The sequence below is a fragment of the Nilaparvata lugens genome, chromosome 3 (genome assembly GCF_014356525.2).
Source record: "Nilaparvata lugens isolate BPH chromosome 3, ASM1435652v1, whole genome shotgun sequence".
Classification (NCBI taxonomy): Eukaryota; Metazoa; Arthropoda; class Insecta; order Hemiptera; family Delphacidae; genus Nilaparvata; species Nilaparvata lugens.
Window position 1 is genome coordinate 75,408,961 of NC_052506.1, and position 72,089 is coordinate 75,481,049.

The 72,089-nt window shown below is 33.7% G+C and overlaps 1 protein-coding gene across 1 annotated transcript; it reads right to left on the minus strand.

Moving 5' to 3' along the window:
• Positions 1–2,189: 2,189 nt before the first annotated feature.
• Positions 2,190–30,818, minus strand: LOC111060979 (protein FAM234B). Its single transcript, XM_039424593.1, has 7 exons — positions 30,523–30,818; positions 23,944–24,220; positions 19,534–19,821; positions 12,113–12,400; positions 10,894–11,234; positions 9,328–9,502; positions 2,190–6,106 (listed from the first exon to the last, which is right to left on the minus strand). The coding sequence occupies exons 2-7, from the start codon at positions 24,218–24,220 to the stop codon at positions 5,919–5,921; spliced, it is 1,557 nt and encodes a 518-aa protein (XP_039280527.1). The 5' UTR covers positions 30,523–30,818; the 3' UTR covers positions 2,190–5,918.
• Positions 30,819–72,089: the final 41,271 nt, after the last annotated feature.

A 72,089-nucleotide genomic window follows, 5' to 3' on the forward strand; every position in this document is an offset into this window, starting at 1 on the left:
CCCAAAAGTGATCATTGGGGACAATTTATCAAGTCATTTTTTTGCAGAAGTTATTGAACAATGTGATAGGAATAATATTAGGTTCATGATGCTTCCACCAAATTCGACACATTTGTGCCAGCCACTGGATTTGTGCTTTTTCAGACCATTGAAAAGTGCTTGGCGGAATATTCTTGAGCAGTGGAAGTTGAAGAATAGAGGAGTTCTGCCAAAAATGAATTTCAATATCTCCTCAAAGAAACATTGGAAAAAATAGGAGCAGTAAAGCAGTCTGCCAATGCAGTTTCAGGCTTTAAGACAGCAGGTATATCACCATTGAATCGTAATGGTGTTTTAAAAAAACTACCAAATGTCCCAGAAGCAGAAGACTCAACTGACATGGAGGATTCATGGACATCTTCCATTGTTGAACACCTCAACAAGCTGTGCGCCCATGAGAAGAAAGCAGTTGGGAGGAAGAAAAGAATCCCTGTTACACCTGGAAGGAGCAGCTGATGGGTGACTTTCTAGAAGAAGAGGAAGCAGACCTCAGTGCAGATGACCCAGACCCAGAAGGAATATCAGACACCAGCAATAATGCACCTTCAAGTCGCACAATCCCACCAGTTGGACAATCTCCTGCCAAAGGAGACTTTATCATGGTGCAGTTCACAACACATTGAGATGAAAAGGATCGTGTGTTCTTGGGGGAAGTCCTAGATATTTTGGACAGCAGTGATTTGGATAGACCAAAACTCTTTGTGAAATTCTTAAGAAAGAAGATTGGTAAGAAAGACACTTATTTTAATTCCCAAACATTGATGATCTAGAAGAAATTTCATTTCAACAAATCATCAAAACAGTGAGGCTATCTTCAAATTGAAGAAGAATGTATTTTTTTTCAAATATTGATTCAAGTAATATCTAGTAGGCTAGATGAAAATATAAATTTGAAGTTGCCATTTATAGAATAGAAATTGTTCATATTTTTTATTTGTTTTGACTTTAATATTGATGTGTTATAAAATATACTTTTAATAGCTCAGTACTCATTTATTTGATGATTTTATGCAAGTACTATGAATACTATGAAATTTTATGGTAATGGCTTCCACATTAGTCATGTTTGCAGCTGCAAGTGATGGCAAAATTCTTCCCCCACACGTCGTTTATAAAGCAATTAATATGTATGGAGGGTAGGTGGGCCAAGAAACTGTAGGTTTAACAGGACTGCATCTGGGTGGTTTGATGCATATTGTTTCACTGATTGGGTGCAGATCATTGCTATCCCATATCTGAAAGACCAGCAAGGTGTCAAGTAATTAATAGGAGACAATCTGTCTTCTCATTTGTCTATTGAAGCCATTAAAGCATGTGATGAGAACCAGATAAAGTTTATTTTTCTACCCAGCAACTCTACACATCTTACTCAACCCCTTGACGTGGTTTTTTTCCGTCCATTACAAAGGGCATGTCGATCAATTCTTGAGGAATGGAAGAAGGGAAATAGAAGAGGTGAGGCTTCTTTACCAAAGGACAAATTCCCTCATCTTTTGAAACAATTGTTTGAATCTCTTAAGGAAGACAATGTTATTGCTGGATTTAAGAGATGTGGAATAGTGCCCTTGAATCGTCAGAAAGTTCTTGAGATGTTTCCTTCTGCCAGTAACAAAAACAGTGCTGAAACCAGTGACCCCCAAGACGTTCAAACTGCAGCCCATGCTTTGGATTCCAGTCTACTTGAACTTTTAAAAACTTTTAGGCAGGGAGATGGTACAAAGGAAAGAAAGAAAAGAACAAAGATCTCAGTAATACCTGGAAAAAGTGTGGAGGAACATTATTTCACAGAAGCACAGTCTGAAATTCCAGCACCAGTGGCAGGTACATCTAATGTACCAAGTAGAAAAGTCAACCCTACAAAAAGAAGAAGGCAGCTGAACCAGATCCTGAAGACGAGTCTTCTCTTGATGAATCTGACTACTCAATCCAAGACAGCGAATTTCATTATTCAAATAGCTCTGAAGACGACCCACATGATGTAGACAAACCTTCACCCTCATCCCGCTTCCAAGTTGGAGACTAAGCAGTTGTAAGAGTGGAGAGAAAACAGAAGACATCATTCCGGCTATATGTAGGTATTGCTTTTGTAATTTCAATTTTAAAAGGGGAAGATGCTTTATGATATAGTTGGTAGTGACGCTGTTATGTAGGTATTGGTTTTGTAATTTCAATTTTAAAAGGGGAAGATGCTTTATGATATAGTTGGTAGTGACTCTGTTGTAGCCAGCCAGCCTCTTAGAATAATGGCGAACAAATAAACATCAGTTGTTAGCAAAACTAATATGCACCACCTATTATCATTATTATAATTTAGGGATGAAAGTTTACAGTGGTAAAGAAGCAGACAATCACGAAATTTGACCGAGGATATTGTTATGGAATTGGTTGTACCGTACCTCAATACTGGAAGGACTCTCTTTACAGACAATTTCTACACCAGTTTGGACTTGGCTAATGAGTTACAAGGTAAGGAGACACATCCTGTAGGGACACTCCGCTCTAATAGGAAACACAATCCAAAAGATTTAGCGAATAAGAAGCTGAAAAAAGGGAAATTTTATTTCATTGAGTAGTTCATCAACTATAATGATTTGTAAGTGGAAAGATAAACGAGACATTCTTATGCTGAGTACAATTAAGACGAGAATGTTTGAAGTTGAAACGAGGTAGGGTAGTTTCAAAACCAGAAGTAGTAATCAATTATAATACAAGTAAGGCTGCAATCGATCTTGCTGATCAACTGTCTTCTTGCAGCTCGCCTTCGCGAAAACCTCGCAAGTGGTACAGAAAAGTGGCTTTGGTCATGATTTACAACACAGCAGTGACTAACGCGCATTTTTTGTATTCTTCAGTAACACAAATAAAATCCATTACTGACTTTCGAGTGGGTCTTGTTCAGGATTTAGTAAGAATTGTTAGGCCGCCACAAAATGAAATAGTAGGCCAAGACTTTCATAAGGTTGTCAAAGCCACCAAAGGACGATGTGCCCCCTGCTACTCAAAATATGTAGAAACTTATGGCAGAAAACTTGCTCAATCAAGGTCGAAGAAGACACGGACAAAATTTTTTACTTGTAACTTTCTCGATTGTATAGACCGATTTCGTTAATGCACATGAAGTGCGCAAATGAGAATTGACTTCATTAATACATTTCAATTAACACATTTTTCTAATTTTTCATTCATACAAATAGTGGAAAATCCTATAATAATCGAACATTCGTCACAAATAATTGAGGCTTACTTGCCTATTCGTCAAAGAGGTGAGTTTTAAAGAGAGTGTCGGAATAAATAATAATAGGCTACCTCAAAATGCATTTCATGTTATTTTTGCAGGCATTAAGCCATCTTGACCTACAAACTTTCTTATTTTCATAGAAAGCTTCACAACATTAAAATATCCAATGCAAAAATTTATGTTAACTATAATTAGAAAAATAAACATTTACTTTATTGTGACAATTTTACTAAAAGTTGAGGATTTCAATGAAAACTAAAAGTTTTCAATGATTTCAATTTTCAGTTTCGGGTACTAAAATTAGTTATGTAAAGAAATATCCGACAGCTGATCATCAAGTAAATAAACTGAGAAAAACAATTTATCACAATAATCAAATTCTTACAAAAATTACAATAATCAATTAAAGTAATCAAACAATTCTTACAATCTTATCAGGTAATACGCAGTCTGTATCTCAGTAAAAATGAACAATTTTGTTGATTGGAAATTTGGATAAAGATTAAAAACTATTGTAAGTTGTATTACCACGTATTTATAAGGAGATTTTTCCACAATTAAGCATCCAAATTGTATAGTTGGTGTACTCATATGATAATACAGTATATAAATACGTTGATAATCATAATCCTTGAGAACAATATAGTTTCTCAGCGATATTATAAAATTACCTTCTAATTATTGAAATCAACTTTACATCTTTAAAGATTATTCAGTTGAAAGAATATCATGTACTAAGAATAAACAATATTCAATTGGTATTCTAAAAGGTTAGTCTCAAAGACAATAAATCTCGAGGTGCTTGCGAGGCAGCTAACCAAAATGATAATATACTTATAATTACTAAGAGAGAACATGCACTTTAATACTGGAGCACCGCCCATAAAAAAATTACCATGAATATTGTGATAGGTTTATTACTACTAGAGACTAGAGGACTAGACAAAAGGAACTTTAGATTCAACGTGGAAAAGTGATTACTTGATCAAGATTATTCAAGACTTTCTATCAATTGGGACTTTACATCAAGATTGTGCAGTTGAGTTCATAAGCACAAGTATGGAAAGCGTTTTCTACGCGATCAATGATCTGCTCAATTTTTATATGATAGAATAGAATTTAAAAATAATAAGTTCTGGGCGAGTGGGACGATAGCAAATGCCGCTGGAAAATAAAATGTTTAAGAAATAAATAAGGATGACATACACACTCTGGAAGCATAATGAATATGATTGAATATATGTAATGTAATGTATGTAATGTCTCTGAAATAATGTAATATAATAATTGATAGTTGTAAATTATAATAATAATATATTGTTGATTATTGTTATTGTGAATGAAAGTCAGCTGGGCAACGAGGTTGTTGTTCTCTTGCTATCCTAGAAAATGGATTATTCGATTCTTGTTTCCAATTTATCATTTCGTTAATAATAAAGATGCGTGCTTTTATTTCATACAAAAGAGATTAATATATTTATTTCACTTCATGTAAGCTATAACAAACTAAAGCTTCGTTATAGTGAGATTCATGTTATAAAGTCAGTATGTGATTAACATTGGCTTGCTGTTCTTGTCTGTCATTAAACAAAGCAGATAGCTCTATACTCTTCTAACACCGCACCGTTGTAAAATATTTTTAAGCTATGAAAAAAAATTAACTGACAAAATATTATTTAATGTCAATGATAAAAAATTATCATTAAATCATCAGAAGGTATATTTTCTTGGTAAATAGAATATTTTTGAGATCTAATTGATCATTATTGGCAAGAATCAACATGAATATCAGATCGGATATACAGAGATAAATAGAATCACAGCTACGTAATATAGAAGGCAAAAAGCTATGTATATGAAGACAGAAAATTGACAACAATGTATCCCTATCATTTCCACTGACTTTATAACGCAAATCTCACTAAAGTGTAATATAATATCAAGTTACATTAGAAATCAGTGACCTTTTAACAGGTTCGAGGAATTTCAACAAAAATACTATGAACCAGTGTTTATAATGGAATAGTGTATAATGGAAGAGACTGGAAAGATTATTCTAATTTCGAAATGAATTAATAATAATTGCAAACTCCCCTAAACTCCTCGAAATTAAAATAGTCATTATAAAAACAAATATTGATTTAATATGAGGTAAATGAGCCCAACAATATTCTATTATTTTTAATTGTTGGTCATGTTTTTAGTCGAATATATCAGTAGGCTATTCTAAACCCAGAAAATATTATATAAATAAATATAGAAGTTGACTTGGAAGTCAACATGACATAACAAAACTGCTGTCGAATATCAAGACTAATGAATATAAATATTGAATCTATCAGTGATAACTGATATTGAAAATGATAAAAAATTCAGCACAATTTTTGGTCTTCACAGCGTTAAAAGAAAGTTGAAAACTTGTTGAAAGAAAACGTCTAAGCAGCTACATACATCGAATATGGAAGAGGAACAATTTCACGTTTTCAAGATCAATTATGACCCAATTTCATGACTAGATCAATATTGTTTATCACAATATGACTCAAGATCAATCAGTCATTCATATGACTATATCAATATTGTTTATCACAAAACAATACTGGCTCTGATGAGAAGTAATTGGTTTGTTGGAAATACTTGATTACTGATGAGCGATCACCTGGTACAGTTTTGGAAGTTCGGCTTGCAGACGAATGACCTGCATTTTAGAATGCAGTTCGAAGTCGTTGGGAGAAGTGGGTTTGGCCTCCTGTGGTGACAGCTCGTGGAACGAAACTGAGGTGTACACCAGCTCCTGATAGCCGTCCCTATCCAAGTCATCGATTAGTACTGCAAACCAAATAGACAAATGTCAAAAAAACTTACAGAACTATCTGTTACAAAAGTTATGATATCACACAGATTATAAATATCGCAAATTACTTACATTTCAGTAAATATCCTAATAGTGAGTTGTTCCACTTCGTAATTGAATCTTAGTGTACATACAACTAGAGGTTTGTTGCTCCAACACTCCTTGTGAAACTCTCGTGCATAAAACTGGTGCATCACTCGAGCAACCTGTAGGCCTATTCTAATCTTCGATGATTTAGTTGAAGGTTTGGTCTGGACAGATTAAGGACTGAATGTTTGGTCAGGAATACTCTGGCTGGAAGCCACTAGGTGACAGAAACTTAATAAAGCAATCAGTTCTAGTGAGTAATTGTCGAGGTGTAGACAGCACAGAATTGTTTATACTGATTGAGTTAATTGTTTTATTAATTTTGATGATGTACTTATTGTATGAATCAATCAATAAAAGAGCCTTATCATTATGCTAAATCATTATATTACTGTAAAAATTTATTTGTTTCGATAAGATACTAATTTCTCTGTTATTGTACTATTCTTTGGAAATATAAAATCTTTTTCATTTAATTTCAAGTGATCAAATTCAAGTGTAGTATTCTGCGTGGATGGCTTTTTTATGCAGTCTTTGGACACCACCATGAGAAATATTGGATTTACATAAGAATTTATTACATAAGATAAATAAATAAACATAATTTATTACATAAGATTTACATACTTTCAGATTATTAGAAAATGTTGGAAAATACATCGACACAAATACAGTCTAATAACTTGATCCCTGGACCGATTTACCCCTTCCACATTATCAAGACCGTGCATAGCAAAAACATTTGATTAACCAGCTGAATTTGTGTTAGCTATTTGAGTCAAGGGCCTAGCACGCAATAACTTTATAAGGAATACAGCAATCAGACATGTGCATTTAGCTAATTTAAACTTCCTCCCGGCCCCGCACCGAACTACTAGGGATCTTCTCATTAGACAATATAATATATTATCTGTAATGCAGTTAAGGCTTTCAAATATATATAATATATATCAACAGTTAGTAGTGGAGAATATTGTTAGCCATATGGTTCAATCAAAATGAAATGGGATTCGACCTGTTCAACAAGCGTTCTATTTCAATCATTACATTTTTACACTTCTTGACCCAACCAAAAATAGTCTACATCGATGCAGCGATGTGTGTACCAACTCTGCGCCTGGTTGAATTCCGCCAAGGTGCTGGTAGCTGATTGGCAGCAGGAGCTGAATGGACGCTACTATGGTCTCCTCTACTCGGACCAAACAGATAAGGAGTTGTCAACCAGGTGGCTCACAGTTGGCAACTTGTTCCCAGAGACAGAAGTCTTTATGCTTGCCATACAGGACCAGGTGATAGCCACTAATGCCTATAGAAGACACTTCATGTGTGATCTGAGCATAAGTGACAGGTGCAGGTTGTGTGTCTGGCTGCTGTGTAAAGTATTCAGCATATCACCTCAGGCTGCTCAATATTGGCCCCCAGAGTGTACTCAAGGCGGCACAATAATGTTGCAAGAATAGTATATCTAGAATTGCAACTGAAGAATGGTATGATAAATGAAACTCCATACATACTATTCATATACACCACCTGCATTTGCTGAGAAAAACCATGTCAAGATCTATTGGGATGCTCAGGTGGTCACTGATAGGCAGGTCCTACATAACAAGCCTGATATCCTCTTGATGGACATGCTGAGAAAGGAGGCTATCATAATTGATATTGCGATGCCAGCTGGTGAGAATGATCAAAAAACCCGTGGATTGACGTTTCAGACAATCCAGTACAAAAAATGCAAAAATCTGGTATGGCGCACTCACACAACTTTCCTTGCCGTTATGAAAATTGATCAACTGAAGCTAGTGTTCACGCGCATCTCAATTTTTACAGATATGAGACTTGTGGCAGTTGATAGAGCTTATCAATGACTATTTTAGGTATACATTTGATCAAAATCGTTGGAGCCGTTTTCGAGAAAATCGCGAAAAACTCTGTTTTTGACAACATTTTCGCCATTATAGCCGCCATCTTGAATTGCATTTCATCGAAATTGTTCGTGTCGGATCCTTATAAGGAACTCCAAAGGTCCTTAAGTTCCAAATTTCAAGTCATTCCGTGAATTGGGATATGAGATATCGTGTAGGCTACACAGACGCACATAAACTCATACACACACACACACACACACACATGCAGACCAATACCCAAAAACCACTTTTTGGACTATGGGGACCTTGAAACGTATAGAAATTGGGGTATCTTAATTTTTTCGGAAAGCAATACTTTCCTTACCTATGGTAATAGGGCAAGGAAAGTAAAAATCTGTTCTACTAGATATGGCACGTATATTACGTCAAACACTGCAATGTACCTGGTAGTTGAAATGTAGGCTGATAAGAACAATAGTGAAGAATTGGAGGTTGCATGTAAATGCCCCCCTCTTATTTGTATAATCCGCAAAAGCGTGAATAATAATGATAATAATAATAAAAATATATAAATATTAATAATAATTATAAATAATCGAATTTTATTGGAATTACTCATTCTCCACCACCAGGCTTTTAAGAGTCACAAAGTCTGATGTTGACCTCTTTCACATTACTTCAAAGACAATGTATGTCATTGAGTTTTCAGCACCAGCTGAGGGAAACATTGTCACCAAAGAGGAGGAAAAACAGACAAAATATCATGACCTACTAATAGAGCTGCGCAGGCTTAACCCAGGTTACTCTGTAAGAATGGAGGTGTTGATTGTAGGTGAACTGGGGGGCATGAGACCCTCATTTTTGGCCAACCTTAGAACGATTCCAGCCTGTGAGACCTGCTACTACTGTGCTTGCAGGTCAGATGCAGAAGGCTGTCATTCTTGGTTCTTTACGTCTACTCAGAGCGTACGATTTAATGGTAACGGACCCAGTATGATTGTTCACCACATGGACATGTGGAGCAGTCACTCAGGTAAAATCACTTGTCACTCTTCCTTGGGGGTCTGAGCCCAGGGACAGGGTGGTTAAGCAAAACCTCAAACCGGAATAAAAATATTTATAATATCGAGTGACCTGGCTGGCTATGTAGATTGGGTAAAATAAGATTAATAGATTACGAACAAGGAAAATGTGAATAAAATGTGTGAATATTGTGGCAAATAGCACAAGACACTTCTTACAGGAATTAAGTTGATAGCGCAGATCCGGCTGACAGCCAAGAGAGCCGCAAATCCTGGTAACATCAGTCTGGCTGGCATTCACGATTCGCGTTTCTCCAGCGGCATTAAATGCAATTATAATAATGCATTCTCGAATTTTTTCCATCTTTGTATCCTTGCCAAGACTGTGAGATTCCTAAAAAATATATAAATGTTGTATCAGCTACTACTGAGAACATGAATTCCACAACGTATGTCAGCATTAACAAAAAAGTGAAAGTCTTATTTTTGTGGTTAAAAAGCCGCATAATATTTTTACTAGTAGCATAGTGGTTATCAGTAATCATCAATGGAAGCAATGTAAGTTCATCCATACAATATTATAATACATAAATCACAAGAATGAATGTTTGTGTAAGAAACAAGTTCAATTTACAATAAACAAGCCAATCGGGCTGTGAAATTTGAATAATCGACATTGACTATAATCTAGTTTAGTCATGATCACTACTATCGGTCGATAGAATATCTAACAAATGCAAGATAACTATCCAAATCAGTTTATCTGCTATCATTTATTTATCATGTGACAGATACACAACGCATATAAAACACAAAAGACTCAAATACCGACATACATCTAGTGTGCTGTTTGATCAGGAGAACATTAGTTGGTCTGAGCGCCATTATTTGCTAGTCCATTTAGTAGTATTGGCCAATGTGCACCATTTGGAGGTGAACTAGCGTTACACATAGCATAGTTTCTCTGCTCATCTATAGGTAAGCCACGAGATGACCCGTGGTTTTCATTGTTTCAAATGAGGCCAGCTCGTCGTTCTTACCCATACCCAGTACGAGAAAATGGGAATGAGAAATAATTACAATCATACAAGCCAAGTTGGTTGTTCGAACAATAATCCTAATAAATTCATCATTCCAACAGACCATGATCCTTTATCAAGAATATTAAGTGACATATGGCAGCTTCAGTGATAGTTGACCACTGAAGGTGTGTTGCAGTACACACCAAGGCATGCTGATGATTTCGCCTCAATAATGCATCACACTGTCATATCACACTTAATATTCTTTCAATCTTGATAAATACGGTGTCAATCGATTTGTAATAAATTTACTGAAAGAAAGTTATTCTTATATTTTCAAAGGTTTTTTTGGTTATTCAATAAATCAAATTTTAAACGGCCGCTATTTCGTTTTATGAAATAAAAAAAGTTGTCATAATTTTTTTGTAGCTCTGTCTTGTTGTCATGAATAATTGTGCAAAGTTTCATTCCCACATGTTCAGTCATAATTGAGAAAAAATTGTAAGTGAAAAAATACAAAATAGCGGCTGTGAGATGAACTAAGGACTTTCAGACAGTTTGGTAATGCTAGTTATTTTTTTTTAATCTTTTAAATAGTTCAATAGTTTTATTTTATAACCTGACGATGGTGTGATCACCGAAACTAGTTGTTGAACTATTTTAAAGTTTTTAAAAAAATAAAGGGTGCTTTAAGATTTTTATATTGTTTTATTAATTTACTGTATATAATTTATTTCAAGTGATTGAGATAAGATGAAATTACCTGATGAGGATAGAGCCAATACCAGAACTTGAGCACAAATCCGGTGATTGTATGATTGAAATGAATGAGAACCGGGTTCATGACGTAGGTGTAGTTGGCATGATAGGTCCACACGGTATGATTGAATCTGTCGGTGACGTTGACTGAGGCGGAGCATGAGGTCGGGCAGTGGCCAGAATTGAGTATATTCATCTTGTGATTTGCCACCCTGAAGTCCACCAGTCCCTCACTAACAAGCAGCTGTCTCAAGCGTGATCTGTGCGACCAATTTTCAGTCACACTTCTATTCAATGCTTTAGACAGGAGATCGCTCAGTTTTTGTGACACTTCATTTTCATAAGCTGCAAACAAACAATTATTCGCATCAGAATTGCAATTACAAGAGTATTTCAGTATAGTAAGTTAGACTCATTATAACTTTAACTGAATGGAAAATGATAAAAACTTATCTCACTGAATACATAATAGCATAGAAAAACAATAGCATATGCTATTGTTTCTCTATGATAATAGCCTATACAATATTTGGATAGCATTTAAATAAGAAACTTATTTGATAAATATTCTGATATTTTCACAAAACATTCTACTGAGATTTAATAAGTTAGCTTGTTGGTAATCAATGCTTACATGGTCGAATATTAATTAAATTAAATTTTTTTACTAGGTGATGAATAATTGTTTTTTTAACAAAGCTAAAAGAACTATGCTCGTTCAAATCACCTGTTTTCTCACTCACAAGTGCCTGCTCACAAATAAAATTGATTTTTGCTCAAATAAAATTATTATTATTTGTATTGTATTTCGTATTTGTATTTATTGAACTAAAAGATCACAATATTGAAACAGAAAACAGCCGCTAGCCTAGACCTTCTGTTCCTAAATTTAGTCCAATAAATTGTCCAAAATAAGGTTATTTTTACAATCACATAACATTTCTCACTTCAAGAACTGATTTGAGTTTATGATTAAAATGTTTAATTTCTCAAGATCAAAGATAAACTAATAAACATATTGAAAAATTGAAAATCTTGAAGCCTGAAATGACATGTCCCTGCAATTTCGCTAATGAATAATTTAATTTATTGAATATTTTGTTTTGGGGGAAGGATCAGTTGAAATAATCTTCAAATCGAATGCTCTGCGATAGATGCCGGGTAGACTTTGAAGCTTCAGTTTTCATAATAAATTGATACAATACACGTGTAGAGTTACTCACAGTCTTGTTTCTTGCAGGTGTAGTAGAGAGAAGACATATCGTCATCGAGAGCCAGTCCATAGATGTCAGAGCATGACGTGATCTTCAAAGGCTTGCCTATGAAGGTTCCATCTTTGCCAGATAACAGTACCAAGTAGTTGATATGTGTGTCGTCACTATGGCATTTGCATAAGGCAGCCAGATCGTTGACACCGTCTCCGGTCACGTCTGGGATTATAACAGGGAACGTGATTCGCTCTATTGTTTCTCCTTTATTTAGTTTCATGACAAATTTCCACACATTCATACCTGTAAGAAGCAAAAACAATTAATTAATGACATTATCCTATAATATTACGCGAGAAATTTCTGGAATTACTTTGGAACAACGTAGGTTTATGATATACAAATTCTATTGCACTTAGGTCTCAGGGATAACTCGCTGAAGGTCATTAAAAGAATAATATTCATCCTTGGAAAATAGCTGAAAAATTCGTCATTTTTCTATAATGGAAGTGAGTGAGAGAGTGCGCGTGTGGGAGTGAGACAAAATTATGCCTGAACACTGTTGAACTATTGCATTCAATCAGCTGATCTCACGAGAAATTTACCCGAAAAGAAATTAATCGACATGATTAAATATAGAAACAGAATTGAATCCTATACTACTAGTAATTCTGTGAACAGTAGACCTCGCGCTCAGTAAGTTACATTGACCTGTTGTTATGTTTTCTAAAAAAATATAAATAATTTTAAATGTCTAGAAAAAATCCTAAATAAACATAGAGCTTTCTGTCCTATCGCACCGTGACGTGTTGTCCCGGAATGTGAGTGTGAGTGCTGTTATCAGGTCTGGCTGCCGTCGATACGCCAATCCAATCAACCCATCAGAGAACATTCTGTGTTGTCGTGTTGGCGAAAAATCGGTGTGTTGAAACTAACAAAATAAACTACCATAGTCCTGATTTCCTATAAACTTCATTTCTCACTTTTCATGATTTTAGAAATCAATTTCTTTCCAAGAATATTTATTGCAATTTTAATCATCAAATTAAAGAAGAAAAATATCTTCTATCAATAACTCCAAACTAGAATCATGGCCTCAGCTTAAGGAAAGACAAAGTTAGTAGACAACTGTCTACTAACGATGATGGAAAGATACATTTTCAAGATGTTCAATGTTCAACGATGATGTTCAACGGTTAGTATCGTAGTCCACTAGACAGCTGATTTATGATGAATAATTGTATAGTCTGATTTTTACGGTAATATTGGTGTTCGAATAAAACTCCTTTTCCTTTTGTATTATCCTTAAAATGCAAAATTTTAAAAAAACCTTATGTAAACGTCGACGAGATATTCAAAAAGGAACATACCTGTCAAATTTCATGAAAATCTATTGCTGCGTTTCGCTGTACATGCGCAACATATAAACATTTAAACATAAAGATAAATGAAAAACCGTCGACTTGAATCTTAGACCTTACTTTGCTCGGTCAATTAAACAAGCAATTTCTGTTTATATGTTACATGTTTATATTTCTGTATGTGAGTGGATCTCGAAAACGGCTCTAACGATTCTCACGAAATTTGGAACAAAGTAGGTTTATGATATGAAAATTCGATTGCACTAAGTCTTAACCCCGGGATAACTCACTGAAGGTCATTAAAAGGATAAATACGTCCTTGGAAAAACAGCTGGAAATTTTGTCGTCTGTCGATACCGTAATGGAAGTGAGTGAGCGAGTGCATGTGTGGGTTATTCCTCAGCTGATCTCACGAGAAGAAAAATCCAGCAAGAAAAACTTATTTCTCTTTTTTTTAGAAAACATGTTTACTTCAGGAAGGCCAAAATAGTAACTAGATGCTGTTAGTGTAGAATAGTATATAGTATATTAACAAATATTGTAGCAAAAATAGTATAGGCCTATCAATCTAAATCGAATTCATAGTAATCTATTTAGACAAGTCAATGAAGGTCCAAAAAAGCAATTTCGATCCGAAAATTAAATAAAAGCTGAATTTCTCACCATCGATAGAACCCTCCCAGAGGGTCATTCTCCAAAAAGTCCCAAGAAATCCCCCTGGAGCTTTCCCCTCAAACCCCCTAAAAAATGAAAAATGCAGGTACTCACGGAAAATCAAATATCTCTGTAACCATTGATCGGAAAGAGTTCTATTATAGGTCATTCGATTCGTTATATGATGGACTAGAATATTAGTACTATTCATTTTTTCAATAAAGCGAACAGTTTTCTTGATAAAATAATATATATATATAGAAATTTAGGGGGGAGCGATTCAATTTTTTTGTTTTCTCCGATTAACTTCGAAGCAAGTGATTTAAAATAAAAATGAGGCTTATAAATTAATGTAGCCACTTCCATTGCGAATCTATTGATGTATATTGTTACGAATTTGCGATTTAATTTGACGCCTTGGAAGGGAAAACAGCCGACGCGGTACAGCGCGGCTGACTCTTTTCGCCATAGGAAAAAGTAAATTGAAATCAATTATCTCTGTAACCATTAATCGGAAAAAAAGTATAATATGTCATTCGATTCGTTACATTATTGACTATAATATTAGTCGTATTCATTATCTCAATAAAACAAACAGTTTCCTTGATAAAATAATATTTATAATAAAATTTATGGGTTTTTCGATTTGATTTTTTTGTTTTTCCAATTAACTTTGAAGCAGATGATTTAAAAGAAAAATGAGCCAAATAATTAATGTCGGCAATTTCATTGCAAATCCATTGATGTGTATTGTTATGTATTTGCGATTCGATTTGACGCTGTGGAAGGGGAAGCAGCCGACACGGCACGGCTACACCTAGTAGGCCTACTGCTTTCTAAGTTGCATCTTATCTAAGTTGCACTATGGCGCTCGAAACAGTCAATTTCGTCTATTGATTTGACATGCGCTGAAACTAAATTTTCACTTTTTAATTCTCTAAATTCTAAATATAATAATTTTCGAGATTCAACCAAGTTGATTACAGCAATTAAGCTGTCATTGCTGGTTCAGGAAATCAATATTTTCTACGTGAATGAATTATTATAATGCCACTATTACAATACAGTCTGCATTCTATGACAGACATAGATATTGTTTGCAACCGATAAGATATTCATACTATTACATAATATGATACATATTTATATATATGTATTTATGATCATAAATTTATGTTACAATTCATCATAAGTTATGAATGTCAAAAACAGAGATAAATTATAGATTACAATAGTGTTAACAGTGGCAATTTCCTGAAAAATCATAGCGTGCAGTGTTTGCTGTTTTCCACAGTTAATATTCTCCAAGCCAAGTTGATAATATACCAACAGTTAAGACAAAATATATATGACGGCTGAGGCATAAATCTTATATATTGGGCTTGTTGAGTTGAAACTTTCTATGATTATCTCTGTAAAAGTAGCTTTTCTTCCGTTCTTACTAGTTGAATCTACATATCAAAACAGTTCAATATGAAAATTCAGTATATTCTAAAGATAAAAGCATGCAAACATACAAATTAAGGAAGAGTAAGCATTTATAAAAAGTAGAGAAATCATGAAAGAGTTTTACATTCTACCCTCGTAATCACAAGTTGAACAAGTAGGATAAGAAATTGAAAATTTAATTTATTCAAAACTAAATGTACAGTCCATTGAAGATAGAAAATCCGTAAAGAATCAAGAACCAAGTACAAAGTAGCCTACCGTATTGGATGAATTGAAAGATGATTCATCATATTCTATTATTTGTTAACACATCAATGCCTCAACTCCACTCATCTTGCCATTCATTTTACAAGGGCTTCAATGAGAACTTTATAATAATGGAAGTAAAGCATGAGCAGAATCATACTGGTATTACAAGGTTGGCAGAAGCTATTCTTGATGTCGATTAATGTTGATTCATATTGGTTTTGCTTCGGGCACCAAAAGAATAGACCAATTTTTATTTATATTTATAATATTTATTTATTTAATACAGAAAAAAAATATGTTGAAGCATTCAAATTAAATCTATTGAACATGATTTCTTATGTCATGGCATTCACAGATTTAGTTGGTTAGGTGAAGATATTTAAAAAATGTACAGTATCTGATTAAATATTATAGTTTTCACAGCATGCTAGTTCATTGTGATCGTTGAAGGGTTGAAGTGAGTTAGTTCAAGTGAATTTTAGTACAAGTATTTTGTGGTTATGATGGGCTCTTCTTTATTTTCTATCGATGTTTTGCTCCAGTAGGGAAAATTGAAAATGTTAGTTTTACATTTTAAAAGCTTCAAAGGTAAATTTGATAAGTCCAGTATTAAATTAATCGATGTTGTTTTTCATTGTATCGCTTGTACCAATGTTACATACACTGTTTGCAATTCATCACTATTCTTTCAAGAGTTAGTTTGTTATGAATTTCATGATCTGAAAATTCAAATTTAAATGCTATTTGGTTGACGTTCACATTCCATTTGTTTTTTTTTACAATAATTGTTACATTGGAGAGTCAAGCAATTTAATCCATTTGGAAGTAAAAGGAAATCACAGTGCAAATTGAACAGTGGATAGTCACTTTGAAATTCAGTTGCTCAATTAATTTCGGCTTGATACTATCATTTTTAATTTGAGTTGATCAGAGATATGCATGTATATAATGTTTATATTTCAGTTTGACTGATCTCTTATCACAGTCTCGCTTTTATTCATGAACATAATAATCCTAAATAAGTTGATTACCTTGAGGATGTAGATTATCTTACGTCGAACAATGAACAATACGAACAATTGTCATTAAATTACTATTATGATGATCATTGGAATTTCTGTTTGTGATTGGGAAAAAGTCATTTTGAGAGCCTTGAAATTCGTAACTATTGGAAAAAGTTGCATTATTACTAGAAATTTTTTATTTGTTTCAAATACCTTTTACTTTTATTTTCTAAAATCTTTACTTTAATTTTATTTAATACCTACCCTTTTATTTTCTTTGTTCACCCGATCCGATGATATTCATTCCATTATCAAGTGTTTGAATTATAAAGAGTAATCAAACAAGAAGAAACACAAAAAAACTATGAAAAGAAATTTTGAATCTTCATTTTTCACAAAATAAGGATAAGATGAAGAGGTCGGACACGTCATAGTCTACAAACTTCATTGAAGAACATCAATATCTAAAACTAGAGTTATCAAATTGTGATGCGTCTGACTCGTATTGAGAAGGCATACTTCAAATTAATAAATTCTGTGAGCATACAACGAAAGCCTGATTTTTATCATCAGCGTAGTTAAATCAAGAAAATTATAATATTCCGTAGAGTATTGAGAAGTGAAAATCTAGATTCAGAACATGTCAAAACAATAGACAAAATTGATTGTTTCAAGCGCCAAAGTGTAAATACGATGCAATGTAGAAAGCAGTACTATTACTGTTTACTGCTATGGTGAAGGGAGTCAGCCGCGTCGGCTGCTTCCCCTTCCACAGCGTCAAATTGAATCACAAATACATAACAATACACATCAATGGATTTGCAATGAAAAATTAATAATTTGGCTCATTTTTCTTGAAAATCATTTGCTTCAAAGTTAATCGCAGAAAATAAATAATCAAATCGAAAAACCACTAAATTTTTTCATACATATTATTTTATCAAGGAAACTGTTTGTTTTATTGAGAAAATGAATAAGACTAATATTGTAGTCAACAATGTAACGAATCGAATGACATATGATAGATCTTTCCTCGATCAATGGTTACAGAGATAATTGAGTTCCTGTTTACTGTTTACTATGGAGAAAAGAGTCAGCCGCGCTGTACCGCGTCGGCTGTTTCCCCTTCCACGGCGTCGAATCAAATCGCACATACATCAATGGATTTGCAATGAAAGTGGCTACATTAATTAATTATGAGGCTCATTTTTCTTTCAAAACACTTGCTTCGAAGTTAATCGGAGAAAACAAAAAATAAAATCTCAACCCCCCTAAATTTTTACATTTATATTATTTTATCAAGAAAACTGTTCGTTTTATTGAAAAAATGAAGAGATCTGATATTGTAGTCCATTATGTAACGAATCGAATGACATATAATAAAACTCTTTCCGATCAATGGTCACAGAGATAATTGATTTTCCGTGATTACCTGCATTTTTCAACTTTGAGGGTTGCTGGGGGGGGAAAGCTCCAGGGGGATTTCTTGGGACTTTTGGGAGAATGACCCTTTGGGAGGGTTTATCGATGGTGAGATTCAGCTTTTATTTAATTTTCGGATCGAAAAAACCTTTATTGACTGGGATATTTGTAATTGATAATGTTTGTTTGTTTTTTGAAGTGTGAATAAATTGTCATTTTGATGAGTGATAGTAGCTTATAACCTAGATTTTGATTTAGAATTTAGTATACATTTGAAAAGGGACAGCTTTGAGCATAGGCCTGTTGTGCCTCCTCATATAACTGTAAAAATAATTGACGACTGAAAAAAAATATAAACTATAAATTCAATCTTTTGTTACAAATTTTCTACGCTTTTACAATCCAGAGCGAAGCTCGGTCCCCCGATAATATGAGTTGAAGAAACAAAACTCAATATCAATAATTATGATGCTATAATGTTGAATAGTACGTAGTATATTAACTAATGCTGTAGCAAACATAGTATATCATTCTAAATATAAACTAGAGACCCCATGAGTTGAAGAACTCAATCATGAACTATTGTATTGATTTCTGAGATCAGCAACTTGTAATTATACAGAGTTAGTGAGAATTATTATCGAAACAGCTTAATATATATTTTACAAGTATGATATTGTAGTAGTAGGTTCCATAGGAATCCTATTCTAATTGAAAAAAAAAAACAATCGTTAATTTATATTTTCCTCTTTCGTTATAAACTTACTATGCTTTTGTACTACAGATCGAAGCTCGGTCCCCTAATATTCAACATAAAATTAATGCAAATATGTCCAAAAATGTCAGTCAAAAATATTTATACATAAATAATAATACTGTATAGCTGTCACTTAATTAAAATTTTAGATCTCTACAATAAATATTATCATCAATATTGGTTGGATTGATGAAGAATTGAAGTGAATAGTTCCTTGATCTTCAGCAGTGATATTCTTGTTGAACAATAAACTATTTTAAATGGAATTTTGCGATACGTATGTAAATATGCATTCAACATACTCATAGATTTATTTATCTCATACAAACACTATGCTTATGCAACGTATGTGAATTTTATAAAAAAGTTATATTATTACGTAAAATGCATGACATTGATGGCTGAACAGATAGAATTAAATTCAATTACAATACAACTATTCAAGTATATTCCCCAAAAATATGTTATTCAACAGCATTGATGAGTGTAAAAAATTCAACTACACAAGTATATTGACAATAAATGTGATTCAACACTTACCAGACTGGGAATTGATAGCGACCAAGTAGCCGTGGTCCCCTTGGACGAGGCAGTCGAAGACACCGTTGCTGTCGAGGTCCAAGATGGAGCAGGAGAGTTGGTCGGGCGACACCGACAGGCGTGCCCACCAGGCGACGGCGCCCGTCAGTGACTGAAGGCAGACGAGGCCGCCGGTTTGCGCCGGGAACTGGTGCTGGCTGTTTGAGCTTGGCCACTCCGCACCCCGCACCATTGACACCAGGCTCAGGTCAGTCTTGCTGTGCACCGACTGCATTGGGCCTATCAGCTCTGCAAAACCCAACATCATGTTAAGGTGCGTACACACCGTACTTATGCGCCACGAACACGCGCATTTCGATTTTCATCAGCTGATGCTATGCTTTTTATATCTGTATCTTACTGTTTTAGTACAAAATATCGGGGCACCGAGCTTCGCTCGTTATTTTTATTTATTGATAAACAGAACACAATTATCTAAAATGATCGTGTTTATATTTTACAGCTGGCTATACGTCAGCTTATGAATTTCGGGGATGCGATACTTTGATTTTCCACAGAATTACTCGCTCACTTTTTACTATCCACAGACGACGAAAGTCTCAGCTGTTTCAGCCAAGGATGAATTATCCTTTCAATGTCGTTCAGCGAGTTTTCCCAAGGATGAGACCTAGTGCAATCGAATTTTTATATCATAAACCCACTATGTTCCAAATTTCGTGAAAATCGTTAGAGCCGTTTTCGAGATCCGTTGAACATAAATAACCAGATATAAAAATATAAACAGATATACAGAAATTGCTCGCTTAATACAGGACCCGGCATAAAAACCTGACGGTTTTTGAGGGATGATAACTTAAGTGTGTTTCGTACAATTAAATCATATAATATATCAAATTAAAGATCAAATTTTGCAATTTATAGCGAATTGCATAGATTACTCACAAAGTTTTTTATTTGTAGATTATGTCATCCAAATGATTTCCGTTATTTTTCATACACTCACTTAACCTAATTCTAAAATTTGCCATTGCTCGCTCAATTATCACTTGTGGAACTGCTTCAATTTCTCGTTGAATGCCTTCCTGAAGTTCTGTAGATTATTGGCTGCTCAATAACTGTAATTTTGTTTATTCACAAATCACGAAAAATGAAAATGTTCCTGGTCACTTGAAAGAATAACGAATCCTGGTGGACATTTTCGAGAATGAGCTCGCAAGCGGCTTTGCAATGTGACCAATCATTTGCATTAAGTTGTTGCACTAACATTATCTTATACGGATGGAATTTTAGGTCGGAATGAAGAATTCGTCGTACACTTCGATAAGAAATGGCTAGCGCAACAGCATGTTTCGCTGCTGAACGTCGTGTAGATCGTGTAACAGCTACTCAGGCGTTTTTCAGGTGTTCGTCCTGTTGGTTTCGTTTTAAAGCGGACAATGTGTTCCTGAAATTCTTTACCCACAACAAGATCGTATTCCTACTGGAAACAGGCGCGTATCGATTTAAATTATTGTAATGTCTGTGACATGAACGCTGTGTTAAAATAACTGAGTCATTATTTTTAAAATAAGCTTCAATCACAATCGCTTAATGTTCACTTGACCACGACATACTGGCTACTGAAATTGCAAAAATAGACCTGTCGATGTACAACATTCCCGCCTTTTCAATGACAGTGGTTCAAACATAACAATTACTACAAAATCGTCAGATTAATATGCCGGTCCCTGTATAATAGGATACAGAAATAATAAGCTGACAATCAGCTGAGGAAAAGAGAAATGCGCATGTTAGTAGCGCTCAATTCTGTGCATAGCTTTATCGTATCCTATATAACCTATACTATTAAACGAGCAATTTCTGTTTATATGTTTAAATGTGTATTTATTTATAATTATGTCTGTATGTGACCAGATGTCGAAAACGGCTCTAACGATTCTCACGAAATTTGGAACAAAGTAGGTTTATGATATGAAAATTAGATTGCACTAGGTCTCAACCCTGGAATAACTACCTGAAGGACATTAAAAGGATAAATACGTCCTTGGAAAAACATCTGAAAATTTTGTCGTCTGTCGATACTGTAATGGAAGTGAGTGAGCGAGTGCATGTGTGGGTAATTCCTCAGCTGATCTCACCAGAAGAATAATCCAACAAGAAAACATTATTTCTTTGAATTTCTCTTTTCTTTAGAAAACATGTTTACTTCAGAAAGTCCAAAATAGTAACTAGATGCTGTTAGTGTAGAATAATACATATTAACAAATATTGTAGCAAACATAGTATATCATTCTAGATCGAATTCATAGTATATCTATTTGTAATTGATGATGTGTTTGTTTTTTGAAGTGTGAATAAATTGTTATTTTGATGAGTGATAGTAGCTTAACCTAGATTTTTATTTCGACTGTAGTATACATTTTAAAAAGGACAGTTTTGGGCATAAGCCTGTTGTGCCTCCTCATATAACTGTAAAAATAATTGAATGACTGAGAAAATGAATAAATATAAACTATGAATTCAGTCTTTCGTTACAAATTGTCTATGCTTTCACACTCCAGAGCGAAGCTCGGTCCCGCGATATTGTTTATAATAATGTCTGTATGTGACCGGATCTCGAAAACGATTCTCACGAAATTTGGAACGTAGTAGGTTTATGATATAAAAATTCAATTGCACTAGGTCTCATCCCTAGGAAAACTCACTGAACGACATTAAAAGGATATTTCATCTTTGGAAAAACAGCTGAGACTTTCGTCGTCTGTGGATAATGGAAGTGAGTGGCGTGTGCGTCTGTGGAAAATCAAAATATCTTATCCCTGAAATTCATAATCTGACGTATAGCCAGCTGTAAAATATAAACATTGATGGTTTGAAAGGTGAAATTAATCAAAAATAATAATCATATTTAAAATAGAAACATATTTTCGTGATGTTTCCAAATTCATAAAAATGTTTGAATTTCCGTTCAATTCTTCAACCCTAAAAAATTTTTAGTTGATTCTGTTGGTTGGCTTTTGGATGTGTAGTATTCTGTTTATAAAGTGATGAGACACAGTATTAGCAATGACCATTATCGGTATTCATAGTGTATGAATAACAGTCCTTTTTTGGATAGTAGAATTAGAAGTAATTCTCAAGTGGAAACTTCATATTATATGGCTAAATTTTCACTCTAAAAGGTCCAAAACAGTAGGCCTAAGTATATATCATTCTATAAACTATAAGTATATTATATTTTTCTCTTTCTCAATCAATTCAATTCAACTAAGTTACAATCACAGATAAAGTCACTGAATCTGTAAAGTTCGTCACTTAATTAAAGCATCCCCACCTTGCCCAAACACTCTTCAACTTTTCACAGGCAAAATTGCTTGGATCTATTAAACATAACCTTCTCACTTGGAATTTACGTTTTATTTTAACACTTTTTGAATTTTCCTGTAGTTCACGTCACTATTTCTAACTTGGAAAAACAACACCATCACTAATTGCACACAGCAAGCAACTTCTGGAGTAGAATTTAAAACGAAATTGAAACATTATATAAACTTTTACGGAGCAGCCTAATACAATAACTATACCAGACAGCACCTGCCGTCTAATGTAATAGGTTAAACAAACGTACCAACTCAAATCTATAGATTTGTTCCTATTTCTTTTATATACAGAATGTCCCACGAGTAGTGTAACAGCCGGAGACCATACATTCTACAGGATATTTGCAACAAAAAATGTTCAGTATAATTTTCTCATAACGACCTCAGTTTTCGAGATTCATCAATTTTTCGATTTTTTTGTAAAACGTCAATAACTAGAAAACTATCGGTCATAAGGATGTGGTTGAAAAGAGGAGGAAATTTCCAATAAGAATCATATAATTTATAAGTCTCTTCGACGCTTTTAAACTTTTTATGAGCGTTCAAAGTTGAAAACTGTACATAAGTCCGAGTTCAGCGCCGAATTTCAAACAGTTTGAACGTTTAGGCCTATATAAAGTTCAAAAACGTCAAAGAACGAAGCAAATAATATAAACCTTATTGGAAATTTCTTCCTCTTCCCAACCATATCCTTGAAATTAGATTATAACTCAAAGTTTTCTAGTTATTGATGTTTTTCAATAATATAAAAAATCAACGCATCTCAAAAATAAGGTCGATATAAGAAAATTTTACAGGACATTTTTTGTTGAAAATTCAATGTAGAATCTATGGTCTTCATCTGTTACACCTTTCGTGGGAAACTGTGTATAAAAATGGCCTTTCTACTTATCTTAACCCTACACATAGTTTTAGGTATGCAGATGATGTTAGTGTTCTCTTGAAAAGCTATTCACAATCAATCAACTCTGATTAGAACTCTGATAGAACTGTTATCATTTAGTAATTTGACAAAGCGAAAACAGCTTACCTAAATGATACAAAGTCTCTTCCCATTGGACCTGCTGTATTTTGGATGGGCATTGGGACCATTCACATGGAATTTCCCATAAAAACACAGCAATCGTCAAAAAGCAAATAAGAACAGAGAAAACAAAAGCCAGTTTTCGAACTGGTGACATTGGCTTTTTGAAATATATATCATCCTTCGTCATTGCATCATTTCCAACCCGGTGTAAAATTTTCGCAGCTTGGACACAATCTTGATCAAATTCACCGTCACATTGCAAAGGCTGATAGTCTCCCATCTGTAACAAACGAACAATTAGTGAGTATAGCCTAAATTGAGATTACTTATTGCTCAACTTAAAACAAGGAAACTGTTTACTTTGGTTAAAAATGAAAAATATGCATTTTAAAGAAACAAACAGAAAGATAGAAGTAGAAGAGCTGAAAGAAATTGTTTGCGATATGAAGAAACTCTAACAGCATATTTGACAGAGTGGGCAACTCAAGAAGATATCCATCATCTGTCAATAGATGCCTCATAGATGCTAGGGACATTATCCTAAAAGCAGCAAAAGATGTGTGTGGTATGAAGACTATAAATATAAAGTTTAAAAGAACTAGATGGTGGACAGATGGGGTAAATGCAAAAATTGAAGAAATGCTTGGAGAAAATATCTTATAACTAAATGCCCTGAAGACTGGATAATATAATTATGTTGAGGGAAGGAGCATGGCCAAGAGAATGGTACTATAGTCTAAGCGAGAAGGCTGGGAAGAGGTTGGAAGAAATAGACTATTGAGCAGAATTTCAGAGAAAATAAGAAGCATTCTGGAATATCACCAAAAATCCACGTGGGAAATATGGGAGATGTAGTAACAAGTATAAGGGATCTGAAGGTAGAAAAGAGGAAATCCTGAAACAATGGAGAAGATTCTAAGAAGAAAAGTTCAGAAGTGATGCTGATCGTATGGAGATACCTCTTACACGTATACAGACTACAGAGGGCTCTTTAGAAGAGGGAATAAGTGGAATTGAAGTCAAAGAAGCCATAAAAAGAATAAGAAATGGGAAAGCCTGTGGAAATTATGACATATAACCAGAATAAATTACTGAGTCAATAAATAAATAAGATAAACTAGAGACCCCCTGGGTTGAAGAACTCGCTCATGAACTGTTGTATTGATCTCTGAGAACCACAACTTGTAATTATACAGAGTTGGAGAGAATTATTATGGAAACAGCTTAATATATATTTTACAAGTATGATATTGTAGTAGTAGGTAGGTTCCATGGGAATCCTATTCCAATTAAAATAAAAGCTATTTGTCGCTTCAAAACTTTTGTCCGACATCTTGGGTCCAACTTGATTTTAAATCCAATTACATTTTTTCAAAGGGGAAGGTGGTCATGTGATACATGATTTCGATACAGAATTTCAAAGGAAAATTAATGGCAAAACTCGCACATCGATATCTCAAACCTTTTCAATGATCTCAACATTTGAAGATAATAATAAATGATACAAAAATGGAATGAATGAGTACGGTACCTATAAATTGAATAATCAATTAGTGTTAGTGAAATAGTAGCTAATAGTAGCTTCTACTCACATTAAACACTTTAAACAAAACAAAATTGCCATAGCAACTGCTATCACAAGTAGTATTAATTACGTGTATGCTACAGACAGGCAGAAAGATAGATAGATAGATAGATAGATATTCAATCCATTCAACACAGTGTACTCATTATTACACAAGCAAACAGTTGAACGTCGTCAAATTATTACAAATATAAATATAGTCTACTAATTAAAATAGTAGCGATTCCTTCAATGATCCTCCAAATACTCCTGCACCGTGTAGTAGGCTTTGTCTATAAAATATTTTTGAAGGTCGGTTTTAAATCTATTAAGAGGAATGCTGGTGGATGCACGCTTTAAATGTATAGGAAGCTTATTATACAATTTGCAGCCTGAGTAACTAGGCTTACCCTCAAAAAGCTTCCTCCTATGCGGCTGAATCGCAAAGTTGTCTCTGCCTCTAGTGTTGTAGGAGTGCGTATCGGAGATAAGTGTCAGGTCCATTCTATTTTTTACAGTATGCATGATCATTCTAAACATGTAAATCGAAGGCACCGTCAGCAGCGACAATGATCTGAACGCATCTCTACAGGGGTGATTAAATCCAAGGCCCGCTATATACCGTATTGCCCTCTTTTGTAGTACAAAGACCCTCTGCATATTTTCCTTTGTGGTACAACCCCAAAGCTCTATACCATATGTGAGGTAACAGTAAAAAGTAGCGAAGTATGCAACTTTAACGGTGTTTTGTGGGACATACTTCGCAAGATTTCTTAAGAGGAAGAGACTTTTACTTATTTTCTTCACAATATTATCAACATGCATTGTCCATGTCAACCTGTCATCAAAGTACACCCCCAACATATTAACTGTATCCGTGCACTCAATTTCATCTTCTCCAATACACAATTGAGGAAGAGTAGCGGCAGATTTGAAGTGGATAGTTTGACTTTTTTTAGAATTAATTGATAAGCAGATTTCATTGAAATACTGAACAACAGAATTTGTGGAGATGTTCATGTCTATTTCAAAATTATTCACATCTTTATCTGAGAAAAAAAGAGTTGTGTCGTCAGCATATAGTGTCAAGTGAACTCTGTCAGATACCGCTGAATGAACATCAGAAATATACAGAAGGAAGAGTAGCGGGCCCAGGATTGAACCCTGAGGGACGCCAAATTTAAGTTTCATTTTGGAAGAGGAAACTTCTCCAGAGGTCGAAGATATGGTGACATACTGAATGCGTTCAGTTATGTATGATTCCAATAGTTGGTAGGGGATACCTCTCACTCCCAGGCCTCGCAATTTAATCAGCAGGACCTTGAAATCGACACAATCAAAGGCCTTCGAGAGGTCTAAGAGAACAGCCGAAGAGTAATTTCCTTTATCTAATTCATCTAATATTCTCTCATACAGATTTATTGCTGCACCAATAGTCGATCTCCCCTTGACGAAACCATATTGATAGGAAGGAATAAGCTTGAATTTGAACAAATAGCTAGTTAATCTTATATGGATTATTCTTTCGAAAATTTTTGAGAGGGCGGGCAGAATTGAGATGGGTCGATAATTAGCGATATTCGTTTTATCTCCTTTTTTATAGATAGGAGTGACTTTAGAGATTTTCAGGCGATCTGGGAAAACTCCCTGTTCAAGCATTGAGTTTATGATGTTGACGAGAGGGGAAATTAGCTCGCTAATACATTTTTCAATTACACTCATAGATACAGAACGTTAACGGAAGCAAGTTATAAAATTAATATTGGGCGATATGAATAAAACCAGAGCAAATGCTCATGAGCATGAGCATGGAGCATAAGGTAGAAGCATAAGCATTTGCTCATTTTTATATGAATAAGCTTTACCTTAAAAATAGACAGCATTGTGATTAAATAATTCAAAAAGGGTACTGAGATTTTTCTTTTTCTTTCTATTTTTATTAAAAGTAGCCCTATACAGAAAAGAGATAAGCTTTACCTTATACTCTTACCTTATGCTCCTGAACTCTGGAGCAAATTCTCTCATATTTATAAGATTTTTCTTCAGCTGATTCGCCTTTGTGACCTTACTTTGCTTTTATAGCTCACGTAAGCGCTAAATATGCAAGTATAGAGACTGCTTGTGTTTGGTCATCTGCTCTGTTCTCTATTCATGAATTGAGTTTTAGGTTAGTTGAGTTATGAATTTTGAAATAATTGCGTGAAAAAATGTCATCTCTATAATAATTTTCAGCATAATCTTATAATCTCAATAGCCTTCTTATAATAGTCTACACTCTCATCTTCATTAATGCCTATTTCATACTCTTTGATGGCTATCTTTATATCGGGTAGGTATCTTTTGTAGGAATAATGGTGATATATAATCATGGTTGAATCTAAAAAGAGTTTTCTAGTTCTCAACTATTGGTTGTGATCGTATCTGGTATAGTTTCCTCTTACTCACACGAAATAGTTGAACCATTTTACTATGAGCAAAAGGTAAAAAGCTGCTCCAGAGTAGACTCAACTTTTTTGAGGCATTTGCTTCAAAAGTTGAACAAATGCTCTAGTTCATACAATTTTGAGCAAAAGCTTTTACTTTTGAGCAAATGCTCAAACTTTTTTTGATGAGCAAAAAAAAAAAACGCGTTTATTCATAGAAAATGAAGCAAATGCTCCATATTTTAGAAGTATAAGCAAATGCTCAACTTTATTCGGCTACTTGACACCTGGTCATTTTGGCCATAGGCGACTAGTTGTTATCTCCTCAGAAAGGATACAACTAGACGGGTATGGCTCACGTCTACTTGTCCCCTAAAAACCGGGTTTAAAAGGGGACAAGTAGTCGGGGTTGCACCTAGTCGCGTGCCCCTTTATTCATATGGCCACAGCCTACTTATCTAAAGTAAGCCATGATGTGGCCCATCGGGCCATAATGTGTATTATTCAGCTGAAATCATGTGTCGGTGTATAAAGTCTGTTTGTCTGACAAACTGTGTGACAACTGACAAACAATAGCAGCTTATTCAAATGAATGGAAAAATTACAGAAATAGCATGCAAATAATTCCAGCTGACTGATAAATGATAAATCAAAACAATTTTTTTTCTTATGCACTTTCAATGTTATTTTTATATTCTGAAAAAGGACGAAGGAGTGAGTCAATTTTGTTGTTCAACGAACTTGACCTGTAAATAGGTTCGAAGAATTCGTGTTCAAAATTTGAAGCTGATCAATTCTCTATAAAGCTCTTGTCGAACATACAAACAAACAGAAAACGACTTTGGTCTCTAGTAAGTCAAAAGTGAGAATTTCGCTAATACTCGTTCAATAAATAAATAATTATGGAGGACCAAAGCTGTTGAAGATATTGAAGTACATTTTGCATTCATAGACATAAGTTCAGCTTTTGACACTGTGATTAGAAATGCGGTGTGGGAAATCTTCAGACAGGAAGGAGTAGAATCCAAAGTCATATATGCTATAAAAATTGTCTATGAAAATTCCAATGGCTTGATGAGAATTGGAGACAAGAAGTCAAACCCATTCAATATGAATGAAGGCATAAATCAAGGATATAGCCTAAGCCCTCTTATTTCTGTAGCGGTAATGGATGAGGTATTAAATATTTGTAAAAGGCGAACAAGGAAGGTTAAAAGAGGAAATTGGCGAATAAGATCAGTCTAGGCTATCTCTCAAACGTCTTCTCTATACAGATGATATTATAATCCTATTTGCTGATTCCGCCGAGAACCTGCGACAGAGTGTAGTTGAATAGTGGAAAGAGCTTAGGAGAAGAGGTAAGGAAGTTAATACAACTAATACAAGTTGTATTAACTAATACAAGGAAGTTAATACAGTATCATAAGCAAGGTTATGATAATAAGAATAAATTGTGATGAAGATGAAAATGTGTTAAATCAGGCGTGGCTTGAACACTCTGGAGCAGATAAAACAGAACGAATATTTAAGAACGCAAGTAACCGATAATACCAGAACATATTTAATAAAATAAAGCTACAAAAACAAATTTCCGAATAAATAGGAACATCTTGTGGGAAAATGAAGTGGGAGAGAAGACAGATTTATGAAGCTGTTTACAAGCTAACTCTCTTGTATGGTGCGGAGAGCTGGCCAATGATTGAAAAGCACACCTCAAAAATTACAGCTACAGCGATGAAATGTGAAAAAAACGAAGGGGCTAACGAGAAGAGACAGACGAGTGATAAGTGAACGAATTTAATAGAAAAAGCAATACAGGCTGTTATTGAAGAAATACAAATAAAATGGTTTAGACATTTGGTGAGGATGTATGAGAAACGAGGAGTTAAAAGATTGGAGACTGTGCCGGGTTGTACAAGAGGTGGAGGAAGACCGAGAAAGACATGGTCTGACAATGTAGAGAAGATTGGAGCTGGTAGAGGAAAGAGGAAAGACAGTTGATGAAATAAGGAGAATGGCTAGGCACCGGGATATCTAGTGAGGATGGACCGAGTAACACCCAACAGACAGGAATTGGTTGGATGAAGAAACACAAAAATTCTGCTACGTTTGAGCTTTTACTCAAATGACACCAAAAATTAAGTTTTTAATTACCGTACGGTATAAATTTTATTACTAATCTATCATTCTACTATCAATTATGAATGGTTGACGTCTATTTTTTGTGATTTTGTAAACAAAATACTACACTAAAACGATTGCAACCAAAAATTTGAAAAGTAGGTGGGCTCAAAGTCTTGACTTCTCAGTTAAGCTGACCATAGCGGCAAAATAATTCTCTAAAAGGATAATCATTGCCACAGTTAATCATGAGTAGATTTTAAATATGAATAGAGTTTAAACTATATTAATTCAGTCAGTAATTTTATAGGCTAAGTTACTATGAAAAATAGTTTTACGTTAAAGGTTAAACAATAATATTAGCACATGTCTGGCACCTCTCATTCGATCATCTTGAATCATAACATTAATACGGTATTGTTTTACGTATATTGTTCTAAACTAATAACTGTCCACAATAAATAATGTACTTACGTTTTATTTACCGGAATAACAGCTCTTCAAAAGAGTAATATAAAGTCAAAGCTTATTTACAAAGTACGAAATATGAACGATAGACTGTTGTAAATTCTCGGTTTTGGTAACATTATAAATTACTGAATTCAATTTTCTATAAAATTTAAACCAATAACGATTTTATTATTTTAGTAATCGACCCCAAAGAACAAAAATTACTATTTATAGTAGCTGTGATAATGGATAGTCACTTTTTCGGCAATTCGGCATCCATATGGAAATTCAGAAATTATAATTCTGGTGAATGATGACATGGCTATCCAATTCTAACACAGAACAGTAATGCGCATGTGTAGGTATCGTTCTCATTCAATCAGTTCTTTGAAGGTGATGTTATTTCTTTGGTAACAGCTACTGAGCCTCTGAACGTTTCTATAATTATAATAATGCCAACTATTGGGTTTTTTGACGAATGGGTCTAATGATGTGAGAGGATAAAGCTTTGATCTCTTACCCATATCAAATGGCAAAGACGATGTTTTCAAGTTTTCGAAAAAAATCAGTATTTACTCGTATCTCATCTAACAGGTTCCCCTCTATACACTAACAAATCAGAATAAAAATTAATGCCAATAAATAAAATTACCAACACTCCAGGTTTTGTAAATTACTAAATTCCTGATTGAATTTCTAAAATGATTGAATCGACCTATTCCAAACATACTAGGTCTATTCTAAAAACATACTACCAGTTTTTTCTTAAATTAATTTTGTTTTGTTTTTTGTCGTAGTTTATTTATTTGATTTCCAATTCGTATTTCAATGATAACGGTACAATTTTCAACTGAAGTAGGCTACAATAATGTGAGAGAATTCTAAATAACAAGACAATAATGAATATGAAATGAATATACCTGCAAAACAATTCAAAATCACAAATTTAATAAAGCAAACCAACAGCATAAAAAACGATTGTGAAATGAGATAACAAATTTAAAATTAATAAACATGCTATATAAAAAATCTATGAATAAATATAGAATTATAGCAGCACAAATGCAACAAAATAGTTGACAAATTACTCACCTAAAGCGCTAAAAGGTAATAAAATACCGCATGCGCATAATTATATGCAGTTTTCAGGTTGGAGAGTGTTATTTCGTTCAGAGCTTATCTGAAATGGATCAATATCCCAGCGGATGTAAGTGTGACGTCACCTGTCGTCAAGGAGATAGTTTTCAAACCGTTGCCATGGAGATGGAGAGATTCTGTGCTATTTTTAGCCTACCTGTAGAGAAAGTTGAAGTGCAATTTGAATTAATACCTAGAATTTCATTACATTGTTATTAAGTTGTAATTTGAAAATTCAAATATATTTTGTTTTTCTATTGTTTAATGACTGTTAAAGTAGATTACGTTATTTATAGTGCATATAACTTGGAAAGCTTATACGTTAGGTTTTTATAGGTTTAGTTACTTATAAATTTGGTTTTTAGATTTTCTGAAGTCTATAATTTATTGTTTTCAATTTACGTGAAATAGTAAGATATTGAATAAGCCTAACACAATAAAAAAGGTAAAGGTACTGTGACCACTAATCATGTTGTATACCTACTTCATTCCAACTAAACTGTGATATTGTTTACAAGAATTTAAAAGGGGTGAGAGCACATTTTAAGTAAGCCACATAGTTATGTATTCTATGAATGTGCTACATTAACTTTAAACATTAATGTATATAAATTATTATATTAATGATTTAAACAATGTAGTTATTCTAAATAAATTTAATTGGTTTTATTTTTATAAACAACCATTATTAGAACAAAAGGCAGGGTCTACAAAACATGCATACGACCGTTTCTACTTTATGGAGGCGAAACATAGGCTTCATTGAAAACACATGAGCAAAAGCTTCATACTACGGAAATGCGCATGCTGCGGTGGTCAGGAGGAGATAAAATCCGTAATGAACATGTACGTGGCAGTTTCAAGGTAGCGCCTATTGCTGAGAAACTTAAAGAGTCCAGGCTGAGGTGGTATGGTCATGTTATTTGAGGATCCGACGATCACGTGGTGAAAAAGTGCCTCTCCATGGCTACACAAACAAGAAAAAGAGGTAGGCCAAAAACTACCTGGATGACAAATGTCCAGAAGGACATGAAAAATTTGGATCTTTCTACAAACGATGCCTATAATCGGAAGGAATGGCGCCTCAGGATTGGTAAAGCCGACTCCGCATAACGGGAAGTTGCGAGGATGAAGAAGAAGAAGAAGAATAACGTAACCTAGAGATGTGTGGTTCAGAGGCCAACCAGCTAGACCTTGGGATTTTTAGGAAATCTAAAAAAATGGCTTACAGCCTATTCACTGTAAGGAACATGTTTACAGTAGGGAACAAAGCAAATTTTCGTTTGTTTTAACCATTTCCATTTGTGATTGAGATCAGACTGTATACATTTTCAAATACCGTAATCATTTTTCTATGTGAAATGGCAGACTGTAAAATTTCTAGCATATTCTGTGAAAGTAAACTTGTATTTAAAAAATAATAATTAAAAAAATTAGGTAAGAATTAATGTAGCACTTTAAATTTCTCTTCAACTAAGATCACCATAGCAGCCTACAGACATTATAGTGAGGCTCACGTTATGATGACAGTGTTTTATTAGCAACTTCTCTGTACATATATTTTGTGATCAACCTTTGTAGTGTATACAAGTACACTCTTTTTAAAAAGTAGTCTACACTTTTTCACAAAAATTTAAAAGAGGTAAGAGCACATCCTATTATATTATTTCAAACAAGCAATTTCCGTATAATATCTGTAAATATTTTTATTTTCATATCTGGTTATTTACGGTATGTACAAAGGATTTCGAAAACGGCTCTAACGATTTTCACAAAATCTGGAACATAGTAGGTTTATGATATTAAAATTTGATTGTCCTAGGTCTCATTCCTGGGAAAACTTGCTGAAGAACATGAAAAGGATAATAATAATTCATCATTGGAAAAACACATGATAATTTTGTCGTCTGTCTATAACAGAAGATGTATGTGCCTGTGTGGGAGGTTAACTGTTTAATCAATCAGCTTACCGTATCTCACGAGAAAAAATATCTAAAAATTTTAATCGTCTCGATCAAAATAATCTGATTTGTTGACATGACATGGTATAACATTCCAAATTAGAGTAGGTCTATATCATAATTTTCGAAGTTGATCATTATTTACAGTTTTAAGTGATTATTGAGTATTATTTTGTTATTCAATGTGGTTTGTGAACAATCTAATAGTTTAGAACTTCTCTGTTTTCAAATGTTTGGACTGAAAATTGAACCTGAATTCAATTTAATGGAACAAAACCTACTTTTTGAAATATTTATAGTATATAAATCAAAATTCGGGGAAGAAAGTGTTTTGGGCTGTGTCTGTTAGTCCTTTTCCAAACATTTTAAAGAATTGTGTTCTGTTCATCAATAAATAAATAAATAACGTGTGAAGCTCGGTGCCCCGATATTAAGTAAACCACATAATTTTGTATTCTATGTGCTACATTCACTGTAAACATTATTATATTCAAATAATTGTTTCAAATCTTTTTAAAAAGACTGTACTTTTTTAAGGTTCAATGATATTACTGACCAACTTATATATTAGTATAATAACTTATAAACTGGCAGGCCTACTATTCAAATATCAGCCTACATATAATAATTATATTATAATATCACTTTGAGATCCTTGAACGAACGTGCAAGTCATATAGTTGTACTTCCAATGCTCCCTGTTTTTGGTCGGGCAGAAAAATACTATAGTGAGATCATTGTTATAATTACAGAGGAAAAGATAGGAGAAAAGCGTTGCCAATTCTCTGCTTTGCCACTGCCTGCTATAGAGGATAGGTGATACCGATGTATCTGATGTAATGCTTTTTCTTGTAAAGAATAAACAATTATATTTTATTCTTGAAAAAAAATCAATCATTGAATAATAATTTTTTATAATTGAGATAAAAAATTTTTTTATCAATTATATCCCTACTTTTTTAAATAATGCCATGTTGAAAATATTGCCATCATAGTCCACTTTATAATGGCAATATTTTCAACCTTATTTATTTATTTATTAGGTTAACAAACAATACAATGAACAGAAGAGAAAAAAACAGGCTACATTACCATATATTCAATAGTATCCCCTCCCAAGCTCACCAACGCTTCCCCTGCTGAATTTAAAAAATCAACTCCCTAAATCACCCCAAAAAGTCTCAATTTTTTTAAAATTCAACTCCCTAAATCATTCAAAAAAGTTTTGTATTTTAAAAAAATAAATAACAACTAACAAATTATTGTAAAAGCAAAAAATTGAAAGATGATTACTAAAAAGTCTATTGTCTATAATGTGGGCTACTTTTTTCAGGACGAAATCCAAATTGTTTATCAGTAAAAATTCCTTTGCTATCAAAATATTCTGACATCAGGACCTCTTATGCTTTAGAAAAAATGGGAACAATAGAAATAGGTCGGAAATTGTTTATTTCAGTTTTTCAGCTTTTCTTGTGTAGTGAAAGCAGAGCTTTAAAATTTTTCAAATTTTCTGGAAAAGTACCGGTACTGTTTGCAATAAAACATTCAATATCGGGGCACCGAGCTTCTCTCCGGAGTACGAAAGCATGGAAGCATAAAAGCATAGTTAATATTTATTTATTGATAAACATAACACAATTCTTCAAAATTATTGGGCAAGGACTAACAGGCACAGCCCAAAACTGTTTCTTCCCCGAATTTTGATTCATTCACTATAAATAGTCCAAAAAGTAGGTTTTATTATATTCCATACACTTGAAATCAGGTCCAATTTTCAGTCCAAACATTTGAAAGCAGAAAAGTTCGAATCTAGATTGTTTACAAACCAAATTGAATAACAAAATAACACTCACTATTCACTTAAAACTGTAAAATAATGATTAACTTTGAAAGCTTTTATATTCTTCAATTTAGAATGATATAGGTACTACTACCGTATGTTTGCTACAATATTTGTTAATATAAATAAAAAAATAATGGATCTTGAATAGAATCATGTCGTTATGGTTGCATGTCTAAAATTCAAATATTTTGATCAAGTCGATTAAAATTTCTTGCCAGATAATATTATTCTCGTGAGATATTATGCTGATTGATTGCAATAGTTCAACAGCTGAACATAATTCTGTCTCACTAACACACACGAACTCGCATCTTCCATTACCGACAGATGACGAAGGTCTCAGTTGTTTTACCAAGGATGAATAATTATTATCCTTTCAATGTCCTTCTCAGCGAGTTTTCCCAGGAATGAGATTATATGCAATCAAATTTGTAAATCAAGAACCTCCTATATTGCAAATTTCATCAAAATCGTTAGAGCCGTTTTAGAGATCCGTTGGACATAATTAAATATCCAAATGCATAAATAAATATATTATACAGAATTTGCTCGCTTAAATAATCCTATACTATTAAACGTGCAATTTCTGTTTAGATGTTTATGTATCTGTATGTGACCGGATCACGAAAACGGCTCTAACGATTCTCACGAAATTTGGAGCAAAGTAGGTTTATGATATGAAAATTGGATTGCACTAGGTCTCAACCCTGGGATAACTCGCTGAAGGACATTGAAAGGATAAATACGCCCTTGGAAAAACAGCTGGAATTTTTGTATTCTGTTGATACCGTAATGGAAGTGAGTAAGCGAGTGCATGTGTGGGTTATTCCTAAGCTGATCTCACAAGAAAAATAATCCAGCAAGAAAAACTTATTTTTGTTCAATTCTCTTTTTTTAGAAAACATTTTACTTCAGAAAGTCTAAAATGGTAACCAGATGGTGTTAGTGTAGAATAGTGAATAGTATATTGACATAGCATATCATAGCAAACACAGTATATCATTCTAAAGGGAATTCATAGTAGGCTATACTATCTATAAATTGATGTTGTGTTTGTTTTTTGAAGTGTGAATAAATTGTTATTTTGATTAGTGATATAGTAGCTTAACCTAGATTTTTATTTGGACTGTGTAGTATAAATTTGAGAAGGGACAGTTTTGGGCATAAGCCTGTTGTGCCACTTCATATAGCTATAAAAATAAATGTACGACTGAGAAAATGAATATATGAATACTAGTAGTTCTGTGAACAGTAGACCTTATGCAGCATTCTCATCCACAAGTATCTGATGTCACGTGTTCTAGTTGATTCAGTTGAATGACAATTCACAGTTGAATCATAATTTACTCTTAAAAACTGTTATTTGTTTTCTCCAAGATCAAAAACTCACTTATGTTAATAAACTCAGTACATGTTTGAATTTGTATCCCATATGTTAATAATTATTCAGTTTCGTGATAATCTTTCCATCTGATAAAAATATTTCTCAACTAGCCTATATTAAAATTAATTTTTTCAATCAAGAATATTATAATTTCCTCAGCATTATTCTGCTCATTTAATCATTTTTTTTAAATTTTTAATCACCTATTAAATTTGTTTTACAAATGTGAGAATATTGATACTGATAGGCACCCATCACAAAAGATATTGAAACTCTTTCTTTCTTTCTTTATCCGGCGCTACAGCCCTAGGTGAGCTCTGGCCTCCTTCACAACACACCTCCATTCTTCCCTGTTCATGGCTCTTTCCTTCCATCCTCTTACCCCCATCTTTCTCAGGTCATCCATCACTTGGTCCACCCACCTGTTCCTTGGCCTACCTTTCTTTCTTCTGCTGTGCAACTTGCTATTAAAAACTATTTTCGGCATTCTAGCCTCACTCATCCTCATCACATGCCCCAACCACCTTATTCTTTGGGCTTTAATGAAGCGTACTATATTTTCTCCTTTTATTAATGCTTCGATTTCCTCATTTTTTCTTATTCGCCATTGCTGCTCATTAACCTGAACGGGACCGTAAATTCTTCTTAGTATGGATCTTTCAAAGATTTTTAACGCATTTTCGTCAGCCATATTCATCACCCAAGTTTCTGCCGCATAGTTGTTGCCACTGGACGCACCAATGATTTATATATTGTTATCTTGGTGCTCCTGCCGACCAACTTACTTTTAAATAATCTAACATTGGCATAGTAGGCCCTATTAGCTGCTTGAATCCATTCTTTTATATAAGCATTATTACCTGTGGCATTTATTGGGCATCCTAGATACTTGAAGTTCTCTACACCTGCAAACTTTTTGTACCGTATGTTATTCACGTAGATATTTATTGGTACTCTGGACTTGATTGCTGACACACACAGATATTTACTCTTGTTCTCATTTACAACCAGCCTGACTTTTTGTGCTTCAATTTCCAGGATTTTATAAACTTCTTTCAAGCATGCCACACTTCTAGCCATTATCAACACGTCATCCGCATATGCACATACTTGATGCATCTTGTTGAATATGGTACCTCTCTGATCCACCCTTTCAATAGCTTTCTGGAGAGCAATGTCGAACAGTACTGCTGAGAGCCCATCACCCTGCTTTACACCAGCATTAAAATGAAAGCTTCTGCTCAGACTATTTCCCATCTTCACTTTGGCTGTAGTAGCAGCCATTATCATTGTGATGAGGTTAACAAGCTTACTCGGAATACCAAAACTCTTGAGTATCTGACACAGCTTAGGCCTGATGAGACTATCAAAGGCTTGCTTAAAATCAATGAAAAGGCAGTGCACATCTATTCCGTGCTCAAAGAATTTTTCTATTATTTGTTTTATTAATATTGAAACTCTACCTTATAGAAATAGACACGGAAGACATCTGTATAATGCATGCAATGAATAATCCACTTGTCAGCTGATTGATTATGAATAATTCTATAGTCTGATTGATCCTATCTTTAAAGTTGATGATATATAGTGATATCAGTGTATGGAGGAATTCCTCTTCTTTTCATATTATCCTTAAAATGCAAAATTTCGAACTTGTCAGCTGATTGATTATGAATAATTCTATAGTCTAATTGATCCTATCTTCAAAGTTGATGATATGGTAGTGATATCAGTGTATGGAGGAATTCCTCTTCTTTTCATATTATCCTTAAAATGCAAAATTTCGAAAAAAAACTTGTGTACATACATTGGCGTGCTACCAATTTTATCCAAATAGGTTTGATAGCTTTCACCTATCACCCAAGGAAAGTCATTGGTTCCAGTTATACTAACATCTTGATAAATCATGAATGGATTTAATGCCTATGAATAAGAAGTCCAGTTCAGTGCAAATCAAATTATAATTTTGAAATGATTCGAAAAATTACAGTTCACACCAGAATAAATAATCATACATGGACTGAACATAGATGAACATGATTCAAGTTACAAATATGTTTGATACGTTCATCAAAAATAGATTCAAAATCTTTCTCAAAACTCAGAAATTATTGTTTCAAATCTAGATCAAAATATAGAACTTACAACTAAGAGTACTTATCTTATATTTACAGGTTTTAAGGCAGGCTTATGGCTTTCAAAATCAAACAGAATATTCAACACAAATTGAAAAGAAAAGTTGAAATCTACACTTCACATATGTTCAATAACATCAATAAATTTAATAAAAACATTTAGATCTCAAACAAAACATCTTAAATTTGAATTATTTAGAAAATTCTCAACAAGGCATAAACACCTCCACCATTAGCCAAGCCTTACAACAATTTTGAGAGAGACGCCTGAAAGAAACACCTAAAGCTCCAAAGCGATACATAGACACATCATCAATTGCCAACTAATAAAGAATACAAGTTTACAAATATTATATCTATTATTTTCAATAAAACTTTATTCTGGAACTGTTTTGAAAAAATTTTTAACCTTTATGTTGTTTAGTATTGTGTTTATTCAGAAAAAGAACTTTATCATTAATGTAGGTTATTCAACACTAGTGTATCTGATAAATTCCTGGTAAAATGTTAAGTCTGCATATCGATTACACCGATATTTGCTATCAAGTTTTATTGATATTTTGAATATTGAATTGAAGATTCGATTTTAATTGAGAAAAATTTAATATTACAACATCGACGAGCTGTTGAAAAAAGAATATTACTGTCAAATCTCATATAATTCTATCAACGCATTTGGTCGAAATCATGTTACATTACAGACAGACCAAAGCAAATCGAGTTGAAACATAGAACTCACTACGTTTGGTCAATTATTCAATTTTAATAAAACTTCAAACATTCTCTCAACTGACACTGGCTTGAATGAAAAACTGACACCAGGCTGTTCTAATTATTTAAAAAATAGAAAGATGCATCCTTGACACTTACAGGGATATTCTTGCTTATTTGAGAAATGTTATCCACATAGAAATTAATAAAATCTTTAGTATTTATCCTATTCTATTAAACGAGCAATTTCTGTTCAGATGTTTGTATTTTACGGGATCTCAAAAACGGCTCTAACGATTCTTCCAAAATTTGGAACATAGTAGGTTTATGATATAAAAATTCGATTGCACTATGTCTCATCACTAGGAAAACTTGCTGAACAATATTAAAAGGATAATTCATCCTTGGAAAAGCAGCTGAGACTTTCGTCGTCAGTACATAATGGAAGTGAGTGAGCGAGTGCGTCTGTGGATGTAAAATCAAAATATCTCATCACCGAAATTCGTAAGCTGAGAAATATAGCAGCTGTAAAATATAAACACGACCTAAAAGATGAAGAAACCTTAATAAGGGTTTGAAAGGTCAAATTATTCATAATTGATGAAATATAATTATCATATTATAGGTAGTTCGAGTTTAGTTAGAGTTTGATGGCTAGTTTTCTAAGGGAAATATCTGTGATGAATTTACGGAATCATTCAGGAGGAACGTGAACAATAATATAGTACATGAATGCCCGCATATACTAATGCAAAATATACATACACCTGCAAATCAAAGTCTTTATATTAGAAAAGCAAACTCAGATGATGTTTTGAAAATAATCAATAACTTGAATAAAAAAAATCTCCTGGGGCCTGTTTCGTAAAAGATACAAGAGAAGTTCCTGTATTACAGGTAAAATTTAGAAGTTTGTGTTTCATAAACAATTTTCCCTGTAAAACAATTTACAAGACATTTGCATGTATTACAAGTAAATAATACAGGACTTTATCATAGTTGTGTTTCATAAAAAGAAACTTCCTGTATTACTGGACCTGTAAGATGTTGAATATTTTATCAGTGTTTAGACCATCCTAAAACTTTTACAAGTGTAGGTAAAATCTTGAAAAATGACATTTTGTTGTAAAGGCAATGTGTTGAAATGGATGAAGGTAGTTCTAGCTCTGGTAAAGATGACTACCGTATGTTATTATTCGTAGGCCAAGAATTTTCAAGGACAGAATTTCTTACAATATGATGCAGAAAACTTATCAATATAATGAACAGTTTAGATTAAGCTTCCCTCAATAAAGCATTATTGGAAATATTCAGAAAATGTACTTCCATAATGTTTTATGTCTCTTACAAAACAAATTTAATTAATCACATTAATTTTATTATTAAAATTTGATAATTAAATTTTTTAAAATATTACTACTCACATAACTGTTATAATAACTTATGTATGAATACAATCTGTCCATTGTCAGAAATTTGATAATGTGAATTTTCCACCAAAACATCTTGGATGTTTGCATCAAAGTAGCACTTTGTTCAAATATTATATTAGGCTTGCTGGCCAATGAAAACATTAATCCAAAATAAAGTAACTGTAATACAGGCGAATATTACAGGTGATTTTACAAGTGTAGAATTATTTTTATGAAACATAATTTTACAGGATTGTAAATTTTAATTTATAAGTCCTGTAATACAGGCCCTGTATTACAAGGGTTTTATGGAACAGGCCCTGTTTCATAAAAGTTACAAGTCCTGTAACACAGGAAAAGTTCCTGTTTTACAGGTAAAATTTAGAAGTTTGTGTTTCATAAACAATTCAATTCAATTTTTTTTCAATTCAATTTTATCTTCATGTTATGCATCGTATATAATACAATATTAAGACAGGTCATAAACATTTCATCAAACAATACACATCATAAATACATTACAAATGTCACCTCAATATGCATGCAATATAGTCTATATAATTAAAAACTAAGTTTATAACAATTTTCCCTGTAAAACAATTTACAAGACATTTGCTTGTATTATAAGTAAATAATACAGGACTTTATTTTTGTTGTTGTAATATTACATTTCTTGATTAAAATCGAACCTTCAATTCGATATTTCAAAATATTAAAAACTTGATAGCAAATATCGGTGTAATCGATATGTGGACTAAACTTTCACCGGGAATTTATCAGATGCACTTGTGTTGAACATCCTACTGTAATAAAGTTATATCTCTGAATTCACAAATAATTCTAAACAACATAAAGGGTAAATAAATTTCAAATAACTTTAAAAATAAAGTTTTATTGAGTATAATAAATGAAGTTTCTAGAGTTGTATTCTTTATTAGTGAGGTTGGCATTAATGACATTTTCAAGGTGTGTCCTTTGAGAAAGCAAGCTAATTAGCTCCCTCAGAAAAAATGGCTGCTGGCTGAAATAGAATCGTTTTTGTCCTGTTGAAAATTTTCTGTTTAAGTGAAGTTTAAAATGTTTTATTTGAGATCTGAATAATCTTGTCATTTTCTAAATGTGTGTTGAATGTATCATATAATTTTGTAGTCTGTAGTCAAACAAATGAATTCAATATGAAGAGATAAGTATTTTTGGCTTGTAAGAATTTTCTGTTTAAGTATCAAATGGTTTTGTTCAGTAAATTTTTGTTGTAAATTGCCCAAGTATTATGAAAATTATAAGTTGATTTGCTCTAAACTGAATTTCTTATTCATAAGCATTAGATCCATTCATGATATATCAAGATATTAGCTTATTTGGAACCGATGACTTTCCTTAGATGATAGGTGAAAGCTATCCAACCTATTTGGATAAAATTTGGTAGCACGGCAAATGGTACACCATGGTGTGGGACTCAAACTACAAAATATATCCCTGGTTATAAAAAGTTATTAGTAGGATAGAATATCTTGATATATTGTGAATTGGAGATGCTGCTGAGTGGGGAATTGGTTTGAGAGAGTTCAGGTTTTAATGAGTAAATATTTTTCACACAGTAGCAAGATGGAGAACAATAAAAATAATAAAATTTTATCCAGTGAAAATATTCAAAACAAAGATGAAGAATCTCAAGATTTAGACCCAACCTTAAACAATGACTCAAACAATAGCCTATAGTGTAGCTGTAAGTGAAAAAGTTTCAAATGTAACAATTCAAGAGGAAGTAGTAGAAATATCAAATGAAACAAGTATGGTAGGAGCTAAGAATGATATAAATCTTATAGTGTTTTTAACACAAAAGTTTGATAATTTTAAACTAGATCAAGATGCTAGGTTTGATGAGCAAAATGCTAGGTTTGATGAGCAAAATGCTAAGATTGATAATTTGCAACAAGATCAAAATGTTAGGTTTGATGATATGAAGCAAGAATTTGCTAGAATAAGACTAGAGCAGGTCAGTATAAACCTTCCATTAAAAGATACACATGAAACATTGATTGATAATCATGAAGATGAAAGTAAATTGAAGCAGGATGATAGTAGTGTTGAGATACAAGATCAATTATTTCAAGTTTCAGATAATGTAGGCCTAGTTACTGTTATTGGAAAAGTAAATCCTAGTGTAATAGTAGAATTGAGTGAAGTAGAAGGTAGGGAGTTGTCTCTATTGAAAGTCAACAGTAAAGAGAGTTGTATCGTCAAATTGAAGGTTAGGAAAACAGTAAACAGAGTGAATGTTTACATGAGACAGGTTTCTGTGGAGGTTAGGAACAATGTAAACAAAATGAATCTTACTTTTAATCAAGTTGATGAATTTAACTTTCAACTGAAAATTGAAAAGGTGTAGGCTATGCAATGCATTATCTAGTGAACATGACACTTTTGTAAGCAAAATGGCATGGTTGAAACAAATGAACCCATGAATAAAGTCATGTTCTTGAAGAAAACAAAGCACAAAGTCACCATTGATGTGTTAGTATTCAAAGGTTGTTTCAAGTTGTTTACTGATATGATGAAAGTGAATCACATGATGAAAGGGTATTCCCCGGCACTATGTTATGATTAGGAATCCTGTGTCATGCCGGGATTCAGAATAGCAATGACCGTCAATACTACTTATGGTAGAAGTCCATAATTGTATCTTTTTTCTTTCCTACAGCCTATTTTCTTGGCCCTAAATCTTTTCAAATTTCGCTTTTTTCCTGTCTTTATGTAGTATTCAGTAAATTTCTTCTATGATGCATATCTTAACCAATCTTGTCCATAGTCATTTGAATTTGTAAATTTTAAGTATTCTTCTGAAATAGTGTTGAAAGTTGAAATAGTAGCTTATTTTCCCAATCTTTAAATTGTTGATAAAACTTAACTCCTCTAAAATCTATCTATTGTAGTGTAAATAATTGTGTGCTTGCAACATATTTTTTCATCATGTATCACTTATGTGGAGTGTATCAATTTTGTGTGTGTTGTTTCAGGGAACTTATTATTCATTATTATATCTTTCTCTTCCTTGTATTACTTAGGAAATGTATTTACCCATTTTTTCCTTTTCTCTTATTTGTATTTTTTTAGGGAACTTATTTACCCATTATCTATCTTGATTTTCTTTGTACCTATTGTTGAAATGGTTTGTAATTATTATACAGTCTTCAAATTCTTATTCAGAAATTATTTGAAAAATAAATGGTTCAATTTAGAAAATGTTGAAATTTAATCTGATGTATAAATTCTTTTGTTATAATAACAAAACTTCAAATTTTGAAAGTTTTAATGAATTGTGTTGTGACAAATAAGAAATGTTCAAGATAAATAAAAGTTAATTTGAATAATGATTATTTCATTGAATGTAAAAGTTTTGTCATATTATTATTTGAAATGAATTGAAGTTTGAATTTCTGCTGAATTTAAATATTAAATTGATGACTCTTTTCTAAATTTTAAAACTGTTTTTTCTTTATAAACTTTGATATGATTAATTATTGTTTGAAATGGATGCAGGATTGTATGTAGAATTTTTAGTGGGGTTTGATGATTAGAATTTTTCTGGTATATGATTGTTTTTTGAGATGGAAAACCATTATTGTCTAAAGAAGAAATAACAAAAGGTTATGACTTAGAGAGGCAGTAATGAGATAATATTCTTTGTGTTGATTACTTATGTTGATTGCCATAGATGCAGATGATTACTTATGAAATTTGATTGCCATTGAAGAAAAATATTATTGATGTTTTGGATGATTTCTTGTTTAATGATTAGTAGTAAAGTTTTGTCGTGAAATGTAGTTTGTTGTTAGAACATTGAAAAGTCGAAATAAACTTTAGTATCCAACAAACGATGGCTAATAATAATAATTAATCTGTTTCTATTGAGATTTTATAAATTTGTCTACATAAATAACTTTGAAACCTTCAATGATAAATCATAAATGTGAAATACTGTATTTGAAATGTTATAATGAAATGCAGATAAATATTGTATTATGAAATGATTTCTAGTGGAAGACCAATTGTCTGAATATGAAGTATGTATTGAATTTATTTTGTTGTGATGATCTTCTGTTTTTTGCTATTTTGATAATGATACAGAGTGTTATAACATTTATGTAACATGTATTTGGTTATGTTCTAAATTTTTAAGAATGGATTGAATTTTGTTATTTGAACAGTGAATAAATAAAAATGGAATTATTACTTTATTAAAATTTATGTAATTGATGTCTCTATTGAGTTTGAGGAAACTTCAAAATTTATAAGTTGCTGACTGTATAATAAGATGTTAACAATAAATTTCATTTTTATACTGATTACATACTTGTAAATAACGTTTATGTGCATTAGATTGTATTGGTAGCCTAATCAAATTTTTCTTTTTATTTTATAAGCATATTAAAATAACAGGTACAGCATGGACGTTAACTTCAAAATAATTATTGCATGAATCTAGAAATCTACAACACAAGTGAATGCCATGAAGAGTGTTAAGAACATTTGGGTGATTTTCGAACTGGTGTGACTCATTAATGGATTGTCGACGCCAATGACTACGCCTACTGCTGAGTACGCAACTCAAGCTTCTGCACTACTACATTACCTGGAGGTAATTGCCATCCATGTCCAAGTTCGCAACTTTAAAATCAAATAACAGTCACAGTATCATGAAAGAAACTGATTCATAACAAAAAAATCCTCACCTAAATTAATCCTGTATGCTGAACTCTAAACCTTAAAAACTGAAAATATTAAAAAAACCAAACCCTACCTAAATTAATCCTAATCTAAATTAATCCTGAATGCAGTGTCTATCTCTTTTCCAAAAAACAAGTTACATTGTCATTTCAAGCCTGAAATTTACACTGTATGTATCATACACAATTTACGTGACTTTGAGTGAGCTTGGTATGCACCCGTCTACTAGAAGCATGAAGCAATGCTAACAGATGTCACATGTATTGAGCTTGGTATGCATCAGTCGACTACAAGCATGAAGCCATGCTAATAGATGTCTTGTGTATTCAGATCAGCCCAACACTGGAGTCACACTTAACTGAAATTCATACTGAGTGCTTAACAGACTGTTTTCAAAATTTCGCATCAGTAAAAAATCAACCATGTCAACAGTGAAAGAAATGGACATTTTTTAATTTATTGTAATTTTATATGAAAATTAAAAGTAACAATTCATCAATTCATTTAAAAAATTCTGTTCAACATACTAAATTTTTATGCAATAACAATTGAATTTTTGTATCTACTAAACTTATGTAAAATTTCAAGAACTATTCTTTAAATATCTTAGATTGTCTGTTAAGATGATTTACTTGAAATCATAAAGTTAAATAAAAAAAAGAAAAATAATTTTGATATTCTATACATTGAAATATTGTTTGGAAATATATAACAAATGCCATATATGCTTAATGATAAAATGTTATTTTTAGAGTTATTTTAAATTTATTTATCCTTTATGTTGTTCAGAATTATCTGTTAATTCAGAAATATAACTTTATTACAGTAGGATGTTCAACACAAGTGTATCTGATAAATTCCTGGTGAAAGTTTAGTCCGCATATCAATTACACCGATATTTGCTATCAAGTTTTTAATATTTTGAAATATCGAATTGAAGATTTGATTTTAATCGTGAAATGTAATATTACAAATACCCACCTCTCAACATAAAAAATTTTACTGTTTGAGAATTAAAAAAAAATTAACATTACATTGAAACAAATGGAAATTGTTAATTTTAAATTTGAAAACAGGAACAATTTCTTCTATATAAAAAACCGAATATTCTATTTGCAATCAGCTACAACTTATTAGTTATTAGTTCTCTCCTCATAAAACAGCAAATTTTTGTGGTGTAATGTACTACATAAGAATACATTTTATTCAACTTTTATTTAAATTTGGTTCACTTTGCTTACATAATTCTTTTCAGAATTAAATTCTCTACAATTTTTATTGCAAAAAATTATTTGTTTACTCGTCGTTAAAAAAAGTTATTGGGCATCAAACGTAGAAGTCTGTGTTTTTCTAGTTAGATTTTTTGCATATTTCAACTTTTTTCTCAAAAACTACTCACACTACAGCTCCCAGACTAGTTTTATTCAATTTTTCAGATATTTTTCCATATGAATCCAGCATAAGTTTTTCAAAAACTAGTCCCCAAACAATTCAGCATCGGTGTATTTCACCAGAGGAACTGAATTCCGAGTGAAATCTTTCACTCTGTATAGCTCGCTAATGAAGCGTTTATGGATATTTATGTTTATTAGAACTTTTTTTCTTATTTTTACCTCTACTATCACGACGTATTAAATTATTTTACCATAATTAAGAATCACTCTGTATATACAGTATTTTATATAGATCATATACAAAATAATTTATTCTGTATATATTTATATTATACTGTAACCTTATATACTATTAACCTTATATGTATATTATTTCAATAACTGTTACCTTTTCAATCTTATCTTTCCGAGTCGCTGTGCTAGATTAGTATTTTTCTCAAGAATCCAACATTTCTAATTATTTCACTCTAATTGTTATCAATCGAGGAGTTATTTTGTATAGATCATATATACAGAGAATATATAGCATTCTCATTTTATCTAGTAGAGCTGTAGCAGAGATACAGTGTCACTAGTTAACAGTAGTATAATTTATTATAAATATTATAATGTCTATTTTTAGATCATACTTTGGTATTCTTATAGAGTCTATTTGAATTCAATTTTCATTTACATATGGAATTAAATAGAGAATGCATTTATTCAAATGCTAATATATAATTATTATTTAACGAAAATCCCAAATAAATGCTGCAAATCACCCCGAAGTCTTCTGCTACTGCAGACATTGACAACAGGGTTAACAGCTAGATGGAAATTCGATGAGAGCTACTATCCAAAAATTAGTTGCCAGCCCGGAATCGAACCCGGTACCTCCCAACTGCTAGCAATTGCTACCAATTGGTACCTATTGCTACCAATTGCTAGGTACCAATTGGTACCTAGCAATTGGGAGGTACCGGGTTTGATTCCCGGGCTGGCAACTAATTTTTGGATAGTAGTTCTCATCGAATTTCCATCTAGCAGTTAACCCTGTTGTCAATGTCTGCAGTAGCAGAAGTCTTCGGGGTGATTTGCAGCATTTATTTGGGATTTTCGTTAAATAATAATTAATTTTCATTTACGCATTCATGATTGGAAAACCTTAGTAAGAGGTAATAGTTAAGACAACTGCTGCGATTCTTTTATTCCCTTTATTTGAGTGCTCTAAAAACTCTGACAGTAATGAAATATTTCGTTTGTTATAAAAATTGAATAGATCCGAACCACACACTAAGCAAGTGTCCAACACAAAATAAAGCGTGAGTCATTAAAATGAAATGTGAACGAATAATCTTTCAATAACTGTAACCTATTTAAATCTTATCTTTCCGAGTTGCTGTGCTACATTGATACTTTTTCAAGAATCTTCTTGCTTTTTGAAGCAGTGTCTTCCCCTCCGAATAGTCTACAGTAGCCTACTTCCGAGTAATGAGGTAAAGCTATAATGAGGATCTGTTTTTATGGATTTCTTCATTGATTCATCACAAATAAAGAAAACAAAGGAAGATCACACATTCTTCTTCTCGGATGCGTATCGCCGTTGGCGAACGTCGACGATCATATTGGCTACGATTACTACTTAGTGGGGTCACGCCCCGGACCAATTGAATGGAAATTCACCCAAACCAGCCTCTTGACCAGTCTCTCTCGAAGGAAGGCTCGAAAAACTTCAATAACATTGTTCATATTTACCTACTATTGGATTTATTGATATTTCACATTTCCAAGTGATTATTAAAGAATAAGTCGGGGGTCAGCCCCCCTCCCTGAAATTTCAAGGACGCAGTCTGCAAGGTTCAAGAGAAATTCATGTAGCAAATTTCGGCAGCCATCTTGTTTTTTATGATAACAAATAAGATTGCCATCACGGATATTCTTTTTCTACACATGATAACGAAGAGATTGATACCATTTCCAAGTCTGTACCTTGAAGGATTATTGCTGAGATACATGGTTTTCTAATTGTCAGGTTTGGCATAATATGGAGGGAAAAACGTGATTCCGGCTGCAAACCGTTCTTTTCTCTCTTTTTCAACGACGCTCCAGAAGTGAAAAATGGACTTACAGCCCTCAACTAGATGTCATTTTGAAGCTTTGGGAAAATTCTACAACACAGTCTCTGTAATAGTAGGTTATGTCCACTGTGAATACATCTACAGGGTGGAAAGTGAAATTTCGTTCCCAAAGAATGTATGTTTCAAGTTTTTGAAACTATATTAATCATGAAAAGAGTAATTAAAATAAGATTTATCTCTAGAATATTATATTTTGGGTAGTTATGGACACTTTGGTGGTAGAATCAATCCGATATCACTAAAGCAATCGATATAAAAAAATATCAAATTGTGTACAGCTTATCAATCTATGTTGCTCCAAATACGGAATCAATCTGTCCAGAAAAGCAACTCCAAAAACTTTGGAATAGACCGATTGAACAGCTACTGGTCTATAGTTGCTTACTAGATCTTTTTCATTCTGTTTATATATTGGTATAAGCTTAGAAGTTTTGATAGCGTCTGGAAATTTACCTTCCTCAAATGTCTTATTAATTATCAATGACAGTGGTTGAGCTATAATATGCGCTGAGGCTTTAACTAGTCTACATGGAATATTGTCAACTCCAGCACTTGGCTTATTGCACACTCTATCAATTATTTCTATCACTTCATCAGCACAAGTTGATCTCAAGTGAAAATAACAACCATCCCTTGTCTCACAATCATCCTCCATGATGTCATGATTGGGTAATCCATCACCAACAAGGCTCTTTACTTCCTCATAGAAATATTTATTAAATTCTGTTGCAATCTTAAAGGGATCACTAACCAGCTCCTCCCCTATCTTTAACTTCATGTTATCATGGATGAAAGTATTCTTTGTCAAGCTGTGAACAATTCTCCATGACTCCTTACTAACATTTCTTGTCTTTATTATTTTATTCCTATAAAACACCCTCCTGTTACCAGAAATCAACTGCGAGTGCTGTCTCTTTGCATTTGCATACTCCAACTTTGCTCTCTCATCATTATATTGACTAGTCCTCCAGAATAATTGTTTCAATTTATCTCTTGACAATATAATGTCATTGTCAATCCAACTCAATTCAGATTTGTTATTAATCTTATAGATCTTTTTTGGGAATCATATTTCAAAACAGTATCTATAATTGTCATAAAATTCATTGAACAATTCGTCACAACACTTTTCCACGTCCATGTCCATTCATTTTATCATGCCAAGCCTTCCAAAAAATTCGTCCATACCTAGTTTTGTAATTCTATTCTTTTCTATTTTTAAGTCTGACTTCATATCAACATGCATATCTATATCTATATACAGCCATCAGACAATGGTGTGTCAATACAGCCGCTTTGTACATGCTGTATATTCTCACTTGTCAGTATGTAATCAATTTGTGTTGATACATTTGGAGCTACTCGAGTGTTCAACTTTACAACATTCAACAATTTATGTGATTCTAACACATCAAAAAAACATCTCCTATATACGGAATCTATCTTGCCATCAATATTCATATCTCCACATATCAATATAGGTACATCCAAACTTACAATTTGATTCAATAATTGCTTCGAAATTTCAATAAAGTTGTAGAAATTTGTTTCTTGTGGTGGACGGTATACTACTAAAAGTACAAATCTATATTCATCACTTTTAAAAATACAAGCACTACCCTCAAACACCCCTTCAGTCATAAGATCATCATACATGATAATTGAACAATTATAAAACTCGTGAATATTATAAAGCCCGTGACATTTGTAAACAAACTTCACTTAACTACAACTAAATACTAAAAACTGATGACAACATATCAGTGTCAGCTGAATTGAGACCCCACCAAATCAGCGCCATTTTACCTAAATTTTCACACAGGCGCAGGTCCGGTATTTAGGAGGTCCTGCTTGAAACAAACGGAAATAGATTATAAATTTCATTCCAAAGAACTTTTGTTTGGCACTCTATTTCTAAAAATTGTCATTTATAGTAGTTATTCAGAAAACATAGGCCTACTCTTGAAAAATGATTTCTTTTTTTTGAAAAAGTGCATTTTTGTCGGTTGAAATCAAGTTTTAGGTGGAAATGTTAGATAACAAACTTTGTAGGATAGTTCATTGTGACTTGATTTGCGTTTACTAGAGGTCTCTATCATGTCATGATATTATCATTTTTGAATGGTGACCATTCTATGACCGTTTTAATGAACGCTGGATTCGCCATTTTGAATCGGCCATTAAACGGCCCAGTCGCGACCCCAAAATGCGCGTGGTTCAGATATCCTGAGGCACCCTAGAATCAGATTATTTTGGTCTGTTCCCACGAAATCCCTTAAGTGACCCTACTGATATTGGTTTTCTGTCAGTTAAGTGTTGTTTTCGAAATATCCTACAAATTGTATGTGGAGGAGCATCTCAAATAATTCAGGAATTATTTCTATCATACAAATAGGTCGATGTCAGACTTGTCACTCTTCTTGAATACATGAGGGATCATCTTCTTCCTTTTCAGCGTGTCAGGGAAAATTCCTACGTCCAGACACTTGTTGAATATGTGAGCTAGAACTTTCAAGATTTCCGAGTTTGCTACATATCTCTTAATAAAAACGGTACTGCACATGATTGATATTGATTTATATTTCCAGACTGATTGAAACCAGATGATGGTAAAATGGTAATGGTTCCGATAATTCTCATGACTAGGCCTACCTACAAGAAACATACAACATACCCTAGGTGCAAAAACAACAGAGCTCTTTCTATTAGCCGCGCCTGACACCTGCATCAATTCTGATAAAAAACTTATTGACCTGCTTTAGTGAGATTAGCTTTCAACGGTCAGCATTCCTTATCAATGATACCAGTGCTTCTCATTGAAACAATGCTGACTGTCTGAAGTGAATCCGTGCAGGCAGCGGTGAGCGGCGGAAATTGAGCGTTCTGAGTTGTGAGCAAGAGCGCATGCCGCCGCGAGAGCGTTGTCTGTAATTTAGTAGTGAAAAATGTGGAGTCATCTTTTAATGTGAGGCAACCAGAGGCGGCAGCATTACTTCCTAGTCGTGCCAAAGGGGGCGGGGAGGGGCTGTGAAGGTGTTGACGGTCCGATTACAGCTCGTAAACTAACATCGGGGCGTCGGGCAGACACTGTAATTTGCACCGCATCAATAGTACGATACATCGATATATAAGCTCTATTGGACCGTTGACAGATACCGCACTGTGTAAATCAAATCGCCGCTGCGGCAAGGTACGCGTACCTACACCGCCCCATCCCCTCCAAAGATGACTATCGGCTCTGCTTTCTATCCACTCTGCTATGTAAATCGGCATGGAAGCACCTCCAAACTATGCGATAGCAAAATTGATGTTATTCCAGGGAACAAGCAGTATTAGCTGTGAATTTTTTGTCATTTGAAGCTTTAATAATATAACATAGACTTGTGGAGTCTTAGACAAAATCTTTATTATTTCCTCTATTGAAGAGCATTACTCAATTAAACTTATTTGGAACTTATTGAACGTTTCCTTATTACAAGTTTTGGAATGCAGTATATATTTCTAATTAGCATGTAACCAGTGCTTTGAATTCGGTGTTGTGAAGTCCAATCTACCTATATTCAGGAAACATAAATAAAAAGAACAATTATTTATTTTTTGTTTGTAATTATGAGGATGATCTTTAAAGGAGATGAAAATTTCCAGCCAAAAAAAAAATGGGTTTGATAATATGTTTTGAACCCGCAACCCGCAATTCATCAGAGCTCTCTACCAACTAAGCTGAGGAGTTCCTTGGAGAAAGCCCTGTTTGGTTGAGCTATAGTTACGTAAACTTTGAATCATAAATAGGGTAAATTTGGCCCAATCAATAAATAAGAACTATTTCATTAATAGCAATGGAAGTAGTCAATTATTTTGTTCATCATCAGTAGATTCAGAATAGTTATGCAAAATTTCAAGTTAATCAGCTCAGTAGATCAGACGTGATGATTTTACGTCAAGTAAACGTCGTATTTCCAATCCCGTACATGTTCAAGACAATTCTTTCCTTTATTATATTAGAGATGAAATCTTTATGGATATAAGATGTTGTTATTCTGAACAAGATGACTTGAAAATGCATGGTGATTGATAATTTGATTGTATGGTATGAGATGTTGTGGTATTTCTCCATAATTGAAAGAATAAGACTTTGATATTGTCAATACCACTTTTATTCAAATACCACATTTAAATAAAAGTGGTATTGACAATATCAAAGTCTTATTCTTTCAAGCATGGTGATTGTTTGAGGTAAAATGATCAAGAAAATCAAGATTCGGAAATACATTTTCCAAAAATGAAAATTCTTGAATAGAAATGCAAAAATAAAAATCCAAGTCGCCTTTTTTTTTTAAATTGTTCACCTTCGACATGTTTCGGTCATGATTCCATTATCAAGTAATTCAACATGTCGTAAGCAAACAATTTAAAAGATAAGGTTCAGATTTTTATCTTTTATTTCTATTCAAAAGTAGCCCTAACGAAAAAAGACAATGAAAATTCTTGTCTGGATCCAGGTATTGTTGAATTTACTTTTTTCCCTTTTCATGATTTTTAAAGCACCTAGTTAGAGACTTAGGTAGTTATATTTCGATTTGAATTGATAAGAATGAATCAACATTTTGATTGATTAAATCTGTATTCTATTGGCGTTAATTTTTCATTTTCAATGTTCATGAGACATCATTTTTTCTAGTTTTGAGAGAAAATTGAAGATTCACTTTAATTACAATCTTATCTACTAACTATTCACTTATTCACTATTTCAATTTATCTTGTATTTGTTTTATTTATACCTCGTCTTCCATACCTGATATACTGAATACCTGAATACCTGAATACTGAATTATTTCCATCTTCTACTAAAAATCTTACCAGCCTACAAGGGCTTCAATCATATTTCAGTCACATGGTCATGAACATTCACAATAATTATTCAAGCTACGTTCAGTAGAAAGATCCTACTGATTTATTCAATTCGCCTACTGATGAATTGATAGTGAGAGGCTGGCCAGCAGGATTCATGTGTAAAGGTCAGTGAGATCAGCTCGAGTATTCAAATATCTCAATTCGGAGTGAGAATGAGATGTGGGCTGACTGAGGGAAATTGGGATTCAACATGATAATAAGTGTAATAGTGCGGTGACTGGAAGCCTGAAGGCGATGACTCAAGCAGCAGCTAAGGCTATAACTTACTTAAATGAGAGACATTAGTCATCTAGTGCTCTTCTCTCTGCAGGACTTCTATCACTGAGCTGAAAACGATGGACTCAGACAGTGAGTGATACATGTTCAAGTTTATTTACATAAATGTAATGTTCCTCTTATAAGATGTAATTCTTGTTTGGAATCACAGTAGGCTTGAATGAGTGATTTTTCAAGTTCCACTGTACAACGCACTATTCATCACTTTCAAATGATACATTAAATGCAGAAGTGAGAGCTTGAATAATCGAATTCAGCTTCTTATAAGCATTGATTATCTCTTATGAATATTATCATATTATGTGGTAAAGACAAATTATTATCTACCAGAGCAATTATTATTACAATAGGGTTGTTATGAATGGAAATTACTGAGATATTGCATTTATTCAAATGCTAATGAATTAATCATTATTATTTATTTATTTATTACATTCCTCAATCACAATATCATCATCATATCATCATCATATCATATCATTTGTTATCAAATAAATGACTGGGAGAGAATCTGGGAGATAAACTCAAAACAGTTTCCCTTCCTAATTTTGATAAAAATGATCCAAATTAGGTTATGAAAACGACTTATTGAACGGAAATCCAAATTAAATTATGTAATGATTGTTATGCTTTAATAAATCACACAATCGCCTCACATTGAAATGATATAAAATACATATTATCAATTTGCATATGTGATCCTATAAGATTGTAATAAAGTGAATAATAGTTACGTTCTATCATTTTCAATAATCAGGTTGCCTTGATTTTCAATATCATACTGACAGATTTACAAACTATCAAGTTAATGTTAGAATTTGACCTCTTGGAAGGAAAGCAGAAAGAAAATGCGTGCTCTAATAGATGTGAGTGAAAAGAATCTATTAGAGGTTTTCAAGAGTTTCTATTTTCATTAATAAATACGACACAATTTGCTACCGTGAGTAAACGGCTAATAAAGACACACTTTTTGATGTATTTTATATGAAATGCAATCAATTACTTCAAATAATCAAACACTAAAAAGTAAATAATCAAATTTTTTTACTTACTGACCGGAGTACTTTCGAACAGCTACCGTTCATTCTCAACAGTGGCGATTTATACTATTTATAATAACGACTAGTTTATAGCCTACTAATGAAGCCTACTCATCTCTGACTACGAACCTTCCCATGCATCACTCAAGCACAAGCCTGGACGAGATAATGTGGGCATCAGGTTTAGTTGAGATATTTCAGATCTTATACTGTAAATAATATTGCAGAATTCTAAAGGTCGGGATTTTTAGATGGGAACACTAATTTATAAGAAGATCAAGTTGATATCAGGGTCAAGACTAATTTATTAGAGATCACATAAATCGACAGATTAGATTTTCAAAAATTTAGTTACATATTATGAATCCAAATAATTGAATGCTTCAAGTCGATGAATGCATTGCGTTTTAGAGAGATTTGAGTGGTCGGACTGTTTGCTTCATCTATTTGATTTCAATATGTTAATAGCGGTGGTTGAATTGATAATGGCTTGTCGAGGCATTCATTCGTATTCTTGTAGCTGCTGCGTTGGAAATTGAAATGGTAGACCGGCTCCAAGCCTGAATGAAGTCGTCAATAAATCAGCTCGAAAGAATTAAGGGGAATGAAAGTAACAAATTGATTGACTTATTATTCAACTCAGGTAAGATATTTCTTATTTTTCAAACATCAAACAGTCAAGAGCCTGAGCTAAGTGAAGAGCGATCAACGAGGCTAATCCCTTATTTTGTTTCTTCTCTTTTGTAGATAAGACCTTTTGTGAGACCCATGATTTTATTATTGCATCATCTCTGTAATGTGTAATCATGATTGGTATTTGCTCTTGACAACTGATGCGAGCATCTATATTACCGTTCTATTCTTTTCAATAAAGTTACAATGCTGGTCTGACGAACAAAGAATTTTTCTTTTAGATCATTTGATTCAAATCAGTTAACATTGCAAATTCTGATTTACTTTGATAATTGATTCAGTATTATCAATACCCACCCTCAAAAATCAATATATGTCTCACTTGCTCCACCAAAATTGGAATATCATAGAGCCTATGTAATTAGAACAAAACTATCAATAAGAATATATAGCCTATAATTCTAACATTTGAAATAATCATCGTATTCTAATCATCATCAAAATAGAATTCAAATTGAATGCGTTAATCACCCCGAAGACTTCTGCTACTGCAAATATTGACACAGGGTTAACAGCTAGATGAAAATTCGATGAGAGTTACTATCTAAAAATTATTTGCCAGCCCGGAAATCGAATCCGGTACCTCCTAATTGCTAGTTAGGTATGCTCATCCTTACACCAAACTGACAATCTCTGGATAGCAGCGCTTATTTTATTTTTCATTGGGTCAGTTAATTTCTCATTAACTTCATATGTAGACTGGCTGGCCGCTATGGCTTCGTATATAATATAAGGGTGAGTATAACTGACTAGCAATTAGGAGGTACCGGGTTTGATTCCCGGGCTGGCAAATATATTTCTGGATAGTAGCTCTCATCGAAATTTCATCTTGCTGTTAATCCTCTTGTCAATAGTTGCAGTACCTTAGCAGAAGTCTTCGGGGTGATTTACAGCATTCAATTTATATTTTTATTTAATAATAATTATTAATGACATCTATTTTCTGACTTGAACCTCAGGCTTCCAGGCTCGCGTGTGGAAAGTGCAAAGGAGAAAGGTAAAATTCAAACGTTGCTATGGCTTCAAATGAGTTCCGAACCACCAGGAGGTTATTTTGGAGCTAATGAATGATAAATAATTGTGAAACTGCCATAAAACGATCACCCCATCTACGGGAGTACCGAGCAATCTTTACTTTCTGCAAAATACTTTCTTCTCTTCAGTCGTAGTCGAACAGTCGATGAGTAAACATATATCATAGCGTAGAGTAGTTTTAAAAACAGTAGTAAAAAGTAGGTCAATTTATAGCAAGGTGTTAGTTAAATAGCAACTTCAGTTAGTTACTTCAACTTAGTTAGTCCAATAGCAAATACATTGTAGTTATCTAACTTTCAAACATCAGATTAATCAGATTCAAATCAGAAAATGTTCCATTCACCAACAAAGCCACCATATGGATTAATTTCGGAATACGAAGAGGAGGAGGAAGAAGAAGAGGACGTCAACCCGCAGGACAAGGAGCAGGACCAGGAAAAGAAGGATCAGCCAACAGAAGATGAAATGTATAGTAACATAACTTCAGATATGAAATCGGAATTTGAAAAAGACATTCAAAATATTAATAAAACTATTCTAGAGATCAAAGAATGGGCTAAAGAAGAATTTGATAGGAGGAAAATCTTGCGTGCAGATTATGACAGGCTTTCAAATATAATAAGTCGAGCTATGGAATCTGTGATTAAAATTGATACCCGTACAACTACAATAAGCCAGTTAACATTCATATTGAGTTCAGGTGTCCCAAAACTGGAGCAATCAATTATTATTAACTTGAGTAAATCTGTAAATTATTATCTTGAGAAATTAAGAAGCCCACTAGTTTTGATGATGTTATTAAACTGCCAAAAAAAAATAGCTTCAGTCGACCAAATTTGAAATAACGTCGGGAAGTTACAAGCAAAGAGCATGTTGTTCTGCTGAAACCTTCCGAGTTGATGATCAGGAAGCTCATCATAAATAAGGTTAAGATTTATATTGATTTCACTAGTTGTAAGGCAAGTGATTACATCGCAGCTCAACGTTGCTTTAAATGCCAATCTTTCGGACATTATAATGAAGCACTGTTAGAGGGAGCAGGAGGTTTGCGGTCATTGTGCTGTTTCAGGTCATAATGGCAAAAACTAATTGTAAGAAAATCAATAAACCGGCAAATCATGCAGCAAATAATGCCAAATGCCCTTGTTACAAAAAGGCTTTGCGACAAGTAATTGACAGAACTAATTATGGGATTGTTTAAAAAATTGAAAAATAGAATTTTGAACCACGAAATACAAAGTAAAGTGAATATTAACAAATATAAATAATGAATATATACCAAAGAGAGTCGATCACCCTTGAAAAATCATTGAATGATATAAATAGATTGAACGTGAATAATCAAACAGCAAAAAATAGAGTATCATTGATAAATAATTAAGGAAAATACTCAGACATCAATTTATCTTTTGCCTACGTAGGTAGAAAGGAAGTTCGAGTGTCAGATGGATTGTCAAATTTACTACAATCGAAATCGCTGACGCTCGAAGAATGGAATAACCTTGATTCTGTGTATTGCCAAAATAGAGTGTCACGTTATTTTTTTTATAGTTAAATAACGATTAGCCTCCTGCTTGGCATCAATCGGTAGAGCATGAAATATTTTAATAATTATAAAAATCAGGTCGTGGTTTTTTATAGGATACAGTCTCACTTTAGTACGACATGTTCTTGTCATCATACATTAATGGGCTCATACAGGAGCTTATAAAAATAATACTGATAATTTATTAAAAAATATATATATGGTACTTATCCTATAGTATTGAGGAATAAAAATAAATCGCACACCATAAACAATTTGATACATATATTAACAAATATTGCAAAAATAAATCAGAGTAAAAAATATATAGAGCGATAAAAAAATATATAATATAAGATAAAACAATAATCAAGATCAATAAAATATCACAGGCCAATACTATTCTTTAAATTTTATAGCACGAAACGTTACCATGTGCTTTTATTTTTATGATCATATGCATTTATTTGCATGTAGCTGCGATATCAGCTTGCCAATACCTGTCGACTTGGACAATTCCATTAAAACTAAATTCTTAAAATCAGCTTGATAAATTGACAACTAGTAATCCAAGTATATATATTAAATTCTATAGTATCTAATAGATTCCTTTGTAATAAATATATTTTTTATCTCAGGGTGCGAGATTTGGCACCTGAAGGAATAAATAGAGCAATTCATCTAGTGAATCAGAGCTACAACAAACTATCGCAAATTATATTTCAGGAATTAATGATCATATGAATATGTATTAACAGCCTAGATTTTATACTTCTTTGATTGATAGATCTTCTGATATGTGGATTGATTCGTTACTTTCTAATAAAATACCTTTAATACTACATTTACTTGCGCAAGTATTTTTTACCAAATTCTTAATTTGCAAGAAATCCCTTTCGACGAGCTAGCTTCGATTCTTATTTAATTTCGAAGCACTGAGGGCGCCCTATCACTATTTCAATATTTTCCACTCACGTGTCGGAATTTTCTTATGAGCTGCTGATGTCGATCCAACTCCTGGTGGTCCTGGATTATTGTAGCCGGAGTCGTCTCTTCCAAGGGGTTACAAAATTATTTAAAAAATGACTTTTGCTTTATAAGAGCATCACAAAGTCTTATAAGAAATTTAGTAATTCAATTTAACTTTAAATTATTACAAGATATAGCAAGGTATTACGCTCTATAATTTTTAGTGACCTCTCATGGTGGCAGTTGGCAGGCGAGTGTGGTTCTCGTTTCTCAATTTTACAATTTTCATTTCCGATTTCTAAATTTGCATAAAATTTGAATGTTCTATTCCTCCGCCATTCAAGGCTCAAATAGACCGTACTAGAATATTAAATTATTAACTTATATTATATATTTAATAATTTCTTTGCCTTCGGGCCATATCCAAACATAGACTATACCACAATTTTTTACAAATTCTTATTATTTGTAGAAATATATACAAATATATTTGAATCGGCTCACTATTGCCGCCTATCAATTGCCACTATTTGATTGGTGCATGCAAATTATTACAGTATTCATGCGCCCAGTAACCTCCTACTTCCTTAATACATTTAATTATTTTTGTTGGGTTTTTTAAATATGCTCTTTACATGCTAAGTAATTTTTTATAGGTTATTAGTTGTTTCATACATTACAATAATTAGCCACGTGAGACCTTTAGTTCCTCAAATTGCATACTGTTTTGCCACAATAAATTTCTGCCAAGGTGTTTGGTCAGATTCTACGTTGTATGGCTCGGTTGATCGTTAGGTCGCCGATCAGTAAATATTTATGCCTAACCTCAATTTTCAATATTTCCCGACACATATTAATATATAGTGGGGGCCACATTTTCTTAGATCAGCAAATATTCAACCAATTGTATTAAAACTTCGTAAATAATTGTAGCTTATATGCTTTTTGTAATCATGTCCATGATTTGAATAAACTCCTCTGGTCGTGTTGTACCCTCGACCAGAGGCATTATTATTATTATTATTATTTTCATTTTTCATCACATTACTATTTGAGTTTTTCATCAAAATCGGTCTATGACAAGAATTTGATGAATTATTCTGCTGCTTGGTTTAAGAATGCCCTAACCATTGATACAATATTGAGCATCACTGCCTTCTGCATCAAGTAGATCTTGTTTCTCGAGGCACCCAGATGACTTAGGTTTGAAGTCACTTTTTTCCCCATCAATCCAACTGCAGATATTATGACTGGAACGATTTCCACTTTCTCTTGATGCCAGATATCCTTTATCTCAGCTGCCAGGGGGAGATACTTGGAAATCTTTTCACTGTAGTAGTGTTCCATGTTATGGCAGCATGGAATTCCTACATCTATTACGACTGTTTCCCTGGTCAGCTTATTCATCAGGATTAAATCTGGCCTGTTATGTGGAATCGTTCTGTCAGTCAACACAGATCTGTCCCAATACAGCTTGTGGGTATTGTTCTCTAGGATTGAAGTTGGAGCATATTGATAGTAAGGAACTTTCTCAACAATCAACTTATGCCTTAATGCCAGGTCCTGGTGCAGTATGCCAGCAACATCATTATGCCTCTTGAGGTATTCAGTGCCTACCATTGACTGGCAGGAAGACACAATGTGCTGTACTGTCTCTAATGCCATACCACAGCGTCTACAAAGGTCATCGTTCAAAGATAGCTTCATTATATATTTTTTGAAATTTTTGGTGGCTATCACTTGGTCTTGTATAGCCACCATGAAACCTTCTGTTTCAATGAACAAGTCACCATGCTTTAGCCAGGCATTCGATTGATCTGCATCCATATCAGGCTTTCCCAAATGCAAATGCATGCCTCCCATGCAACTGTTTCCTCCTCCACTGCTCCAGGGCCTCGCTTTCATGCTGATTGCTACTTTGGGCAGCATTAATGTTTCGCTCTGATAGGTTGAGAGGGGTGTATTTCTTGTCTGCTTCTCTGACTATTAATAATAATAATTATTATTATTATTATTTTTATTAATAGGTACTGATATGTCTATAGTGAGGTCCACGTTGTAATGATAGTGGAGGTAAATAGGAGAACAGCGTTGCCGATTCACTGCCTTGTCACTGCTTTCCAAAGAGGATAGATGATATCAATATAAATAAAAATAGAAATCGAAGTACCTCTTTTAAAATTGTTTTTACTAGATGATTAGACCAGTATATCTGATGTATAATAACTGTTCATTCTTAAATTAAAATAATCAATTATATTTTATTTGTCAAGAATATATTTTTAATTATTAAATGATGAATTTTCATGATTGAGATTCAATATTCTAATTAGTTCCATTTCCATATTGTTGAAAAATATAAAAAACCACCTGGCAACGATGCATAGCTAGAAAAGTATAGCGCTATCTGCTTTGTCAAACCAGACAAGGATAGACAAGGATAGCAACACCAATGTTAATCAAATACTGCCATTATAACATGGACCCCACTACAGTAGCAGTATTGGAGGTGGCTTTCCATGTAAATATCACTATTACTTTCATGTAAGGCATAAAGTGTGATGTGCGAATTTAGGAAATCCTTCATAGAGGAGATGATAAAGAAGCAGCAGTAGCAGCAAAAAAAATTGAAAGATTTGAGAAGCAGGAGTGGGTGAGAAGATGAAGAAGAAGATAAGAAAAGAAAAAGAGATAGGTTGAAAGAGAGACAAATAATAGAAAGAGCAAAAGTGATAGAGGAGGTAAGAGAGAGCAGAGCAGAGCAGAGCATAGCAGAGACATGCGATATGCCGCTGTTGGGATGCAACAGTCCAGGTGTTTCTGGCCAGCTTCAGCTCCGTCGACATTTCGTGCTGGAATCCGTCCGCCAACAACCGATTCCCTAGAAAGACATTCCGGCTACGGCATCCTATTTATTATTCATATTTTCCACTTTTTGTGTGCTGTCTTTTGCTGGCCGACAAACAGTCGCAGGTCGCAGATGGAGCTTCTGTACGCTTTCATGTTCGATTACGCTCACATTAAGATGCCGCGAGTCCAGGAGCTGGAAGGCATGCACGCACCACCACTCACGGCCATTGCCATCGCCACCTCCACCGCCTCCGCTACCGCCACCGCCTCCACCACCGCCATCGCAACCTCCACCGCACCACCCCCAATAAGCGATTTGGAACTGTTTAGTTGTGATTAGCTGATTTCTGATAGTTGATTATGGTTGGTGAACCCTTTGATGAGAGTTTTCAATACACTTGGGGAAGCACAAGAGTATTTCGCAGATTCAACTCCAAATTTACAAGTCCAATCAAGTTGGAGATGTAATTATTCCAACAAATGTAAATCATTATTGATGGCTTGTAGCATTCCATCGGCCAGCAGCAGAAATACTAGTAGATGTTGGTGCAACTTTGTTTTCTTGACCCTCAACTTGTAGTCTGATTGTTCACAATTCAAATTCGATTTGTGAATGAGACACAACGTATTTTTTATTTTTTGTTCAACGAGGATAGCAATGAACTGGTATAGTAATAAGAAGAGGTCTAGAACTAACAAAAGAGCATGAACAGAATTATTAATTTCATGTGTCAGATATTATGATTCCATCTCTCAAGGATCAAAAACATGTTATCCTTCTGTTACGTGTCTTGGACGTTTTCGCGATAAACGATTAAATAAAAGGAACTAGTGTGAATAGAAATGACTGAATATAATATTCTTGTAATTATTATGATAGCTTTTGTGCTACTGACTCACGCATGGAAAGACAAGACTCGAAAATATTAATGTATTTATCTTTTTTCTCTGTCCACCACTTCTCTTTTTGTATCTGGTTTGTGGCTCACTGATGGCTAGAGCGCGGTATCATTGAACTGAACCGCTAGTCTTCTATTCAAATTAGTGTTCAGCTCTTCTTGAACACTCCAACCATCTCTGAATTGAATGCATGGCTGAACATAACTTATAATATTGAAATGATGCTACAGCTCTTTATTATTAGCACAATAACGCATAGCTTATAGCTCATTATTCATCTGGAAACGCGTATGAAAAGCAGCTACCGAATTTAGTATGCCTGCAGTCTGCTAATAGTTCCTCTTTATCATATATTCATTCAGCTGATGATACCCTTCAAAGAAAAGAGACACGTTTTGGAGCGTGCTTTGATTTTAGAGCTTGCACATTGCACAAAGAAAGGCGACAACCAGATGCCCTGCAATAAATAATCATCAACTCATTCCCTTCGGCACTGAAATGTAAAATTTCATGCCTTCCCCCTTCCTTATGTGAATTTCAAACAACTAAGGTAACTTGAAAAAAAAATTCTTCATCTAAATTTAAGATTCAGCTATGAAGTAATCAGGCAATTCAGAGCCGAAATAGAACAATTATTTACAACGCAGAATTTGAGAATATTTCGATAGAAGTGGAGACAACACGAATGTCAGCTTGGAGCATACTGATGGTTCAAAATCTTACATTTTCTCAACAAACAAATTTTCTCAGGTACAAATTTTGACATTCATGTTCCTTTTTTGTTCACGAAAAGGACATTTAAATTGAATTTACAATGATATAGGGTTTGAAGATGAGTAAGGGGTATCTAATAAACGAGTCTTCTAACAATATTATAGGAAAGACCATTTTGAAACGAATATTTTTCTGTTCCTACTTTGAACCTTCTGGATAATCACTGTTAGACTCAATTTGTTTCCCATTTGTTAAGAAGAAAAAGATTTTGCATTCTCATCTAAAAAGAGATTGGAAAAATTGGAAATTTTCATTTGGAGAAAAGAGATTGGAGTTAAAGCACAGTGGTTGAAGGACATTCCATTAGGGTGAAACAAGCAGTAGTGGGTTATAGGTGTAACTGAGTTACACATCAGTTTGTACCAGGGATTACGGCTCCCTTCAATGGTTCACGCTCAAATGGTGGTGCTTCTAGGAATTTATGCCTTGGTATAGACTCTGTAGTCGCTTCTCAATCCACAACTGCCAACAATGCAGCATTCGAAAAGGATTATGTTTATCTGATTTGGTTGCTCAACACCTAGAAAAAGCCTACAACCTACAGCGGTACAAGGCTAATACGATCGATGACAAGAAAAAAAACATTAGAGATTAGAGGCCTATGTTTAAGTTTATGAGTAGTTTCATACAAGCTTCGACTCAGAAGCCGTATAACGCACTTAGCTTCGCAACTATTACAGGCTTCTTCCTTCCAAATCAATCAGGACATTGAATAGAAATTATAATACTAACTAAAAACAAAATCTTGAAACAGAAAAATTAGCTAAGTCGTATTATTCCAGAATCTACGTTGACATCCTCCTCATTTCTTGATTAATTATAAAATTGGCCCTCCGCCAATTTGAAAGTAAACAAATTATCCTCGATTAAAGCTGAAAGGAATAATGGGATTTTGGATTCTTTGCATAGATCATTTATGTGATATTAAAGTTTCATTTAACCATTACCCTTGGAGTTGCAAACCTTTTCAAATTTGATGTGTTTGATTCAATACTGTACAGTGTAAATAATCCTATCGCAACAACAGGCAACATGAATAAAACATTTTTAACAGTTCTTCATGTTTTCAAAAAGAATTTAGTTATCGTTAAGTCGAATTGAACATGACCAAGAAATCCTATCAGGAATCGTCAAATGAAACGCCTCGAATTGAAAAGGGTTCATTTATAAGTTTTTAGTAGTAGCCTGTAGGTTATTTCATTCAGTTCCACACAGGTGAGGTGCAGTAGATGATTTCCTTCTGATATCCCTGTAAATCGACATAAATAATACTTGACAATAAGGCTGAGATCCAATTTACTGATAAATCAAACCAGACACTTTGAATAGTCTTATCGATAGATATGTTACTATAACACAGATATTCTGTGAAAAGACTGTATCCTGAGGTGTTTTCCGTTTAGGAGTAGATATTTAAATGTGATTAATAGCACTGAACAATTTATTCCATCATTTTCACGGTCTCCTAAACGCATATTGTACGGTTTTTTGTTGCGATAGGGTTGGTTGACTTGGGGTGTTTGAAGAGGGTGTGAATTGGGGGTGGCTTTTGTCGAGAACAGGTGTAAGACGTGTGCGCTACGATTGTTGTCCCCAGAGGTCTAGGGAGGTGGGCGGGGGAGCGTGTGGAACGTGTGGCCAAGGAAGTGGGGAATTAATAGTGTGGAGAAAGATGTGGAAAACAATAATTCATTAATATATTGTGTGCAAGGTACAATAGGGAGCCAAATTGCGGGATACTCAGACAATGGTTGCGCAGGAAGAGACCACTTAGCAACTGCTTGTCCAACACTGTTCTCTGTCACTCTCTTCTCTCTCGCCTTTTCTCTCTCGAAGCTCCTCTGTACTTGCAGTTTATTGTGCTTGGTCGTAAGCTACCTTGTTACTCACCATAAGCAAGCTGCTTGACTTTGGTAAACAACAACAATTACTGTAGACCTCTCATTGTTGAGCACATCTACCACTAAAATACCTTCTAGGCGGAGAAAGCTTGCTCCTCCGTCTCTTCAACTCTCAATTACACTGTTTTATGGCAAAACTGTGAAAACTAGATAATAATGGTTTACTTCTACAACATGATGTTCCAAGAGACAATAGCTCATTCTATGAACTACGAGTTTGATATAATAATTACTAATAAAATAATATACAAATAGAAGTTTGATAACTATTCAATAAATGGTACATCGCTCATCCAAGTATGAGTGATTACCTCGTTTGAGAAATTCAAAACATTTCTTTGAATTCGATTCCAAACAATTAATTATTTCGAGAGGAAGTTGAAAGATTTATATTGCTTCCTTGGTTAGCTTACAAGCGGATTATTGAGACTCCTACATAAGATCCACTTGTAGATTCACTGCTTCCTTGTGAATTTGTGCAATGGATTCTATTTGCTCAATTTTTTTTTAAACATCTCTATTGCCCATAAAAACAAATACAAAATAAAAAAAACTTACAAAAGAAATATTCTAGATTATAATATTATGCTATTTTACAAATAAATTGAAATTACATGGCACCACCCAGCAAGGGCAAAACCCTGACCGCTGAGTGAGATTCTATGAATTGAATTCATAGAAAACAACACCACATCCTTTTCTATCAAACGATAATATTTGTGAAAAAGAACGAATTTCATTGTGATTTTTTTTCAGGGTAAAAACGCCCAAAAAAGTTAGATTGACAGCAATATTTGACACTTTCCAGGATATGGGAACTCATGAACTTGAAAGGGGAGGATTGATATCAAAACTATGAAAGCATGAATTTTTAAAAATGTATGCTGTGAGAGACAATCACAGATAGATACACTATCCCTCTCTTCATACACTATCATTCACATAAACTGGGCGTTACAATATGAATGATTGAATGATTCATACACTAGTCCAATGAACTACTACTATTGGAGGACTTGGAGCACTACCGGACAATGAATGACAATAGTATGACGTTGGTGTCATAAAACAGCGGATCTAAGGATGTCGCAGTCACATAATCATGATCCTCTGGTGTGATAGCTGACACATTCCGGATGAGAGACGTAATTTATACGGTTCACCACTGATGGAGATGGCCGGAATCTCACAGTTTTGACAACTTTTGTTCATCTTCCTTTTAGTCTCGAGGAGGAGAGAAAAAAGTATGTGAAAGGGGTGGTGAGAGGAGTGATAGGAGGGGAGAGGCAAGGCGAGGCGATAAATTACTGAAATTAAAGTGTCGTTAAGCGGCGGGCGGACTGGCGGGAATTGTAATGCAAATAGGCTGGCGGACACTCCTCGTACAGGTCATTAGTGAGTTACACACGGTTATTGTTGAGTAGCGCGGGAAAAGCACGCGAAACACTGCTATGGTGACATCCGGGGGAGGGGGGGTCATCACACCAATCACTCTACACTTGCAACAATCATTCCGTCCGACTCTTATCAATACTGTACTATTCGTACATGACATCCAGACTAGTAGATACGAAAAAGACTAGAGGCATTCCAAATCGAATTTTGGAGCTTCAAAGAGGCTCATTTTCAAGTTACATTTGACATCCTCCATCGCCATCAATGAGCTCTGCAATGATAAAAACATTTGGATTTCATCATGCTGTACATCAATCGAGATTTAACCGTTCTGTCCACTCACATGCTTTACAATATGTTTGTGTTACATGGAGGTCGATCGCGAGCGCGACCTCAACTGAAAGCTGACCATCAATCTTAGTAACATTTAGTATCGATTAGTTCTATTAATCTAAAACAAAATCTATAATAATTTGGTCAAGATAAATTTACAAGTTATAGTGTGCTATGAATTGAATATTTTTTCCAAATGACGGTATATTCGAAAAAAGGATTTCCTGTTAGTCGAAGGGAAGTGATGTATACTTTTTCTTGCTAACAGTAACACCAAGATAAGCGGAACGGCTGAAAGCATAATTATAGCTTTCTACATCGCACGCCGAATCTCCCAACTGTTATTTTATAGCTGTATGATAATGTTGATTTGATAAATAGGATAATGATTTAATTGCTTCTACTGTTTCGAGTACACATTTGGTTTATGATCAATGAAACACAATAAACCTTAGTTCATATCAGGAGTTGAGTTGTAATAATAATTTTGTTGAACCGATTTTTTTCTTATAGTAGTTAATTTAATGCAGCTTACTCATGATTACATCAGGTCTGCATCTGAACATTCTATTCAAGTAATCTTATTTTCCATGTTCGATAATCCATCCGTTGCTGGACTTTTTTGGCGACTAGAATTATTAGTCTGGCTGCATGTCTCCTTTCATAGAAAAACTATAGAAAACTCATCAATATAGTCTTCTTTCTATGAATTAATTGTATATTCTATTATTATTCAATCTCAAAATGTTACTAAATCTCAATATTCGTACGCATTATTTTTATTTTTGATCTCAAGTTGAGCTACTTATTTTCTCTGATCATCTATCTATATATATATAAAAGCGAAATGGCACTCACTCACTGACTGACTGACTGACTGACTCACTCACTCACTCACTCACTCACTCACTCACTCGCATAACTAAAAATCTACCGGACCAAAAACGTTCAAATTTGGTAGGTATGTTCAGTTGGCCCTTTAGAGGCGTACTAAGAAATCTTTTGGCAATATTCCAACTCTAAGGGTTGTTTTTAAGGGTTTAAAGTTCGTCTTTTAGCATGTATATTCTTCTTCTCCCAATCTCTTAATTATAATTGAAATTTCCATATCATATGTTACTATAGAACTATAATCTAGGTAGAGTATCTCTTCGAAACAGTTGTTAACTGGCAACTAAATTAATAATTTTGTCAGGTTGGCATTAAGTTGAGTTTACTTACAGTTCCTGTAGATCTGCTCGCTCATAACAAAACACTGTTCAAATGTAAATAGGCCTGCTGTTGTAGAGGTGGAAGTTTGACGAGCTGGATTGAATCAAGTCTCCTATTGAATGTTTCATCACTATATCGATTTTAAGTTTAGTTACCTTGGAAGTTCAAGAATTGAGAATATAAAGAGCAGATTGTAATCAGTCAATGGCTATTCATTTCATTCTATCTAGTTCTGAGATCCAAAATTGAGTACCGTCAATGCAGGCATATAACATATAACTGAACGCTTCAATGTGATTGACAGTGGAAAAGATGAGGGGCATTTTTCTTCTTGTACTTCTTTTACGATGAGAAATAATTTGGAACTCTCACTCAGAGTTGTGAGAGTGTTGACAAACTTTTTTTATCTGTTGAGGAGTTGATATCTCTTGTTGGAATGTGGAATGTTGTTTATAGAATGATGATTGAGTTTGCTGTTCATTAATAATCTGTTCATTTCAATAATCTATCAGGATGGAGAATGTTGTTCTCAGAATCAAGTTTTCAATCTTTATTCCATAATGTCATAATTATTGACCGAAGCGGAGCTGAGGTCTTAGTTTCGACTCGATCGGTTGTTATCAGTTATTACTACCTAGTACTTGTCTCAAGTACTTTGAAACAAGGCGCGTCGACTTAATATATGTAAGGTTGGAGGCAGAGGAGGCTGTTGATTATAACTGTGCAAGTTCTACTGTTCACAGAACTACTAGTATATTCCGATATTCATGATTTCAAAATCAGGTAAGTACATGTATAGCTGAAAAAAACACTTCATCGCAACATGCCTTATGAAAACGTCCCTTTTAATTTTGGGTTTTATTTCAAACTATCTATTCCTTCTCAACTTATTTTTGTTGAGTATTTTCAGTTTCGTAGAAACAATATTATTCGAATTAATATCAATAGATTGAAGTCGATAGAGGTAGAGGGTTTGCAATACAAACGTCACATCGGAAACGCTACATCAGGATCCAATCTGTAATCCAAGTCGTTAAAAGAGTGCTATTAGTAAGGAGTGACAAATAAACTGTAAGGATACAAATGAAAATTTGTCAAATGCTTAATACTGTATGAATGTGAGGAACGGAAGAACCTCAGTGACACGATCTTTCTGTTATTCTTGGGAGTCATAAGCTCATAACTCTCACGATGGATGAATATGTTGGATACTGTTATGTGGTACTTCTACTGTCAAGTGATTGAGATAACCTTAGTATTCATAGTAATCCAATATTTCGTAGCAATATCATATTCATTCATAATTCATATGCATTCACAGTCATCAAGATGTGATTGATATGGAGGAAATGAAAAATCTTAAAGAAGATTTTTATATTCATTAATCTATTCTGAGATTCTCATTGTTTTCAATGATCATGAATAGTAGTTGAGCTCAGTGATATACGTGGGTTGGTTCACAGATAGTGTGATTTTTGTAGACATACATTTTTGAAATAATGAGCTTAGCTGGAGAAAACAGAAGGCCCAGGAGAGTTGTAACAGAAGCATGTCCATAAATTGAGTCTACATTGTTCTCATTGATGGTGAATTAAAGTGTAGCCTGGTAAGATATGAGAGTGGACTCTCATAGCGAGTGAGAAATCGGAAACGCTTTTGAGCGTACACAGACCAACATTTTCGAAATAAGTGTTGGTGGTGTTGGTGTATAGTATACTGTAAGTTAGCGTGGTCTTCAATGGCGATAAATCACTGTTATCAGGCATCATGTGCCATACGCAGAAGTCATGATGCAAATTAACTGCCTTATTATCATTTTTTATTGGAGGTGAGCTGTGGAGGGGTGGGAAAAGCGTTGACCAATAGGAAGCAGGAGGCAATCGATATCAGCTAACCGCCTTTTGTTTTCCTCTTCCTTAATTCAGTTCGCCCTTCCCTTCGTCGCCCCTTTGTTTCGCGGCCTCCTTAAGGCACGCTCACTTCAAGCCTTTTTACATAATTCGTTGCCGCTGATGGAGGAAATTAGCCGCACTGCTGAAATACCGGCTGCGATTACCGAAGCAACTCCACTTCGTCCAATTGTCGGTCTCCTCTACTTAGCCCCCCACCCCACCACCCAGTTCCTAATTCCCCCTCATAATCATCAAGCTTTGTCCTCTTTTAGTCCCCTTCGCCATCGATCAACTACTCTTAACTACGAAAAGATACACCTACTTTATAATTCTTATACAGGATTTTTCACAATAATATACTCTCTTGAATTCAATTTTTCCCTCAGAGTGGTAAAGTTAATTTTGGTTTGAGAAATGAGCAGGACATGGGAATGTGAAGTGGTTTGACTGAACTTATGAACCAATTTACTCTCTTTGCAATCAATTAATGTTGAACGATTGATCAATAGGGGAGAATAATGTATGAGAACCAAAGATTACATTTACCTTCCAAAATTATTAGAATGATCGATAGAAGAAGAAAATTTGAGCTATCAATAAGAAATTTCCAGTTTGTAAACGTAGAGAACAGATAGTCTTACACAAATATCATATCATGCCAATACAGCATTGGCCAAGCGTTTGAACTGTCTGGCTTTGATTTACGTATTTTTCCATTACAATCCACTTGTATTCCAGCTATTGATTGGTGGAGTGTGTTTCTGGTTTCTGGAAGACAAGATTGTGGAAGGTAAAGCTGTTGAAAAAACTGAGAGAAGTAAAAGAAATCAGTTTACAGTTTACGAGCAGGAATGTTCGATTTCCGGTTGAAATCGTTTAGAATGTGGAGAGTTTGTGTGTGAGTGAGAGAGGAATCACGTGACACGTTCCGGTAAGGCGACGTCTTCATTAGCATTCGTAGCCTACACGGTGTGGCGAGCTTGACTGAACAGAAGGAGTTGAGCCCGGTGATAACTCGGACCCTGGGCACTTATAATTTAGAGAGCTGTGCCGGCCGATGTAC

Excerpts from the sequence above, each read along its gene's own strand:
- LOC111060979 (XM_039424593.1), bottom strand. The coding sequence starts at position 24,220 with ATGGGAGACTATCAGCCTTTGCAATGTGACGGTGAATTTGATCAAGAT. Across the intron at positions 9,503-10,893 it reads ATTGGCTCTATCCTCATCAG|GAATCTCACAGTCTTGGCAA; the intron begins GTAATTTCATCT and ends TATATTTTTTAG. Across the intron at positions 6,107-9,327 it reads GCGCTATCAACTTAATTCCT|TACTAATCGATGACTTGGAT; the intron begins GTAAGAAGTGTC and ends TTTGGTTTGCAG.